Consider the following 72,089-nt stretch of genomic DNA (forward strand, 5'->3'; position numbering starts at 1 on the left):
TTTTCCTTGTGCTGCATAGGTCATAGGAATAGATATATCAACCTAGACTCGATGATCCATACCGGCCTGAGTAGCAATACGTTGCTCCTCCCTAAGGAGTTCACTCAAACAGGCATCCAGAGACGGCACTGATGATGATTCATCAAATGTGACCGAGCAATCTCAAATTCTGGATGAATTTTCATCAAGAACTCTTATTGGTTTTGTGTACTGCTTGCACTGCTGAGAGAGCAGCAACTGGGACGCTCTCATAAACAATATCAGTATAGTCAGCCCACAGATTTTGAAACCCCGAGAAATATTCTTCATTGGAACTGCCTCCTTGCGAATTTGTTAATTCATATTCGACTTGAAACCGCCGGGCCATGCTATTTTGATGATACACCTTGTGGAGGTAATCCCACATTTTCGCGGCAGTTTTGTAGGGCCTCAGATTAAGGACAAGATGAGGCTCGATGGATTTATCCAGGTCATGACTCTAGCATCCATGGTGGTCCACTTTGACAATGCTTCAGCCTCAGAGATCGGCCGGAGCTCAGGAAAGGTCAGAAACTTTCGTCCGAGCTCGGAGGAGTGGTCGGAAACCACCGACCGAGCTCAGAGGAGTGAGACAAAACGTCCTTGCTACCCAGTTCTTGTCCGAAGATTTCCGTTCGACGAGCTGATGTCCGACGACTCATATTCACATTATGTAGCAAAGAGTGGATGTTTGGATATCTCAAGGAGAAAGTACTCTCCAAGTTATAGGGTGTACGTTAGTTTTACCTTTCTTTATAATTATCTTTTGTGAAAGGTTCATCTAGAACCTATTTCAATCTAGATAGAAAGAGTCAACTAGAGCTAGAATCTAGCTAATCTTTTGGGAAAATTGTATTTATAAAAGTGTGTATTTGAGTTACACGTGGCTTAAAGAGAACCAAAATCTCTTTGATGTAATTCCAACTATTAGAACTTTCAAATAGTAAAATTTCCTAAGGGTTCTTAGGCCGTTAATACTAATAGGAGAACATTGATAACAAAAATTCTCTTGTCTCCTATGGTGTGTGCTTGAATTTTATTTTGAAATTGCCATATTACATGCTTTACCCTTCACACCTAAGCAAAAATTTAAAATTGTAATTCTCAATTCACCCCCCTCTTGAGAAGCCACTTGGGCCAACAGGTCATTTTGTATATAGAATATAAATCGATGTTTTTAGAGAAGCTTTTCCTTTTTGGCTTTAGTTTCCATTTTTAATTTACTTGGGTTTCAAAAGTAAATAGCAAGTAAATTCTGGTGTTTTTGACATGAGATTGAATTTATTTGGGCTACTTTTTTTTTTCACTCATCTACTCATACAACTAAGAGGTTGAGAGGCTCTTGCAAAAGGGAAACTAATTTTTTGTGGTTAAGTAAATAACTAATAATTTTTTATTTATTTTTGCTTACAAAGTTACTTGGAATTTATAGTTGAGTGGATTTTATGGAATAATAATACCCTAATTGCCTTACTAATAAAGAAATTATATTGCTCTTTATTATAATTTAAAATTCTTTATATATTTTTATTTTGAATTTAATATTTTTATATTTTATTTTATTATTATTTCATATTTATTTGGTTTCCCCGGCCATTACATAGGCTTCTTTTGCCTGTTTCTAATCACTTATAACTTATAAAACACAACCCATACCACATAATCTGTAAAGCCTTACCCATTTTTCCTAATTCATAAAATGTAACACATTACCCATAGACCTACGCTTAACCCCTAATCTATAAACAATAATGCAAACATATAATCCATTATCCATAACTCATAAACCACATTCCGTAGCCTATGATTTGAAGAGGGCATCAGGTCAAGTTCGGGTTGGGTTTTATGAAAAATCTGACCTAACTCGATCGGAAAAACACAAGACCGGTTCATCCCATGGCCTCTGACCCGGGGGGTCCAATACCCCTTATGCCCTGTAAAATTTAAACGATTTTCTACCTTTAGTCGAGGTATTAATGGAAATAAAACATTTCTAACCCAGTTGTTTGTATGACGTTAATGCATATTGATTTCAATTAAAAGACATTGAAATCCTGCTTTTTTTTCAAAAGGTTAGTCAGTAAAGTTGGGGCAATGTTGGAATAGGAAAGTCAGACTTTAAAGACAAAGCTCGACCTTCTTTCCTCACTCCCCATTCACTTCCTCCCACCCCAAAGAAACCCTCACTCTCATCGATGTTCTTCTCCGTTCTCCGTTCTCCCACCCATTTTTCTTTCATTTTTGCCCACTTAATCTCTTACACTCTCAGATTCATCATTTTTAACCCTTAGATCTTTGCCCCTAACCTGATTTACAGTCATTTTCTTCGCACTTTTCACTGGTGTCGATTTACAGGTTGTTGTTGCCTGTTTCTCGCAAAGAAACTCTACTGTCTTTGATTTTTACCAATTATTCCTCCAGGTCAGTTAGTTTATTTACTTCTGTTTATTTTTTAGCTCTCTTCAAATGTTACAGCTCGTCTTTTTTTGTTACCATATGATTCTTTTTGTTTAGTCATGTAAGATTGCTTATTTATTCCAGCGCTGTCACGGGTTCTCTAGTTTCAGGTTTTGGGGTCTAGTTTTTAAAAACCCAACCCCGACCCAACCCTGACCCGATCCCTGCCCACCCTTAACTGTAACACAACTTACAATTTATAGCCCTTAAACCCAAAGCCTAAATCTCATAATCTATAACGCATAACCCATAAAATAAATCTTACCAACTTTTAATCTATAGCCCACAATTCCCAATTCATAACCCATACTCCTGAACAAGCCACAATCCATTGCCTATTATAACCCATGACCCAAAATCCATACCCATGATTTGTTTCCTGTAATCCATGGCTTAGAACGCAAAACTTATATCTTGTAACCCATTAACTTATAATCTTCAACCGACAATCCACAACCCACAACTGACAACCTACAACCAACAATGGACAACCCATGACCTATAATTCACAATTCATTATCCATTTCCCATAGTCTTTTTACCAAAAACTCACAACCCTTAACCTATAATTCACAAATCCACAATCCACAATCTGAGATCCGTTATCCATTGTCCATTGCCCTAATCCACAACGCATAACTTACTATTTATAACCAATGACCTAGAACTCAAAACCACAACCCATAATTCTCAACACAACCTAGAACTAAAAACCCATAACCTCCAACCCATAAATCAGGGAGCAACTGGAACATGGTGGTGCAACTTTCCTTACCCAAGGCATGTCAAGTTGATGAATAGTATCCAAGAATGGTAAAGCTAAACTTTGATGGCTGTGCATTCGACGACACCGATGTTGCTGGAATTGGCCTAACTTTTAAAATGCATGAGGGGGTTTTCCTTTTCAGGGTCAATTGTAATTGTTGACTCTACTATTGAAGCTCAAAAGTCTCAAACAGGGCATTCTCATGTAGAAGACTTCAATAGGCAGTCTCTTGTGGATAGAAGGTGATCTGGGTGTAGTGGTTGGCTAGTGTGCAAAGAAGAGGCAACGCCACCTTGGAGACATTAGCAAACGTTTCATGAAATTTTGGACCTTAATTTTAAGTTGCAACTGTATTTGGACTGTGTACATAGATCAGATAACAAAGTGACTGATATAGTGGTGTTGTGAGGCCTTGGGTTCAAGTCTCATTTAGGAAAGAGGTGTTGTATGCATTTGTGAACAACATAAAAAATATATGTGTCAGGTGTTGGTTATTAGGTGTTGGATAATGATTAGTGGATAGTGGATAGTGGATAACTGTAATGGTTAATGGTTAATGATTTGTGGATAGTGGATAGTGGATAGTGAATAGCGAATGGTAGACAATTAAGTATTAGATTTTTAGGCATTTGGTAGCGGGTAATGATTAATGGGTAAATCAGTATCCAAACTACCTATTACCTATTACTCATTACTCATACACCTATTTATGTGTATGTATATAATGTGTTTCTTGTTATTGAAAAAGAGGATTTTCACATATAAGGGGTTAATCAACTTGACGCAGGAGATGAACTTCAGCCGCATTACTCAATTCATCTCCTGACGTCATTAGGGGAGTTAGTCAACTTGAAGTCCGAGATGAAGATCAACCGCATTATGCCCTTCATCAGTTGAAGTCGTTAGTGGAGCGCATATGACGTTTCATTTGGATGATGGGGATGAAGTGGTCCTTCATCTCCACGTTATAAAAATTTTCATCTCGTTGAAGACCATTTTTCCCATTCTTCCAGATGAAGGATGCCCGTTGTGTTTGATTTTTTTTTCCCCCCTCTCTCCTTGCACCCCCCTCCCTCGCGCGTCCTCATTTCCATTTTTTCCTCCCTCTCTCCCGCACCCCCTCTCTGATCTCCTTGCACCCCCGACGTCTCTGCTCCCTCTCTTCTCTTGGACTCTCCTCTTCGGCCTCCGTCTCTGCTCCCTCTCGTCTCCAGCCTTCGACTCTCGGTCTTCTCTTGAACTCGCCCTCTCTCTCGCACCCCCTCTATCGTCTCCGTGCCTCCCTCTTTTCTCTCGGACTCGCTCTCCATTTTTCTCTCTCGCTTCTCTCTCGCTTCTCTCTCTCTCTCTTATCCCTCTTGACCTCCCTTTCTTCTCTCTCTTCTCCCTCTCTTCTCCCTTTGGGCGTCCCACTCCCTTCTCTCTCTCGCTATTCTCCTTTCCCCCAAAATACCTTTCGATTTCGTTCAATTTCTCCATTTCGATTTCGATTTTCTTCGATTTTGACATTTGGGCATCAATTGCTTAATTTCTACTTCGATTAGGTATCAATTTCCCCATTTTTACATCAATTTCACCCTTCGGCTTCGGTTTTCCCCAAATTTTAGAAGGTATGACTAAACCCTAATTTTTTTTCATTAAATTAGTGTTTTATTTGATTTAATTTTATTTTCAGTGCCTAATTGGGGGTTATTTGTGCATAATTGTGGGATTTAGGGTTACGGTCTAGGGTCTAAATTCTTGATTTGGGTTAGAGATTATTTTTAGGGCATACTTAAAACGGTTCAAGAGATTAACTAGAGATAAAATCAGACATTTATTTTATGTGAATAAGTGAATTAGAGTTGTTCAACATTTTCAGTAAACTATCTCAATAACTGGTTCAGAATTCACAAGTAAAACTCGGCTGGTGCCTACAACTTGAATGAGAGAATACCAAGTCGCTCATTTTTGTTTGAAGCACTGCTTTGGATATATGGAGCAGCTAAAAGGTACAAATTTTTTAATCAAGTCTTTTGTAAACACTATTTGCACCCTTAAAGTGGTTCTTTGAGTGTGTCGCAGGAAGTGGTAGAGATGGAGCTGCGTGGTTAGTGCAACTTCCCTTGCACCAAAGCCAGGCTGGAAAAACTCAATAGAAACCACGACAGGTTTGAAAAAAAGAATTGAAACAATGACAATAATGGATAAAAAAGGCCAAAGAACATTAGAAATATATCACACTTTTGGTCCATAAAAAAGATCGATTTTTTAATCCAAACTCAATTTAAATACTCAACAGGAATGGAAGGGAATGATAAACTCCATATTAAGGAGTGCTTAAAAGAGTTAACTAGAGAATAATGTAAACAATAAATAGGTTAATCTATGAGTTTGACATAGAAAATAGAGTGATTTGATGCATAATTTTAGAGAATAATGTAAACAATAAACAGGTTAATCTAAGAGTTTGACATAGAAAACAGAGTGATTTGATGCACAATTTATGATTTGAAGCTAATGAAACGAAATTACGTCCAACTTACTTGAAAGAAAACTTCCGATCCGGCTCTAATATAATGGGATAGCACAAGATTGATATGATTTTGAAGAAGAGTAATAGACTTGAAAATATAGTTTTACAGCCAAACAGAGTAAAGGAGCTGTATCGAGGTAATTTTGCTCAATAAGTTCTCTTTGATATGCATACAAAACGTGGTTCAACTAGAATGGGCTAGTTTTCTCTTACTCTACATGTAATGCTGCAAACAAATTAAATATTCCAGTAATTACACTGAGGCCCCTTAATTCAGTAATATTACCTAACAGTCCCTGTAACCTTATACAGTTAACAGTGCCTTTTTTCACTCTAAGTTGGGCTAATTAACTTAGGGCTTTTAAGGTTTAGGGGGTCTAGGGTTTAGGGTATTATATTCTAGAATTAGTAGTTAGGGTTTAGAGGTGATAGGGTTTAGGGTTTAGGGACTTTAGGGTTTGATGGTTTAGGGTTTAGGTTTTATTAGGGATTTTTTAGTCCAATTCAAACAAGGCTGAGTCGCCTACACAGGCGTCCATTAGCCAACGAAACCCGACCCCCATCACTGATGAGGTACAATTCGTAGTGACTGCGAAGTTATATGAGGCTCTACCAGGGGTGTTCAGTGAATTTGGATTTGATGTGTGTGTTTTCTCATTGTTTAGTGCATATGCAGTAGTGAAAATAGTTTAATTAATTTTAAAATGTTTTAGAATGTTGTTGAGGATTTTCGAAGTGCTATGAAATGTTTTTGCCATGTGGTGAGGAAATTCGGGTGTTATACATATCCACCACATGGTATTCTATTTTTTATGGTTTGTGTTTGCATGACAAGTAAAGGTTGTTTGATAAAAAAAATTCATGAGGACCGTCTCGGATTTAGATTATACATGGCTGCAAGAAGACAACCAACTGGTCGACCATATGACATTTGGACCTTTGAAGATGATAACAAAATGCTCGATCTCTTGGTCGAGCAGGTCAATCTAGGGAACAAGTTGCCTAACGGGGTTTGGAAGCATGAGGTATATATGGACTGTGTTAATAAATTAAATGAAGACGCAGTCAATAAAAAAACTATTGAGCAGGTGAAAAATCGAATAAGATCATGGAAGAAAACATACCAAATGATAACGAGCTGTATCAACTCTAGTGGGTTCGGTTGGGATGCAACCATACAACGAGTTACTGCATATAATTTTGTATGACTTGACTACATAAAGGTCAGTAAATCATGATGTACTATAAAATATTTTTTATGTTTTTCGCATTAGTATAACTCTATTCCAAGACGTCTAAAAGATGTTTTATTCTTGTAGGAGCATAAAGATGCTGAGAAGTACAGACGTGAAGGTTGCCCCCTATACGATAAATTAGCTGTGGTGGTGGGAAACACAATAACCGTAGGGTCAGGAGGTGCAACCTTTGTAGATCAGGGTGATGAACTCATCGATGAATCAGAACATGTCCCGATGGATGAGCCCGAGGATGTTGATATAGATAGGAATACTCCATTGCCATTATTAAACGTGGATGAGTCAACAAGTAATCAATCTGAAAGAAGTAAGCGGTCATCTTCAAGTCGTCGTAAAAAGAGAACCGAAATGTCCGGTGATGACACTAGTAGATTCATTGATGCAATGGATCAAATAGCTTAGTCATTTCAGAATTTCATGAAGCCTAAAGAGGGCGATATTGAAAGAGATTGGGTCAAAGCCCTCAGGGAAATCCCAGACCTGTCTGCAGACTTGAAGTTTTGCGCTCCTGTATGGTTGAATACGCCAAGTAAGAAGGTCATGTTTACGGAGATGACAGTGGAAGAGCGGGTCGAGTGGCTTAAATATTGTGCAACAAACTATTTGTAATGCGTTTTAAATACACTATCTTCTTTTGGAATATTGTTATGTATTAGGTATGATGTTTGAATTATGACGTTGCAAGACTTATTAGTATGCTTAGTATTTAAATTTGATATATTGTTGTGTTAATATATTGAATGGATGAATATGGTAGATGAGCATGGATGTGGACAATTAAATGGATATGGTTGCGTAGGGATATGACTGAATGTAGGATGTGGGAATGTGGATGAATATGGTTGTGTATAGGTGTGATTGCAAATAGGTTATGATTGAAGATTAATGTTTACTTGTGTTTATGACTTTTAGGTGATTGAATTTGTAGATTTTCATGGATATTTTGATAGACGAAAAAAAGGTTGTAACTGTGATTGCATTCACAACTTTGTTTATCGCCATGGGAAGATACTATCTATACTATTGCAACAGACGTGTACTACGTTCTTGTCGGATAAATGGTCCATTGTATTTGCAAAAAGGTACTAGACAAATCACCAGTTAAATTTTGAAAAGTTTACAGGATGAATCAACTAGTATTTCACAAATTGGCAGATATACTTACTAGTAAAGGTTTTTTATCAGCCACAAAGACCATCTCAGTTGAAGAACAATTTGCATATTTCCTTATAACTATTGGTTAACAACAATCTTATAGTGTCATAACAAAGATGTTAGATAGATCAAACTGGACCATAAGTAAGTATTTCAACAAGGTGTTGGATGCAATCCTTAAACTTTACTCTAATTACGTCAAACGGCCTTTAAAACATACACACTCGAAGATTTTAACCAGTTCAATGTTTTATCTGTACTTCAATGTAACCTCACTTCCTATAACTAAATAATTTTAGATTAATATACAAACTTAGTTAATATTAATTAAAAATATATAATTAGGATTGTATTAGAGCTATTGATAGAACTCATATCAAAGCGAACATTCCACTTGAAGATTAACCAAGGTTCTGGAATAGAAATGGTTATCTCTCACAAAATGTGATGGCAACATATTCATTTGACATACAATTCACTTATGTACTTGCTGGATAGGAGAGATCAACAACTGATTCCTGTGTACTGAAGGACGCTTTGACTCGCCGAGATAAAATCTTTGTACTTGAAGGTAAGTAATATATTCTTATGCAGTCATGTTTTATCTATTTTACCTTCAATTATTTTATGTAGAATATAATTTTTATTATAGGAAAATATTATCTAATCGATACTAGTTATGCAAATCTTTCGGGATTTTGGGCTCCATATCGAGGAACCCGGTATCATCTACAAGAATTTGGAGACAATATTCCTAAAAATGAAAAAGAATTATTCAACCAAAGATACTCACCTTTACGGAATATTATTGAGCGAACTTTTGGTGCTTTAAAAGCTCGATTTCAAATGTTAAAAGGCGCTCCATTTTCTTTTAAGATCCAAGTGAAAATTGTACATGCTTGTTGCATATTGCACAATTATATACATAGAGAGGATTATGATGATATATTTGAAGATGAAGATGATGATTCGGGTGGCAAGGTCGGTGGAGGAGGTGATGCGGTCCAATTAGTTGCAATGGATGATACAAACATCGACGATTGAGATGGTCTTGGGGATGAGGGTAGCCAAGTAACAAACTTTCGGAGTGTATTACAATCCACAAGAGCCGCACAATTTTGAGATGCCATATCGACTTCCATGTGGAACAATAAATGATGGTTGTATCTTATTACTTTTGAATATGTGTCGTTTATATGTATTAAACTTGTAACTTGATGATTTTAATATTAAAGGCACAAACTCGTTATTTGAATAATCTTTCTTTTTGGTTATTAATAAAGTTGTATATGTATTTATTTATTATTTTTGTTCAATTTTATTACTATATTAAACTTCATATTTAAGTATCTGGTAAATAACATATAATTAAAGTATGCATTTGATTAATTAATTAATTTTAATTTTGTGAAAATATATTATTAATTAATACCATGTAAAAAATCTATCTTATGTTATTAATATAATATTTTGTTATTTATTAATCATATTTATTTTTAATTTACTCTATTGTATTAGTGATTTAATATTGGTAATTAAAATATTGTTAACTCAAACACTTGGTTTAATTAATTTATTTTTATAATTAATAAAATCAATGGTTTTAAATTTCGAAGATGAAGATGAACTTGTCCACACTAACACCCGTTTCGAAGATGAATATCATGTAGATACATGCGATGAAGATGAAGATGAACTTCAAATTTCCAGTTTGTTGACTAACCCCCCCTTAGTGGAGCACCAGAGTTGAAGTCATGTAGATGACAAAGATGAATCCGAAAATCATCTCCATGGTTTAATTTCGGGAATCTGGTTTCCGTAGCAGATTGCGAATCATTCAGATGACTCTAGCCCTGTGCTCCGAACCCTCGTCCTTTTTTTTTGGGTCTCTCTCGCTCTCTCGGTCTCCTCCTCCTCTCGTCACTTCTTCCTCGAAATTATTCTCCCTCTCGCTTCTCCCTTCTCTCTCTTGGCCTCCCTTTCCCTCTTCCTCTCGATTCTCCCTTCTCCCTTCTCCCTTCTCCTTTCTCCCTTCTCTCACTCGGCCTCCCTTTCCTTTCTCCCTCTCGCTGTGAACGTCCTCTCGGCCTCCCTCTCTCTCCCTCGCACTCGCTCTCCCTTTCAGCCTCCTGCTTGCTTCTCCCTCACTTCTATCCCTCTCGGTTTCCCTCTCTTTTCCCTCTCGGCCTCCCACACTCTTCTCCCTGTTGCTATTATCTTTTCCCCCAAAATACTTCCTGATTTCGTTCGATTTTCCCTATTTCAATTTCTATTTTCTTCGATTTTTTACATTTCGGCGTCGATTTCTTCTATTCTACTTCGTTTTCCCCATTCAGGTTCGATTTCACCATTCGGCTTTGGTTTTCCCCAAATTTCAAAAGGTAAACCGAAACCCTAATTTTATTTTGATTAATTTAGTGTTGTATTTGATTTAATTTTAATTTATGTGCATAATTTGGGGATTTAGGGTTAGGTTTATGGTATTTATGGTTCAATTTCGTCTTTATAGGATTTAATTTTGGGATTGGGGCTAGGGTCTAGTGTATTTAGGGTTTAATGCTTGGTATTTGTTGAATTTAGGATCCCTTTTCCATTATCACGAACAAGAGAAAGAAGAAAGAAAAACAAGAAAAGAGGAGGAAAGCTCTCAGTAGAGAAGAGAAAAAATAAAAATAAAAAGGGTGAGAAGCCAGCTCTGGCCTTATCCTTGTGGGCCCGTCATGATCCTCCAGCGTACATTGATAAGAGTGCCAGCTTGTGAGATCTTTGTGGGTCCCACTTGATCTTCAAGTCTTCTAAATCAATTCAACTTGTGCTTCTTGATTCCTTAACTCGTGCTTGCTTTGGGAGAGGACTCTTCTTGGTATATCAAGTCCTCTAGGATTCTTCTTGATGACCTATGTCCTCATGGTGGGTCCCACCAGCTCGAGCACCATCGTGGGCCCCACATTGTAACACTCCCCCTCAAGTTGGGGGTGAGAAGATGTCATAAACACCCAGCTTGCTACATATGGTATACATAATCTTGTGAGTGATTGGTTTGGTGAGGACGTCTGCAACTTGAGTTTGTGATGAGATGTGTTTCAGGGATAAAAGACCATCTTGGAATTTTTCTCGTATAAAGTGGCAATCGACCTCAATGTGCTTTGTCCTCTCATGGAAGACTGGATTCAATGCAATATGTATTGCTGCTTGGTTATCACAGTATAGGTCCATTGGAGCTTCTTTATAAAATCCCAATTCAGTGAGAAGGGACTTTATCCATAAAAGTTCACTTACAATGTGTGTCATGGCTCTGTATTCTGCTTCTGCATTTGACTGTGCTACCACATTTTGTTTTTTTGTTTTTCCATGTCACAAGATTTCTTCCAACCATCATGCAAAAACCAGAAGTAGATTTTCTATCTGGGGATCCAACCAAGTCTGCATCTGCGAATCCCTCAATGTTGAAGTGACCATGTTTTTTATAGAGGAACCCCCTTCCAGGAGCCCCTTTCAGATAACATAGTATCCTCTCAAGTGCTTGCCAGTGACTAAGTTGTGGCTTGTGCATGTACTGACTTACCACACTTACTGCATATAAAATGTCTGGCCTCATTACACATAGGTAAATAAGTCGTTCCACTAACCTTTGATATTTTCCAATATCAACATATTCTCTAGTGCCTCCACATAATTTTGTCTTTGCATCCATAAGAGTATCTATCGGTTTGCATCCCATCATACCTGTTTCTTCTAGTAGATCAAGTACATATTTTCTTTGGGATAGAATAATCAAATGTCTGAATTGTAAGATCTCAATCCCCAAAAAGTATTTCAGTAATCCAAGATCTTTCGTCTTGAATTCAGCACATATTCTTTCTTTTATTTTTTGAATGCCTTTAGAATCATTCCCAGTTAAAATAATATCATCAACATAAACAACTAGAATCACCTTACCTCTTGCTGTGTTCTCAATAAAGACTACGTGGTTTGCAGAGCATCTGTAAAAAACTTGCCCGTATGATGGCTTGACTAAATTTATCAAACCATGCCCGTGGGGATTGCTTTAGCCCATATAGAGATTTTTTAAGGTGATATACGGACTCTCCCTCAACCACATATCCAGGTGGTTGTTACATATAAATCTCTTCTTTGATATCACCATTGATAAATGCGTTTTTAACATCCAGTTGATATATGGGCCAAGAAGAATTAGCTACCAAGGATAATAATATACGTACCGAGGTCATTTTTGCCACTGGAGAGAATGTCTCATCATAATCAATGCCATAGCATTGAGTGTAACCTTTTGCAACCAGTCGAGCCTCCAGTCGTGCAATGGTCCCATCCGAATTATGTTTTACTGTATAAACACACTTGCAACCAACGGGTTTTTTATCTGTAGGTAGTGGAACCAGAGACCATGTGTGATTATCATTAAGGGCCTTTATCTCTTCATCCATTGCTGCCTTCCACCCTGGATGTTGTAGAGCCTCTTGATATGACTGTGGAACAGATATGGAGGAAATAGAAGAAAGAAACTGACAACAGAGGTGAGAGGCGATAATGAGACACAAAATTGGAGATAGGATGAGAAGTAGAAGGTTGAGTGCATGAACGAGGTTATTTTCTTATAGCAATAGGACGAGTATCAAATTCAGGACCAAAAACGACTGGTGATGAAGGACTTACCTTTGGTGGATCCGACAACTCGGCAAGTGTGGTATCAGTCATTGTCTCTGGGGGTTGATCAATTTCTATATCACGAGGAGAACTTGGTACTGATGACATACCAGATGGAGCGCTATCAGAATAATATGAGGAGTCTTCAAAGAATGTTACATCTCTAGACACAAATCAACATTACAAAGAGGGACTATAACAAACATAACCCTTTTGTGTTTGAGAGTATCCCAAAAAGATACACTTTATAGATTTAGGGTCAAGTTTGCTGTGTCTAGGTAAAAGTATTATGAACAAAACATTGACAACTGAAAACTTTCAATGGTAATGCAAACAAATCATCATGTGGTAAAAGTTTAGAGTAGGGGGATTTATTCCCAAGAACAGTAGACGATAGACGATTTATAAGAAAACACGCAGTAAGGACAACATGGGGCCAATAAAAATATGAAACTTTCATGACATATAATAGACCTCGAGCTACTTCAAGAATATGACGATTTTTTCGTTCGGCTACACCGTTTTGTTGAGGAGTGTAGGCACATGATGTCTGATACCCAATCAACAAACTTTCGGAGGCAGCGTGTATTAGAATACACAAGATCCACACAATTTAGAGATGACAACGATTTGCATGTGGAATGATAAATGATGATTGTATCTTATTGCTTTTGAACATGTGTTGGTTTTATGTACTAAACTTGTAATTTGATGATTTTAATACTAAAGGCACGAACTCGTTATTAGAATAATATTTTTTAAATTATTAATGAAGTTGTATATATTTATATATTATTTTTATTAAATTTTATTACTATATTAAACTAGATATTTAAGTCTGGTAAATAAAATATAGTTACAATATGCATTTGATCAATTAATTATTTTCATTTTTGTGGAGATATATTATTAATTAATACCACGTAAAAAACCATCTTCTGTTATTAATAAAATAATTCTTTATTTATTCATTATATTTATTTTTTAATTATTATATTATATTAAAGATTTAATAGAGGTAATTAAGATATTGTTAAGTCAAGCATTTGATCAATTATTTTAGTTTAATTAACCCATTTTTTTATTTAATAAAATCAATGGTTTTAAATTTAACGGAAACATATTATTAATTAATATTATGTACAAATATATAATGTATTAAAGCTATAATTAGATCAATTTTTCCTGTTAAATCATTCCTTTTTAGGTTAAAGTATATCATATATTATTAATAAATTAATAATTGAATTTATGACATTCGTTTTTGTTATTTATAATGTTATTTATTTATTATTTTTAATTAATCATGTGCGTATTTCATTGGTTCACGTAATTACTGTACTAATGTATAATAAAATGTAATTATTAAATAATATAATATTTAATTCAATTAATTAGTATATTAATATATTTTAATTAAACATTAAATTACTTATTCGTGTGATAATAATGCATGTTTTACCTAATTTGGAGTTTAAGAATTATGTTTTAATTAAGTATACTGTTAGGGTTTAAGGATTCTCTTGTTTTTCATATTTTTCTCATGATGGGGAACTAATACTAGAAACTGTTTTCCAATGCACATGAAGTCGTTCACACTAACACCATGTTTGAAGATGAAGTTCATGTAGATGAATGAAATGAATTTGAATTAGGAGTTGAAGATGAACTTCAAATTTTCATTTGTCTCCCGCCAGTTTTCTATGTGTTCTATTTCAAAAATATATATTTACACTTTAAGTTATAGGGGAAGGACAGATATAGACAGAGAGATAGATAAAGACGGAAAAACTGTCTGATTGCATTCATACATTTGCCTATTGGTGATCAGTTGGCATATACAAAGTGTGTTTGCTTGGTACATAGTCTTCCTGTTAGATGAATACTTCCAAAGCTTAACCTGAACACTCAACTATCAAGGGCAGTAACCCTAGGACAAAAATGCTAGAAAATTTCACAAAGCTCTACTGTCAGGGCACCTAGAAACTATAAGTGTTTCTCTGCAACTCAGGAGCTTTTGAGAGCTTTTGCTATGTGACAGACGATCATACCAAAGTGGCTAGACCCTGAGCTTTCCAGGAATCAGATATGCAATGTGAAACAAACATATGGGAGCTCACTTTTTCTTTTATACTCTAAATTTTGGGGTAAAAATTCGAATCTGTGGATTCATTTTTTCTGGAAGGTGACCATACAAAAGAAAGCAATAATACGAAAAATTACGCCATAGGCCACCAGGATGCTTAAACATAGATTCCAGTCATGAAGATCGTAACCATTTTTCAGAAGAGATCCACAACGAGTTATCAGCCACACTCCACCATACCTGCAGTGGAAGGAGTTTAGGAATCCGAAGCAGTCAACTGAAAAAAATGGATTTTTACTAAAGGTCCTTACGTGCAAAAATTACCGTGTGCATGCACTGTTGCACAGATTTGTTAGGTCATGAACAATCTTTTGTTATATGTGGTCCAAAATCAAATACTTCAATACTACTATTTGAGAACCCTAAACACTATTAATAAATTTCTTTAATTCATAAAGCAACACAATGGCATATGAGAAACTCAACAGTTTAATGGTGTCACAAACAGAATGTGAGTACTGCATTGTGAACCTCTTATTCACAGCATTTTCCTAACATACATAGAATTAACCAAAAAAAAAAAACAGAGACTTGTTCAAACTGTAGATGAGCACATTGGGTAATTATTTGGCTTTGTTAATTTCAAAACCTCCATGCTTCCAGCACTAAGCTGGTTATAACATGTAGAAAGGATTCTTAATGAATGACTACCAATAGAAGCAGGATGAAATTTAGAAATGAAATAAAGACAAATCTCTAATGATTAAAGTACATGCAAACATTTGAGGGTTGTGCATGAACTATTGCTTTACTAGGAGAAACGTATCCACAAACAAATTTCAGCTACATTTTTTTCCCAAAATAAGTAATTTGATTGTTATTGTGGACTCTTAAAACTTTTTTTCACAATAGGAAGGAAAAGAAAGAAAGAAAAAAACAACAAACACATGGAAGAAGGAAAGAAAGAAAGGAGGGTGTGGTAGTGCGCGGCAATGAAGTTGTTCTCTACTCTGGACTTTTCTTTTCTCACAGAACAAATAGAGTAGCGCAAGTATAGGAGAAAATGCCACTTTTGACAGCTATAGTAATTTTTTCTTGAGAGCAAGCTATAGTTATTCAACTTACACAAAAAAATGAGTTCTTCAATGGATAATGGGAGAGTACGATATGGAGTTCTAACATCATCTTGACCCAGTGAAGTTTGAAAATATGGCTTGCTTGAGCCATAGTAGAGAGGTCAGACTAGTATTCTGATAAAATACAATAACATGAGACAGCATATCTACTACTAAAACATTCATTCTACTACATAGTCACATATATAACAATAAAAATATTATGCACAAAGGCAAACAAATATTTTGCCTAGGCAAAAGGATATAAATATAGAAAATATCAACTCTAATATACCCTTTCTACTTGGTTTTCATAAGCATAACACTAGAAGTTGGGACAGTGCCTCCTGGAGTGACTAGCTGGAGCGAAGAGTTATCTTCGTAATAAATAAATACAGAATCTTTCGAACCACAATATAGTATAGGAATATATTTGACAACAACTTCTCATACAACTGAATGGGGGGGATATTTTACCATATCAGTACTTTTCTATATCCAGACCTAAACTGACAACTTAGGTCAAAGACATGGGATTCATTACACATATGGCCACATAGAACTCATAAAGGGGCCATCAAATAGAAATTGATAGACTTAGATTTGCTCCAATACCTATGTTTTTAAGATGGGCAGGCTCCTCCAAAAATAGCCAGCCACAGTAAGAGACGTCCTAATAGTGGCCATATTCTCCACAACAAGTTCAAACCACTCTTAAAAAAGAATGAGATGTGGAGCATGTGAAAAACTTTAGAACAGTAGAACTTTAACTCATTAGCAACAACTGTTAAAATTTAAAGGATAAAGCAGTGCTTTAGAAGGGACAAAGTCATAATTGTCTGGTCTTTATAAAGTCTGTTGTACACGCATAAGTGATGAGGGGCATATTTATCTTTAGTAATAACTTGATTATGTACTTAATGAAACTGGCCAGGGATCAATCTTTCCCCTAATGAGACTGCTGCTCAACCAAAACCTTTCTTTCCATCTTCTTCTTTCTCACTCTCTTCACTTCTTTTCCATAATTGTTAACCGGGTGTCTTGAATTTGACATTCTGGTTCGCGAACCGTTCAGACCCGACCGCACGACTTGACCCGATTTGGACACACGGTTCGACCCGGACCGGTTTCTCAATCGGGATTCCAGTTTTATGTTTAGGGGTTTCGAATTCGGGGGCTATCGGGAGAAATCGAAAATCGATTTGTAATCGCTCGGAGCCGCAAAACTCTCCCTTTCGCACGCGATTTTAGTGGAATCTCGTCGTCTCCGCCCGTGGATGTAGGCTGTTGCCGAACCACGTAATTTTTGTGCCTCTTGGTTGTGATTGATTTATTTTTTTGCATCTTTATGATTTCTCATTTACATATATACTTCATACTTTGATAAATCTCGAATCGAAGCTTGGATTTTAGTCTTAGGTCTAACAAACTGGTACCAGAGCTGCGTTTCCGGCAACGGCGCCGGATTTCAGCTCTAATCTCTCTGTTTCCGCTGCTCCGAACGGGAAGAAATTTTTCTGTCCCGAGAGAGAACTCTGTTTTCTATGAGCGTCCCGAGAGAGAGAAGCTCGTTTTTTCCGTGAGTCCTGAGGGAGCTCTGTTCCGCTGCTCAGAACGGGAAGAGATCTCTCTGTCCCGAGAGAGAACTCTGTTTTTTGAGAGTCCCAAGGGAGAGAGGGCTTAATCAACTGAGCAATGGAAACTTAATTTTTCCCTTTTGCGATTGAGATTATTTTTGGTCAAATGGCTGTGAAGTATACAATAGAGAAGTTCGATGGGCAGATGAGTTTCAGTCTATGGCGCGTGAAAATACGTGCCATGTTGGTTCAACAGGATTTCTACAAAGCGTTGAATGGGAAGGAGAAGCTTCCAGCAACGATGTTAGAGGAAGACAAGGAGGAACTTGACATCAAAGCACTTAGTTCAATTCAGTTATGCTTGACGGATGAGGTTTTGCGGGAGGTTGCAGATGAGATTACCGGAGCTGGTTTGTAGCTCAAGTTGGAGAGTATTTATATCTCTCATGAACAAGTTGTACTTGAAACAACGCCTCTACACTCTTTGGATGAAAAAAGGTACATCTATTAAAGAAGATCTTAATGAATTCAATAAGATTGTTATGGATTTGAAAAATATAGATGTTACTATTGAAGATGAGGATCAAGCACTGATTGTACTGTGCTCTTTACCCTTTTCTTATGAGCACTTCGTTACGACTATGCTCCATGGGAACGATACCATATCTATGGAGGATGTTAAGGCATCCTTATACTCTAAGGAGTTGATGAAGAAGGTGTCTACCAGTGGGAGCGAGGAACAAGCAGATGGTCTGTTTGTTAAAGGGAGAACAAAGGGAAAGGATTTATCAAATTCTAAAGGCAGTGGCCGTTCTAGGTCGCAATCAAAAGGGAAAAGGGGCAAGTGCAATTATTGTCGTCAACCGGGTCACTTTGTACGAGACTGTCCAAAACTCAAAGAGAAGGAGAAAAGAGAAGGAAAGAAAGATGTTGTTGGGGTTGCTGAAGATCATTCTGATGGTTCATAATATGTTCTCTCAGTTGATGCTTGTGCTGCACACTCACTAGATGAGTGGATACTTGACTCGGGCTGCTCCTACCACATGTGTCCTACCAAGGATTACTTTGCGACATATCAATCGGGCGAATGGTGGTACAGTTTTGATGGGGAATAACATGCCCTGTAAAACTGTAGGGATTGGAACGGTTCAAATCAAGATGCATGACGGTATAGTGAGGACTTCGTCAGACGTTCGGCATGTACCAGATTTGAAGAAAAATCTTATTTCTCTGGGTTCTCTTGATTCTCTTGGTTGCATATATACTGCTGAAGGTGGAGTTATGAAGGTCTGTAAAGGTGCTTTGGTTGTGATGAAAGGGAAAAAGGTTGGTAACCTTTATGTGCTTCACGGCAGTACAATTATAGGTGCTGCAGCAGTTTCCTCATCTGCAGATTCAGATTCAGACACTACTCGACTGTGTCATATGCGCTTAGGGCATATGAGTGAGAGGGGTATGACAGTTTTAAGCAAACAAGGTCTGCTTGGTGGTTAGAAAACAGGGAATTTAGACTTCTGTGAACATTGTGTTTTTGGGAAACAAAAGCGACTTAAATTCAGTACGGCAATCCACAGAACCAAGGGTACTGTGGACTATATTCATTCTGACTTGTGGGGTCCCTCTCCTGTTCCTTCAAAGGGTGGTGCTCGGTACTTCATTAGCTTCATTGATGACTACTCTAGGAAGGTCTGGATTTTTCCGTTGAAGACAAAGGATGAAGCGTTTCTTACTTTCAAGCAGTTTAAGGCCATGATTGAGAACCAAACTGGAAAGAAGATCAAGTGTCTGAGGACTGATAATGGTTTAGAGTTCTGTTCAGGGGAGTTTAATGATTTCTGAAAGAATGTGGGAATTGCTAGGCATCGCACAGTGAGGAAGACTCCTCAGCAAAATGGTGTCGCAGAACGCATGAATAGGACACTTTTGGAGAGGGCTAGATGTATGCTCTCTAATGCGAGTTTGGGTAAAGAATTTTGGGCTGAGGCAGTTTCCACAGCATGCTACCTGGTGAATCGGTCTCCATCGACTACGATTGAGTGTAAGACTCCTGTTGAGGTATGGTCTGGAACTCCTACTGATTATTCTAGTATAAAAATGTTTGGTTGTCCAGCTTATGCTCATGTTAATGAGGGAAAATTAGAACCTCGTGCTAAGAAATGTATATTTCTAGGTGTACTGATCCCAAGTCACCTAAGTTTCTTATTAGTAGAGATGTTACTTTTGATGAAACTTATATGCTTCACCCAAGAAAGGAGTCTGATGATGCAGTTAGAAATCGTGGTATATGTGAACAGGTGGAGCTAGAGTGTGACACTTTTGGGAGAGACATAGAAAACACTCCAGTTCAGTCTATTGAGGAAAAAGTGCAAGATTCTAGTGAGGTAGAAGATGCATCACAAGAGCAACAGTATAGTTTGGCTCGAGATCGAGTGAGGAGGCAGATTAGGCCACCTCAAAAGTACGGCTATGCAGACATGGTTGCTTATGCATTGACTATGGCAGAGACCGTTTAGTTTCAAGAGCCCTCTAACTACTGTGAAGCTGTCACGGGTAGTGATTTTGCAAAGTGGACTATGGCTATTGTTAAATTGGGTCCAAGGCCCTATCCCAAAATGACTAGCCAACTTAGGAAACCTCTTTACCAACTAATAAACTCAAGATCTTTGTACTCACTAATCTACGCGGGATTATTCCTTAACACTCCCCCTCACGTGTAGACCCTCTTTTGTGGCTCTACAAGTGGATAATTTAGGAGTAGGCAGTTTAGGTGTAGGCACTCTTTTGTGGCTCTACAAGTGGATAGTTTTAGGTGTAGGCCCTTTATTGTGGCTCTACAAGTAGATAGTTTAGGTATAGGCCCACATATGAGTACCTGCTCTGATACCATGTTAAATTGGGTCCAAGGCCCTATCCCAAAATTACTAGCCAACTTAGGAAACCTCTTTACCAACTAATAAACTCAAGATCTATGTGGGATTATTCCTTAACAGCTATGAATGAGGAGATGGAATCTCTCCAAAAGAACCAAACTTGGGAGCTTGTGAAACCACCAAAGGGCTAGAAGATTGTTGGATGCAAATGGGTCTTCAAGAGAAAGGAAGGAACTCCAAGTGATGAAGATGCTAGATACAAGACACGTTTAGTGACAAAGGGCTATAGTCAGAGAGAGGGTGTAGACTTCACTGAGGTCTTCCCACTGTTGTGAAACATAGCTCTATTCGCATGTTGCTTGCCATGGTTGCTATGTTTGACTTAGAGCTAGAGCGGCTTGACGTCAAGACAGCTTTTCTACATGGTGAACTTGACGAGTAGATTTATATGCATCAGCCTGAGGGATTTTCTGTTTCAGGAAAGGAGGACTATGTTTGTTTGCTTCAGAAATCTTTGTATGGGCTGAAACAATCACCTAGACAGTGGTATAAGCGGTTCAACATGTTTATGGTGGACCATGGTTATTCTAGAAGTGAGCATGACAGTTGTGTTTATTTCAGGGAGCTTGCAGATGGTTCATTTGTGTATTTGTTATTGTATGTTGATGACATGCTTATTGCAGCAAAAGACATGTCTGTGGTCAACAAGTTAAAGGCTCAACTCCGTGGTGATTTTGAGATGAAAGATTTGGGCGTAGCAAAGAAAATATTGGGCATGGAAATTCGCAAGGATAGAAAAGCAAACAAGTTGCACCTGTCACAAAAGTGTTATATTGAGAAGGTACTTGAGCGTTTTGGGATGCAGGATTCTAAACTTGTGAGCACTCCACTTGCTGCTCATTTCAGACTTTCAACAGAGTTATCACCGCAGACCGAGGAGGAGGAACAAATGTCTCATGTTCCGTATGCTAGTGCAGTTGGGAGCCTTATGTATGCCATGGTTTGCACTCGTCCAAAAATTTCACATGCGGTTAATGTTGTGAGTAGATATATGGCACATCCTGGCAAGGGACACTGGCAGGCTGTGAAATGGATTTTTCGATATCTGAAGGGTACTACTAGTACTGGTTTGGTATTTGGGGGTTGCAGAGATAATGGTGTTGTTGGCTATGTTGATTCTGATTATGCTGGCGATCATGATAAGAGGAGATCTCTGACAGGTTATGTTTTCACTCTCTCGAGTTGTGCTGTGAGTTGGAAGGCAACATTATAGACTACAGTTGCCTTATCCACTACAGAGGCCGAGTACATGGCTATGACTGAGGCAGTGAAAGAAGCTATCTGGTTGAGAGGTTTACTTGGTGAGCTTGGTTTGCCACAAGGTGCTACAGTTGTTCACTGTGATAGTCAAAGTGCTATACATTTGACTAAAACTCAGATGTATCATAAGAGAACTAAGCACATTGATGTCAGATATCATTTTGTAAGAGATATTGTCTCTCAGGGCCAGATTGAGGTAAAGAAGATTGGTACCGCAAAGAATGCAGCAGATATGATGACCAAACCAATTCCTACACTCAAGCTCAAGCACTGCTTGGACTTGATTGGTGTTTGCAGAATCTGAAGTGGATGCCCTAAGGGGCAAGGTGGAGATGGCGATAGACAATTTCATTTTTCAGAGAGGATTAATTGAATTCAAGCCAAGGTGGAGATTTGTTAACCGGGTGTCTTGAATTTGACATTCCGGTTCGCGATGCATTCAGATCCGATCGCACGACTCGACCCGATTTGGACACACGGTTCGACCCGAACTGGTTTCTCAATCAGGATTCCAGTTTTATGTTTATGGGTTTCGAATTTAGGGGTTATCGGGAGAAATCGAAAATCGATTTGTAATCGCTCGAAGCTGCAAAGCTCTCCCTTTCGCTCGTGATTTTAGTGGAATCTCATCGTCTCCTCCTGTGGATGTAGGTTGTTTCCGAACCACGTAATTTTTGTGCCTCTTGGTTGTGATTGATTTATTTTTCTGCATCTTTACGATTTCTCATTTACATATATACTTCGTACTTTGATAAATCTCGAATCGAAGCTTGGATTTTAATCTTAGTTCTAATAATAATTTTACATAGTATTGGAGCACTTCAATCCATAGAAGAGGTGTTATTTTTCTCTCTCAAGTCTACAATTGGCACCAGGATTTTTACTGCATATTCTCTGTTGATTGCAATTAAAGGTTTGTGATTTTCCTTTATCTATGTCATAACGTGAGGGTTTATAGCTTCTTCTGCTTTATGAATCAGTTAGTATGTGTATCCGTGACCCTTATAGGGTTGGATGAACTATTGAAGGTCTACAAGAGACCTGTGCCTACGCCACCTTTACTGGTGCATAGTTGCCTGCATGGACAAGTTTATGTGTTGGAGTTGCAAATTGTTGATTGTTGCAAGTAATTGAAGTGTTTTAGATCCAATTGGAGTTGCTGGAATTGTATTCTCTCCATACCCTAGCTGTGCATCTGCTTTGGGGGCCCACAATAGTCTATGCAAACTAGTTATCCTATGGTGAGCAGGTTTGTGGTTAATCTTTATAGGGATTGTATGACAGTGTGATGGATTTTTGTTTTTAGGTGTAATTATGGTTGATATAGGAGAAGTTATAACACCTACTAAAACATCAGAATTTGCAGAGACCAAAGATTACATGCAGATTACTTCTGTTAAGTTGAATGGATCTAATTACTTAAATTGGTCTAGAGCTGTCTGAAAGTTCTTAATTGCAAAAAGGAAGGCAAAATATATTCGTGATGACCCCCTAACCTTATGACTGAGGATTGGAGACGGAAGATCATCAAGTGCAGACTTGGATGCTGCATTCTATGCAGTCCCATGTAAGTGATCAAGTTATGAGTTGTGATATGGCCAAGAACTTGTGCAAAACTTTTGAATCAATTTTTGCAAAGAAAGCAATCGTTTTGGAGTTTATGAATTGTATGTAATGTTTTTCAGCAGTAGAGGAGAAAAGACTATTACCTGATATTTTACAAAGTTGCATGGATTTCTACAAGAAATTGCAGTATTGCATCCCTTTACCATAGATCCTACTAAGCTTAGGGAGAAGGAAGGCTAAATTCAGGTTGCCGTCCTTTTTGGATGGTCTTGGGCTTGAATGGTCTTGGGCCAGATTATGATGCTTTGCATGCCCAATCATTGGTTGATGACGATGTTCCCACTCTTGAAAAAGAATAGCAGAGTTATAAGAGCCGAATGTGCTATCATGTCCAAGGAAGTCGAGAAACTAAAAGTATGAATGCTGCTGCTCTTAACTTATCCTCCACTCTCTAATTCTGAGTCATCCCCAAGGACAAGGGAGAGGTAGAGGACAAGTTCATGATAGTGGTGGTTGTGGAGACAGGAAGTATGTACACTGTGACAAGTCTAATCATAGTTTGGATAAGTGTTGGAGTAAATTTGGCAAGCTAGCGTGGGCCAATTTAAGTGTCTTTGAAGGTTTTGATGTGTTTGGAATTGGGCAAGGGTCCACTACAACTCATGGGATGAAATTCAGAAATTGCTCCTATGCTTAGGATAGTTTGCGGTTGCTCCTACATCTGTTCTTCTTATGGCCAGAAAATCTTCCTCTATCAGCGCCACCTTGGCGGCATGAAGTATGTTTGTAATTCATGTGTCGTCTACATCTTCATGGGTTATTGATTTTGGGACTTTAACCCATATGTCAGGTATGTGCTCTGTATTGTTTTCAAATTTATCCTCTTTTTCCGCTTAAAGTTTGTTAAGTTTGCAAACGGATTATCTTCATTTGTTACATGTGAAGGTGTCATTCATCGTACTTAGCTTCATTTGTCTTCTATCTTGTGTGTCCCCAATTTTTCAGTTAACTTATTATCAGCCGGTCAACTCACCCTGTCCTTAAATTATTTTATTACACTTTTTCCTTCTTATTGTGTATTTCACGATTACAAACTAGGGAGAAGATTGGTTTCAAGCATGAGACTTGGATGCAGTTCCTCCACATTAATCTACTGTACTTAAGGTTGTTGTAACTCCTTTCTAGTTGCATTTACTATTGGGAGATCCGTCCCCTTTGAATTATGTCAGTTTCTTCCTTCTCTGCCTTCATATTTCTCTTTTGAATGTTGGTCATGTCAACTTGAGAAGCACTAAAGAAGTTCATGTCCTTCGAGTAGTAGTTAGAATCAAAATTTGTTTGAACTAGTTCATTTTGAGGTTTAGGGCCCATGTCAGGTTTCCAATTTGTTTGGTCCTTGTTATGTTTCTAATTTATGTTCACTTGCCTCGCTCATATCCTGTAGTGTCTTTAATTTGAGCGGAATAATCGGTGTTTCAACCTCAAATTCAGCAACCTGGAAAACACTCTCTTGCACCGTGGGTATGATCTCTAGTTGGCTGCACACCAGGAAGGGGTTTGCCCCCCAGGTGGGTATCTCCCTTGGCTGGAATTGGAGTCTTGGCTCATATGGCGAGTCCCCAAAAGATGCCAACCATGGCTGAATGAGATCCTCCTCCTAGTGATTGCATCAAGCTAAATTTTGACGGGAGTGCTTTGGGGTGCCCGGGACCAGCGGGTGTGAGGGGAGTTTTCAGAAATCACAGAGGAGAGACCATTCTTTCCTATGCGGGGCTGATTGGTATTGTAGACTCCAACACTGCCAAAGTGATTGCCCTTCTCTATGGAGTAAAAATTTTCAAGGACCGTCCTAGTGGAAAGCTTCTCATTGAAGGGGATTCCAGAGTTGTTATTAGTTGGTGCTCTAGTATGGCCTCCCCTCTGGCATCATCGGCTCACCATTTCTTATATATCTGACATTGTATCTACCGGTTCTTGTACTTGGAATCATATTCCTAGATCAGCCAATTGCTCGGTTGATAGATTAGCTAAACTTGAACCTCCCTGTAATCTCTCATTGTATGGGACGGTTCCCCTACCTTGTAATTTTGCTCTTTGCAGCTTTTTAATATAACTTAGCTCTATTTCAATTTTTTTTTTCTGTTTTTCACAAGAGAACCAAGCATAGAGGTTGCCCTTCATTTTGTATGTCTTGTTGTGATAAGTGGAATTACCCTATATATCAAGGGCACACTTTAGATTAGTTGCATGTTCACAAAGGCCCTTGGAAGACGAGAGTTTAGTAAAACAAGTTGGGTTAGTTGATATGCCCCAACTTGAGGGAGTGTTAAAATTCAAATAGACAAATAAAATGTTTTAGAAGGGATTGTTATAAGCAGTGCTTATGAAGGGACAAAACGGTGTTTTAGAAGGGACACTTGTAACTGTGTAGTCTTTTATACACTACGTTGTACAGGCATAAATGATGAGGGGTATATTTCTTTTGTAATGACTTGCTGAAGGACTTAATGAAAGTGGTTAGGGATCCACCTTCCCCCTAACAAGATTGCTGCCCATCGTGGCCTTTTTTCTCCATCGTTCTCTCTTGCTTTCTCTTTTCTCTTCTTCTTCTTCTTCTTCTTCTTCTTTTCTTAGTTTTATATAATTTTAAAACAACCATATAGATTTATACAACAAATATATGTAACAGATAATAAAGGTGTATGGCCAGACCTACGTTTTATGCAGGCATTTTTTTTTATTTAACTCATACCTTTATGAGAACGATAAAGGATTGGTGAACCACTATTTATCATCTTTATCAGAAGATAAATACAAATGAGAAATTTATTTTTTCAAAAACGGTGTCATAGAAAGAGAAAAAAATGTGTACTAGGGAATAGGTGGGCCTATGACTACATCAGTAACAAACCTTCCTGCTAAAAATTTTTAAACTCAATTCCGAGCTTTACTAACCCTAAACAAATTGGAGAATATAACATTAAAAAGTAATTTTTTTAGGTTTTTCATATCAACCAAATGGAGTTAGATTTAGAAGAGGTAGCTTGCCTTGGTTCCGAAGAAAGCTAGTGTTGAGAGCCGGAAGATTTCCGATCAATCAGTCTTGTCACAAGTACTTACAAAATCATTGCTAGAATTTTGGCTCACCGTCTAAAATTTCTTTTTCCAACCGTCATACACAGAGGGCAAGGAGCTTTCCTCAAAGGAAGAGAAATTTTGGACTCCACTATGGCTGCACATGAGCTTATCGATCATTTCCGGCGTAATGAAGAACCCAAAATTGCTTTGAAACTTGATTTAGAAAAAGCCTTTGATAGAGTCAATTGTATCCTGCTCGACGAGATTATGGAAAAAATGGGTTTTGGAGAAAAATGGAGATTTTGGATCAGATGTTGTGTGGGCTCGGCCTCCTATTCTCTCCTCCTAAATGGCTCAGTCTACGGGTATTTCAAAGGGACTAGAGGAATTAGACAAGGTGATCCGCTCTCCCAACTTCTTTTCAATATGGTTCGTGAATTTCGCTCTACTATGTTTTACTCGACAGTTAATCTTGGATGACTTCCTCCAAGTAGTGCTCAAGAAGCCTTTAATATCCCCATCCTTCAATATGTAGACGATACTATCATATTTGGAATCGGTAACATTGAGGGTGTCAGAAAGATCAAAGCGGTTTTGGGTCTCTTCGAGTTAGCATCAGGTCAGAAAGTCAACTGGGAAAAGACCTCTCTCATGGGTTTTAATGTTAGCCCTGAGCTCCTTACAAAGATGGCAAGCATATTCAACTGTACAACAAACCACTTACCGACAACCTATCTTGGCCTACCATTATTCAACGGCCACATCTGCAAAAGTCTTTGAAATCTAGTAGTTGAGAAGATTGAATCCCGGCTAGCAACCTGGAAAGGGCGTTTACTTAGTTAGGCGGGGAGGGTCATCCTTCTCAAGTCTTGTATTGCAGGTATTCCAAATTATTCACTATCTTTTATGCCCTGTCTTTCATCCATATGTAAGACTATGGATAAGCTCAAAAGAAGATTTCTATGGAGAGGATCGAGTGATGCTTTTAAATATCATTTGGTCAAATGGGATGATGTCTGCTTGCCAAAAAATATGGGTGGCCTAGGGATTCGGAAATCCAAAGATATGAACCAAGCTCTGCTCCTTAAATGGTTATGGAAAATCAATACTCACTCCTCAAATCTTTGGAAGGAAATGGTTATCGCCAAGCTTGGGGGTATCACTCATTGGTGGATGTCAGGGGGTAATCGGAGATGTTTATCTTCAATTTGGAGAGCACTATACCTATTTCTTCCAAAATTTTCTGCTACCAACAGATTCTATGTTGGAAACGGTAGGTCCCTCAAATTTTGGGATGATCTATGGATGGGGCAGGAACCGCTATAGAATACCTTCAGAAGCCTATTTCTCCTCTCTACCCACAGAGATATATCAGTAGCCGATGCTTTTGAGGGGGGTGGTATGAACCTTCATCCCAGAAGAGGTAATTCGGATACAGAGGCACTAGAGGCCAATCGACTGATGGACTCTGTAATCTCGATAAAAATCATCCTTTGGTGGCAGACAAGCTTGTTTGATGGCCGGACAAAAGAGGCATTTTCTCAGTATCGTCTGCATTCGGATTCATCAATGACTGGAATGCGGCCCAACAAGATCATGAGATCTATTTTGTATGGCATCTATGTGCTTCTCCTAAGATTAAATTCTTCATGTGGAGTGTTTGTCACTGCAAGATTCTCTCAACAGACGTGTTTAGAAGAAGAGGTCACCCCTCTATCGACCCCCTATGCCCTTTTTGCAATATTGATGTCGAATCCACAAGTTACATTCTCCTTCAATACATCTTCTCATGGAAGGTGTGGACATCCATTCTTAGTATGTTGGGATTCAATTCTACATGACAACTGATCTGCTCTCATTCAGTAAGTTACTCCTTGGTACGTCCCTTCCTGGCCTCAGAAAGGTGATGCTCTCTGCTTGTGCTAGTTTCATTCAGTGGGGTCTATGGAATGAGCGCAATCGTAGGAGGTTTGATGGTAAAAGTGAAGCAGCTGACCGGGTGGCGGACCGAGTGGTGGGACATATTTCTTCTTCACTCCTGACGAAGAAGTCATTCTCCTCTTTTGTCGGTACCCCTATCAGTGAAAACTGGATTAATTTGGCTAGGATGCACACGGGGACAAAGGTCCCGATTATGCAGGAATGGATCCCTCCTAAACCTGGTTACCTTAAGTTGAACTTTGATGGCTCTTCTCTTGGTAATCCCGGTCTCTCTGGGTTCAGTGGGGTTATCTCGGATCATTCAGGCAACCAGCTTTTCTCATATGCCGGCCCTTTAGGAATTGCCGACTCTACGACTGCGGAGCTTCATGGCCTTCTCAACGGGCTCCGCGTTTTCAGAGATAAGTGCACCGGTCCCCTTCATATTGAAGGGGACTCGAAGGTGGTCATTGGATGGTGCGAGTGTGCACCCCCTCCCCCGTGGTGCCACTGGGACACTTTTCAGGAGATTATTGAAATTACTTCAGTATTATCTTGTATTTGGTCTCACATTCTAAGATCTGCAAATTCGGTTGCCGATGCGCTTGCTAAGCAGGGAGCTACCATACAATCGCTGGTTGTTAGGGATATGCTCCCTTTTCTGTAATTTCTCTTGTTAATACAAATACATCTTTTTCAAAAAAAAAAAAAAACCAGAGGTATCACACCATTTAATTACCTATAACATGGACTAAGCTAGAAAAGAGTAACATAAAACCAGCACTCTAATTTGTTCAATTACACAGTCAACAACATGCATTTCTACCATTTGGATGTGAAATATGTAGAAATCATTATAGTCATTGTACCTAAAGAATTTATGTGATGCAGAATCCACATAAAAAGAATAAGCAAAAAGGCAAGTAAGAAAATGCATACCTTTCAGCATTTGCAATCACAAATGCTTCCAGAGCATATTTTGTGTAGCACAAGGAAGCCAAAGTCTTGAGGACACTACTGGTCTGCTGTTGACTTGCTATAAGAGTCAAAACTACAGGAAGGAGTACAGACCACTGCAGATCACCATTGCATAATGATTAATGAACATATTTTTAAAGTGAATAAGAAATCTCCATATTGTGGATGCAACTATATGTATCATAACTGTGACAACAAATAGATACCAAAATAGATGTAGGTGTCTCTGAAAATATCTCATGCACAAAATTATAAGGGATAAAGAACTTTTTTTTTAAGAATAATGAGAAAATTATTGGGAGGAAGAAGTAAAGCTGAATTTTGATGACAGTTCACAAGAGAATCTCGGTCCTGCTTGGGAGTCTTCCATGATTATCTAGGGCAGATTGTTAGCGTACATACTGTTCATTTTGGAGAATGTGTCTCTATGGAGGCAGAACTTCTATCATTACTCTATGGTTTGAAGATCTATAGGCACCACTTTGATAGCTCGCTTGTTCTTGAGGGTGGCTCTGCTGTGGTTATTTGGAGGTTTTCTTCAGGAATCAAGTCTCCTTGGTGACTCAGGCATTTTCATGATAAGATTATGGATTTATATTGTGGTTTATCTTTACAGTGGAAGCTTACTTTGCAGAGTAGCCATAGTTTGTCTGATAGTTTAGCCCGGCTGGTTGTTTTATTTCACAGCCACTAGAGAGTCATTATTATCCTTTGCAGACTTGTTAACTTTACTGGCTTAGGTCTTTTGTTCGCTGGTGTACTTTTTATCTGTTTTTTTAAAGCTTTGTACAGGATAAAAAATTTAAGAAGAGAAAAAAAGCATATACTACATTCAGGCATAAAGAAAAAGAAGACATTTTCTCACCAGTTGGGCTGGACTTGGTTCCAGGAAGATGGCAAAGGCATATGCTATGCCTGTCACGCAGTACACAAGGCAGACCAAAATAATGTAGTTATCTGTAAACGAAGACCTTGGGTTGTTGAAGAAATAGAACATTGAGAGATAAACTAAAGGCTTGATAATGGTATTAAAGTCGTCAACTGTATTTTTTGAGAGGAAATAAGCAAGCCCACTCATGCCCGAAGCACTCTCCCTCCAGTAATGTAACTTGTCTAGTGAAAATGACCTCAAAGCTGCAATCTTGCATAAGAGAGCTGCAAAATAGATAAATGGTCGATCAGTAACAAAATGAAGAGAGACTGAATCTCACATAGCTGGCAGATCCAACTCAAAAAATTGTGACTTCAAAATATATAGAGCTTCATTAGCAACTGAAAGAAGCTCTTTTTTACCACAAAATATGGGAAAGCTGACTGTTCCTAAAACTAACAGAGGAAAAGGAAATACCAAACCATTGACATTGTTTTGTCCACATTCAACTCTCTCAATAGTCAAAATAGGAGAGAAAGACCAATTGTTTTTCAAAAAGCATTCCAATAAGTAACCGCAATACAAAACATTCATTTGTACTTGGTATTTCATCCAACTAGGACAAATGCTTCACAATGTCAGGAGTAAAAGAAAGAGAATCAACAGCAAGAAAAACACCACCACAAAGGTTCAACTTCATATTTACAATTTCATTTCAGAGGAATAACACTAGAGGTTTCTTAAGATATAACATGACAATCAAAGAGTATGAGGCATCCAACTTACACACAGCAATGACGGTATAGGTGTAGCCAAGGGCCCCAAAAGTTTCATCACTCACTTTAGCAAGTGTTCCTAAGCACGCCCCAGCTAGTAATAAAATCAAAAAATCTACAGCTTGTATCCTTGCTTCCCTCAGCCGCTGTTTGCCAACCCTGGAGAAAACTAAAACTCTTTAAATAATGGTTGTGCTAAATCTTATGATGAAATTGCGACTTAAGTCAACATCTTCAGTTACATTAGTCTCATAGTTTCAGAAGTGTAAATGGTTTGACAGATGACCTTGCAAGATTGGGTGTCTCTCTCATTCATCTTATGGAGAGTACCATTTATTCGATAGGCACCCGTTGATTGTTCTGTTTCTTTGTTTTATATCTCTTTCTATTTTCTGATTTTGAGGTTGTTAGGTTCTTAGTTTTCTTGTTCAGTTTGGCCAGCTTATTTGCTGAATGATGTAATTTTAGTACTTTGTTTTCCTTCCTCTCCATCTCTGTAATGAAATTCTCATCATTTTCAAAAACAGAAAGATAGGACAAATATCTGTTGATCACAGAAAAATTGAGATGGATAAAGAAAATGATAGGACTGGCAAAGAAGTCCAGAGAATCCTATGCAAAATCAGAATGGATCATATGTCCTACATTTTTATTTTTTTTGAAAAATGGTGAGAATATCATTAAGAGCATGTCATGCACTTATCATACAAGGATAAATGATAAGATCATCAGTTTAATTGTTATTAATTACAAGGTTGATAAATTAGAGTAATAGGGACCAAGTTAGCCTTACAAAAGAAGGCTTTCTTTGTGCACCATTGGGTTGTTGAAAAATGTCTCTGTTATAAAAAAATCTAGAACCAAATGTAAGGCAACTTATCAGATTGTTATTTCCTAAAAATTAACTTTTGATTATATCCAAAATTCAAAGCAGCATGGTTTTCATAGAGTGCCGTTTTGTTAGCTATAGTTTGAGGGATTGTGCAAATTATTTTCGTGATTAAATTTTCCAAGGTATGACATCATGTCAATTGAGACCAAACCTGGCACTTTCTATCAGATTTTGAGGAAGATTACTTACTTCTAGGTAATGTAAGTTCCTGAAGTAGGAATAATTTTGAATTACCTCCCAAGGAAGTATCTATACTGCCGTGCAACCCCAGGAGTTTTCCGGTTGGACAAGTCTTTGGAAACTAAAAGATTGTGTTGTATATTGTCCCGCTTTAGCTCTACATTGCACTTCACATCTCGCCACAGTTCTCCTGCAAAAGACTGTGGCGCAGGTCCTGCTGTTCCACTTGTCCCCTTGGCAGATGCTTCAATTCCAGGAATAAACTGTTGCATATCTGGTGGAATTGGATAGCCATTATGCAGCATCCATCTAACTGGAAGTTGTTTCATCGTCACATTTGACCCTGTGCTTGGTTTGACTATTCCTTCCAGTATGTCAATAAAATGATCTGGAGGATTAACACGCTCAGGGACCACTATGCCCATTCCTGAAAAGTATTCTTCAACTTTTTTTACTGAGCCATGATAAACAGTGAGACCTCCTTTGGCTAGAAGTATTAAGTCGTCAAACATCTTGAATAAAGCATAGCTGGAAAATAAAAGTGGGAACTTTTGTTAAATTCAAATACACTAGAGATGAACATATTAAGTGCTGACAATGAATATTGATATAGGCGTCTCAGTTGCGGTGGTTACATTACATACCCTTTGTCTATCTTGTCACTGCTGGATTATTGAAAATGCAGATCCATATCCAAAAAATCGCATGCCACAATAACTTTTTATGGATAACCAAATATAACTACTCAAATAATATTCATGAAATTTTGTAATATGACCAGAAACGTATCAGATATACAAAAATACACAATCAAGCATCTTCAGTGAGTTGCATTCAAATAAAAGGAAACAAATTTCTTTGTCATCAAAAGGTTAATTAAAGAGAAAAGCAGCGGAATGGGTATGTCTGCTTTGACATAAGAAAATTACCTAGTAAAGATATTGCTGGCTCTTGATGTATATTTTTACATTCCTTTCTTCTCTTAATGCAATCCTTGCATTAAATAAAATAATTTAAAAAAAAAAAATGTTAAGGTTGGGTCGGCGTCCATCCTAGAATGGCTAGCAAAAATAAAAGGAAGTGTCTCAACTAATAACCATATTTAACTTTTCTTGATATTAACCCATGTGAGATTAACCCCCACCACTACAACCATGAAACAATCCACCAAACCATGCACCACCATGCTATACTCCCAACCTCCCACCCCCACGACAATTCCCACCCTAATCCTTCCATTATCCATACAACATATTACCTCCCTCTTTCCCAACTCAACTCACTTTCCAAACCCAAAATTTAACACACCCCGACAGTAAAAATTTCACTCATACAAACAACCAGACCTGACCCACATGCACTACCTATGTATCACCCACCTTATGTTCGACACAACTGGCCGCCATTGACCAAAACCAAAAGGTAGTTACTCTAGAAGAAGATTGGTTGGACTGAGATCTGGCCCTCAAGCTCATCAAGCAACAACTCAGCTTAGCACATCTGCCTTATAAAGCATGCATAACAAGAAGTATACAACTTGGGAGCTTGAAGAGAAGTTCTTACAATAGTTTCCCAACACTTCAACCTTGAAGACAAGGTTGATCTTTCAGGAGGAGTGGAATGATAAAAACCAATTTTATCTAAAAGCACAAGTGGACAATCCTAGGGGAGGGGTACAAATTGTAACTTGGGGGCATTTATTTTTAGAAAGTCTAAGGAGCACTACCTTAAGGATAAAAATGACAAATTTAATTTTGTCTTTTAGAAAATCAAGCCGGCACCACTTATGGGGTACTCTTGTAATTTGTATGGCAATTCGAAAGAGTCTTAGAAGTTTATGGGCTAAAAAGTCAAGATATGGTGAAAGACTTATTAAGAGTCTAGATAGAGTCTTAGATAGAGATGGAGTTCGGATCCTAGTCTTAGAAAGAGTACTAGTCAGAATTTTTTTTTTTAAATGATGATAATTTTATTTCAAATAAAGGGAAGATACATCAAGGGAAGCCTCTCCTAACAACGAGAGATAGAAAGGGGGGGGGGGGGGGGGGGGCGCGTGCAAGCTTAACACACAAATCAATAGCCGAATTGGCTGATCTAAGTAAGTGAGGTGAAGTACAAGAAATGGTGGAAACAATGTCCAAAATATCAAGAAAAATCTATCAATGACACCATGGGGGTGAAGGATGAGGTGGAACACCATCCGATGACCACCTTGGAATCTCCCTCCACAATAAGGGGACCACTAAAGCGGTCTTGAATGGTACGCAAGCCGTGAAGGAGACCAGAGAGCTCAGCGGTGGTCGAGTCAGCAATTCCGATAGGGCCAGAGTAAGAGAGTATGGCAGTGTCACCCGGATAAAAAATCACCCCACCAGCCAAACCCGGGTTCCCAAAGGTGCTACCATAAAAATTTAGCTTATAATGTCCGGTGGGGGGAGGCTCCCAAACAGCAACTCGGTAGGGGCATAGGGGACAAATATCTGAGCAATAATCTTCTAGTTGGTGTGGACCAGGAAACAAGAGAGACAGGCGAATTCTTTCCAGGAGTGGATCCATGTAGAGATGAGCTCAATGGTGGTGTAGGAGACCTTATCAGCAGAGCGGAAAGTACAGTCAAACCGTTTGGAGTTCCTCTACTTCCAAAGGCACCAAGGGATGAAAACAATGCAAACAAAAGCTTGCCCAAGCTGGGAGACGGGTCCCATAAGAGAAACGACACATGGTGCTCAGGTCAAGTGGGATGCAGAAGCTGAGACCCATACTGTCAATCATGTAAGTCCACACCTTCCAGGCGAAGCCACAGTGGAGAAGAAGATGACTCACAGTTTCAACCTCTGTCCCGCAGAAGGGGCAAAGAGGATCGGTAGTGGTGTTATCGCGCCTGATAAGGTTGTCTACAGGGAGGATCTTATTGCAGCAAACACTCCAGAGAAAAAACTTCACCTTGGGTGGGACCGAGAGGCGCCAAACAAAAGCTACCGGGTGGGGGGCGGGCGGCCGAGTCCATCCCATAAGATGGCGATAGGCCGAGGAGACCGAGAATCGCTCGTTGTTGTCAGGGAGCCAGATCATCCGGTCCGCCGTTTAAGAGCGGACAATAACACTGCCAAGACTATCAATCAAGCCACAAACAGAAATGGCTTCCTCTTCAGTAAGAGAGCCATCGCCTGACCACCAATCCGTCCATAAACGCAGACTGGAGCCATCCGAAAAATTGTGATCAGCCTATAAAAGTTATACTTGGTAAAAAATATTAAGTTCTATCGTTATATTCTCCCTTAGATTTTCAAAAAAAAAAAAAAAGGTCACATTTTAAATTCATATGGAAGCATGAGTGTTGCATACTTGCCTCCTTCCAGTTAAAGTTGTTTTCCTCTAGTATTCTTTAGTTTATCATCTTGTGTTTTCATCACTTCAAAAGCAATGCCTAGACCCACTATCTAGAAGTGTGCCCAATATCCAACTCGAGTCAAGTTTATTGTTCTTCACCTAAGCGGTGATTTGTGTTTGAGCGAGTAGTTTTTTTGTTGTGCCCTAAAATTGGGCTATTTTTCTGCCTTTAAAATTGAGCGGAGTATGTTTTAGACTGTCTATTTTTTACTGGTGTATGGAACTTTGTCATATGGCTAGGAGTGATCTTCTTTTCCCATATTATTTTGTTGTTCAAGTTGGGTCTCTATGTCTTTTTTATCCCCAACTTGAGGGGGAGAAGTAGAAGAAGAATTACAAGAAAGAGGTATATTAATATGCTGTGGTAATTTCTATGTGAGCAAAACATTTAAGAAAGGGAGAGAACAAAAGATGAAGATTTTGCATCTATGAAAAAATTTTTCAACAAAAGAAGATTTAAGACCAAAAATATTTTTCTTTACAAGCTGAAGTTGTAAACTCCAGCTTGAGGGGGAATGTTGAAGAGCAAGTAAGGAAGAGTCTTACATGACTCTCACAATAAGAAGTCTCACATAATCAAAATTAATATGGTGGAGTGAGGCTCACAGTAGGAGGTCTCACAAAAGAGTCTCAGTTAAAGGTGTTTTAGTTATGTTAGTTTTTTTTATTTATGTTTAGTTTTTCAGTTGTTCTAGGACTTATCTCTTAGTGTTTAACTTTGGGTGTAACAAGGACAAGGGTAGTTTAATTGTAATTGGATTCTACTTGTTTCCTCTATTATAAATAGAGGATCATTGTACTAAAATTACAACAAGTCAGTAAAGTATTTCTCTTTTCCAGAAATTCAACATTGATTTTAGCTAGTCAATAATTAGAATGATGTCTAGCCTACTATTTCGATTATCACACAAGTAATTGTGGATGTTTTGCTGATTATTTTAGTATATTTCCTTTGTTATACTATTACTTTGTATATTTTAGGAGGTTGTTTGTAATCACAAGGAATCCTTTGCATGCTATAGTTTCTTGTGAATTATTTCCAAGAGACATTCAGGTAATTTGCAATTTGACATTGAAAAGTTTAAAACTGAAATTCTCAATTCCGAATGTTATGGAAGGAGTAAGTCATGTAGCAATTAAGATTTTTTATGAAAAGAATGAGAATTTTATTGACGAAAAAAGAAAACGAAAGATATCAAGACCAACAAGAAAGAATTCCAGAAGAACCTTACATACAAAAATGGGAAACCAAAAACATCAACCATAACATCCAAGGGAAAAAAGATCCTGAACAACTATGAAAAGCAAAGAAACGCCAACTCATTCTTAGAATTTAGTCAGCGAACTAGCACTTCATAAAACAGTTATTCAAGAATTCAAGAAAGCATGCTTAGACTATCATGAAACTCATTATAATGACTTAGTGATTGCTGATACGGAGCTCTTCCTTATGAAAACCAACTTGTTACCACAGACAAATTCCCCTGCACTACCAAAAAACTGGAAAAGTAGCTGATGGAAAATTCTATACCCTTGAAGGAGTGCACAGATTTCCAACTCTTAGGAAAGAACTAAACATGCGGTAGTTCCCTCTCACAGTTTAAAACTACTATTTCCCTCTTACAGTTTAAAACTACTATTTCAGTCTGACAGTGTCTCTAATGTTGTCTTATCGTTGATGGCTCACTGATTCCGTAAAAAGATGCCCAACCTGCATCAAATCAGCAACTTTCTTTCTGCAGATGAGTCTAACTTGTCTAGCTCACCAAGAGGGTATCATGGATGGGCTGTGGTTAAAGCAAAGACTACAAGCTGCAACCCAAACAACAGACCCTTATGACTGAAAAACAATTTCAGACGTATTTAATATAATATAGAATGGAGATAACTAAGGGTCATCCATAGGACAGGCGTTCCTGAACTAATCGCATCCACAGATTACCATTCAATTAGCCTGTCCTGGTCCTTCTGCCTAGCCGCTAGTTAATGAAAATCAACCTTGCTCATGGCATGCTTTGACTCAAATGTTTTGAAACCAGGTTGGTTCCAGCCAGTCAAACCACTTCATCCAAGATCAGGAACCTGCTCAGTTCACCAGGTACTCACCCTTTGACTTGCCCAAAGACCAGAGTGGATAGGTTGGTTCAATCGCCACCCAGCAGACCCAACCCAGCCAGGTCAAATTTCTTAGCGGGAAATGTGCTATTAAGGGGACTGAGGCTATGGATCATGTACTCTTCAAAGAGGAGAACAACACTAAGCCGCAAAATGGGATGCTGTCCTAATTACAAGAGGATCAGTATATGTACAAACTTCCAAAACTTGTAGTTGGTCATCTATGTGAATTTAGTCTGTAAAATTCTATATAATAACTGACTACACTCTCTTTAATGAATTTTCAAATAAATAAACATCTCTCATTGGCAAAATTCGAAACTTCCCAACAATCTCTCATTGTTTGGGAAGGTTTCCCTCCTTTGTATTTTGCTCTTTTGAGCTTAAGTCTTAATAAAAATCAGCATCATTTAAAAAAAATTAATAAATAAAGAAATAAACATCTCAAACTTAGTTATAGAGGTACAGGTTCATACTTAATTATAAGCAGTGTGAATGAAATTTTAATTTTGAAAATGAAGTAAAAATTTATCTAGATTAAGAGCAAAAAGATAAATTGGTATTGAGCAATGTGTAAAATTTTTCAGTTATTGACTGCTCTCTTTATTGAATTTTTAAATAAAAAATTATCACCAGTGCATATGCATTCAAAAAGATAAATAATAATGTATTTAGCTTCATTTAAAGAAATATAAATTGCTATTGAAATTTAAAATGTTATTTGTTGGTCAGAAAGAAAAGCCCACTAATCTATGGTTGCACATGTCCTCCATCTCTGATTAATTGTCGAAGACTGAGAATTGTTATGCATGGACAATAGTCTCACATTGGTTTGGGCTTGAAAAATCCTACATTTTCTTTTTTTGGAAAAAGATGAAAGCATCCTACAGTTATTAGTTGGGAATAAAAAAACATACTTACTTCAGCTAATCATTTAACAACAGCATTCTCTTTATTGTATGACATAAAAAATGAAATAGATAATAAGTAGGAAGAGATGACAAAAGAAATGCAAAAACAACAAGAAATGAATGTATATACACACATTATATATAAGCTTCTCCAGGACCGGTGGCTTGACCAGATCATGTTTCAAAAACATTGCTTTGAGCCCATGACCAATACGCCAATAAAATGGAAATAGCAAACAGCCTATTGAGGACAATATTATTTTTGGCAAAATGAGTGTTTTTATAGTTACCTGGGCTGATGAACAACCATACAGATGTTAACACCTTCAAGAGCCTCACGACGAAGAGCTCTAAGAAGCAACTGAGAAGAAGAACTATCCAAACCAGATGTGGGTTCATCAAGAATCAATAAAGAAGGTTCCATGACCATTTCCAGTCCAACATTTACTCGTTTACGTTGCCCTCCAGAGATTCCTCTTTTTTCTACTGTTCCAACCAAAGAATCTCTTACAGCTTGGAGCCCCAGAGATTCAATCACTCTTTCAACAACTAAAACTTTATCTGGTTTTGACATGTCAGCAGAAAGCCTGTAAAAAAAAATAAAGAAACAGTGACATGATGACAAAAATTAAGGTCAGCTTGTCAATAGATCCAATTATACCCCCACAACAACCATCAAGTGGATCAAAAAACACCAACAAATAAGAAATCACTATCTCTATGAGGAATAATAGAATTCTTTAGGTATTCTCAAAATGCTTCTTCCTTGGCTATTTCAGAATACCTAACTATTTTGATGATCCTAATAATTTGACTAGTGGCTTTTCAGAATAGATGATACCAGACTACATTAATCATTAGAGTAGAGGATGGAGTGAACTGTGGATTGATTATACGGAGAAGAATAAACCAGATCACACCATGCAATAGGGGAAGCAAGTCTCATCCTCCCTGCTTTATGGACTCAAGCATTAGAACAGAAACATCTGATGAAAGTTTAACAACTTGTAACATACCTGCATCTGGCACTGAACCAAAGATTCTCCTCCACAGACAAATTTCCGTGAACTATATCATCTTGTGGCACGAATCCAATAATTCTCTTGTATGAATGAATTGATTCTGGCTTTCCATTTATAAGAACTGAACCAGTCATGGTACACCCGGTTGCTTTTCCTGCCAAAGCAGTCAGAAATGTGGTTTTACCAGCACCAGATGGCCCCATTACAGCAGAAACACGGCCTGGCATAATTTTGCCTGTCACACACCTCAACAAGTGCTTATTTTTCCCTTTCAAAGTGAGGGTTAGATCTTTGAAAGCGACTTCAATAATAGGCCTCGTCCTGATTTCAGTATCAGTAGCCATAGAAATTACTCCTGAAAAGGTCAAGTTCTTATTTTGCTGCTGCAGAGCTTTCTCTTTCTCTAGTTGCCCATAAGCATACTTAAAAATTTGACTACGAGTGTGCATGTTCTTTCCTTTCGGCATTTTCTTGTTGATGGTTTTATCCCCAATTTCTAAATTAAACCCTTCGTTACTATAAGGGTCCTCCTCTAGTTCCCGCATCATTTTAGTAAGATTACTAGGTTCTTTTTTCTTTGTAGTAGACGATGAAGGCTGAGATACACCAGAAGCACCCAAAGATGTAGCTGGTAATAATGCATCATTAGATCCAACTTTAGGTTGACCCAGATTCTTGAGTGGATTCAGGCTCCGCACGGATTTTTTGCGAGAAAAAGTACGAGAGAGTTGTGTCTGTAGGCCAACTGCGTGCTTCTTAGCAACATCCTTAGCTGATTTCCACCTTTCTCGTGCTTGAGCAGTTTCTCTAGCACTCCTTGCCGCCTGCTCTCTTGATTTGGCTTGTCGTCTTTCTCGAGTTGTAAGGACTTGATCAGAGCAGTTATAGATGATCAGTAGCAAAGTACTGAGTGCAGCCTTCAGAAAAGACAAATAATGTAAGCAGTTGAAGTTTCAATTCAGGATGAAAGAAGAAATTTTGTGCATGAAATTCATCTGGCACATCCATGATGAGAGTGCAAAGGATAAGCAAACATGAAAGACTCCTTTTATTCACACCTGCAGTGTACTTACAGAACATGTACTTTTTTTATGTGAATACACTCAAGTTCCAACTTTGGCCTTTAATTACCTGGTACCTAGCACAAAGCATTTTACATAAAAGTGTATGTTCTGTAACATAGCATAGTTCCCAAAATCCAGTCTTTGGTAGATATAACATAGGACAGTTTTGTCTGAGAGGAAAGAATTCAAGAGTTACGCCTTGCACAAGCTAGAAAAAGCAGCAAGAACTTAAAACATTTCTTCAAAAAGAACAGGTAAACTTACAATAAGCATGATTCCATAAGCATGAATATTTTGATTTGCAGTATTCGATTCGCATGTCGTCAATTTGAAGCAATCTGAAAGATGAATACAACATATTCAGTTAACCTCAACTAGTGTAAACTCTAAACACTATGAGATGAGTTCTAATCTTCACCAAGCCACCAAACTGAAGCATACGAATTTAAACTAGAGTCACATGAACCAATGGAACTGCGTAGTAGTAACACATACTAATGATTTTAATCATATTTGTATACAGCATGTTTTTTGTAATTTGGACCAGCAATCTCACCTTACAAAAATCTTAAGAAAGAGAAGGGAGGGGTAGGGTAGTTCGAGCATTTCTAACTAAGATGACTGTTTCAGAGGTTAAAAATGTCTTCAAAGGCATATTGCATATAAGGTTGGCATGATTTTGGTAATTCATGGGTGAGTAATAACCATATTAAATTGGTATATCTGATCCATCCAGGTTGGTTGCTCCTCGTTGTAATATCCATAATTAGAGTAAGAATGGGTGCACCAAAATTGAATATTACATTTAAGAATAGGAAGAGTTCAGCTGGAAAATTTTCCTATCCTGTGTATTCCTTTGAGTTTCAAAATACCAACAACATCAGAATCAAATCATTCAAATAGTCGATAAGTTGCATCAAGATGCAGTAAATGGATGGGCGGGAAAGTTTAAACCTAAACTGATACTACTATTTGAAGTCATTATAGAAGGGCTTCAAATAATGCCTACTAGATGTCATAACCCCCTCGAATGGCACTCTGTACAGCTAAGATAGATGCAGCCCCTACTCCATACATCAAACTAACCATACCTATCACCTTATGATGACGTGTTTGCCTGGGGCCCTTAATGAACTGCCCCTTTTCTCAAAAACAAAAGACATGTGTATATATATTCTACACATGTAGAGAGAGAGCAGAGAGAGCAGACCAGTTTTATCCCTTTCGATCAAATAATGCTAATTACAAAACAAATAGTTTGTCAATTAGATCTGAATACAAGAAATAAGCTGATTTCTTTGTATCTTTTTATATTATGACTGGTCCAGAATTGAGGTCATGGTCGAGGATGTTGGGAATTAGCTTATGGAGTTCCATGAGTAAGGTTTATTTAGCAGGAAGTGGTGGGGTTATTAGAAATCATCACAGTCAGATTTCACTGGCTGTTTTTGCTCTGCTTGGTTATAAGATCTCAGTGGAGGCAGAAATCATGGCTATGCTTCAAGGACAGAAGCTTTATAAGGCCTACTTTCAGGGGCCACTGGTAGTTGATGGGAATTCTAATTTAATAATTGATAGAATGAGAAATGCTTGAAATCCTTCCTCAAGATTTAGAGCAGTATACGTGAAGCCTTAGACATTGTGCAATGCCTTGACATCTCATGGAATCACATGCTGAGATCTGCTAATTCCATTGAGGACTTAATGCTGAAGGTTATTGTCGTCATCATCTTGTTGTAGGGCACTGTGTGACCCTTAGCTTCCATTGCTTGTTTGTTTGAGAGCCTTTTGGCTCTTCCCCCTGCTGTTATTGCTGTTTTTCTCTCATTTAATGAAGTCACCATTCAAAAAAAAAACTGTTTTGACTGGTCTAGAATCAAGCCATGGGCAAGGAACCATAACATCAACCACTTCATAACCAAAATTATGAATGGAAAACTTACTTTTCTCTGTTGTAGATCCAAGCCTGCAATAATGCCTGGAAAACAGTAGACAAGATGAATCAGCAGTCTTTTCCATTAAAATAGCATGAAAACCTTACTTTAATCATTAGACAAGGAAAATAAGAAAGATATACAAAGATTTGGGATAAAAGTTAATACCCACTGCTGCAAGGAATCTTTTGAGTGGTGGTTGGACAATATGATCCTGCAGAGCAGAAAACCTCACCACTGCTTCCTACATCAGCCCAGTTGTCTGCCCCGCCACAGGTATGGTTCTTCTTCCCTGGAGGTAGCTGGTAAAGGTATCTGTATCATTTTATTTGGGTAATAGCTCACAAGTCAGACAAGAAATTATTAAAGAATAGCATATGGGAATCTCAAGGAAAAGCAACTTACGGTTCACAAATGCCAGTAGTTTTGTTGAGCTTTGCAAGAGGGCAGTATGCACCCAATGGACAAGCTGCACGTAGGCAAAGAACATGAGAACATTAAAAAGCATAAGGAAATAGCAAAGGAAAGAAAAAACCCCTCCTGAGATAAGACATAGCATAACAAAAAATAGCAAAGGGAAAGGCAGAGAAGTAAGTCTCAAGGGGATAAATAGATAGGAAATGAAAATCTTAGAATAATGATAGTGCAAATTCAGAAACTACATAAATTATTCAAAAGGAAAAACAAGAGAGTGGTCAAATACTTACGTATCATGCATGTAAGACCATGAGGGCAGAAAAAACCCTCGCAACATGGCTGACAATTTGTAGTTCTAGGTGGCATTAGTGAGCGCTTAAGATTAACTTTTTCGTTTTCTCCAATACTACAAGCCCACCCTGGCTCACACCCATCAGCCCACGATGTCAAGTTACAATTCTTATTTGGTTTTAGGTAATTAGTCTTTCCCCCTCTTTCAAACAAACTGTTGAAATAGAACTTTATTTCTGCTGCTGTGCAGAAGCGTTTTGTAAGATCGCCTGTCAATCAATTGAGATGTAAGACAGGAAAAGAGACATAAGCAGCACCCATGTTATGAGACAGAGCGAGAGGAACTACTTACCTTTCGTTTTCTTAGCACAAGTTGTCAAGAAACTCAAACTCGATGAAAAATTGAAGGCATCGTTCCAATCAGCGTCCCTGTGAACAACTATCCCTCAGAATCAACAATTTTCTTTCTTTATGTTTATCGAGAACTTGGATGTTGTGTATCAAATCAACACTTGGAAAATTGTATTGTAGGCTCCATGTGCAGAAAATCAGAGTCTATGGGGTAATTTTAGAAAAGCAATACCAACATAATTCAAATTAAATTTAAATTTCAGCAAAAAAAAAGTCAATAGATAATGGTAAGATGAACGAACAAGAAGAACAACTACTTACACATCCTTAATACAGAAGTTTAATTTATCGATAGCCTCCTTAGAGAAGATTTCTGTGAGATTGGAGAGACCGCTGTAAAGAATTTGCGCTATGAAGGGACTAGGATCTCGATTACGCTGCCGTCCGTCATCATCCAGGTCATCGTCCTGACTGTTTATGGCAGTAGAAAAGCTTAAAAGAATGATAAAAACCAGAGGAACAATGGGAACCTTTCCCCAACTAGTCCTTGCATTTCTCATCTCGAAATCCAGGAACTACACGGAAATGCTGCCAAACACTTAGAAATATAAATTAATGAAATGATGAGATCAACCATCGCATTGTCGGTAACTGTAATGTTCTTCAACGTATCGGTGCATCAACACCCACTGACAACCAAATATTTCAATAATGACCCAAAAGAGAACCGAGCTACAGCGGCCAAAATCCACTTCAACGGCATCATTTTATCATTTTACCTGTCCAACAAGTGCCGGAAATCTTAGAAACGGAGCATAAAATGCACCAGGACTATCACGGCAAATTAGCGAGATTTAACCAGGCAAAAGTTGTTTCCTCGACCGTTGAACCAATCCCCAACTTCCGGTGCTCAGTTTCAGCTCAAATTGTTCACAGGAAAGTCAGAATCACTAAATTAACAAATTAAACCCAACATCGACAACCACATTAGCAGTCAGAGACAAGAACACGTTCGAAAACTTATCGAAAGATTGCGGGGTATCAAACTAGCTAGCAATCCAGGCAAAGAAATCGGAAATGGGTCTTGATATCTTTTTACAGGTCGGAGTCAGAGTCGAGCGATCAAGGACTTGGAGATTGAGAGAAGGAAACGGAGGGAGGGTGGCGGAGAGAGAGAAACGGCGGAATTAGCGGGACATGAGAGAGATTTTTGGTTTTTTATACGCGCGAAAATGAAGTCAAAAGTGGGCCCAGCATACAAGGAGCGACATGGAGCCCACAGATATTTGTAGCCTTTTAAAGTCAAAATTCGAAAATAAATAAAATAAAACGCTGACGGCGGGAACCGAATCGATCTCGAGCCAGAGACTTGATCATGGCCGTCAATCTACAAACCGCCAGGAGCTCTTACTGGTTGATTTGCAAATATATTATCCGAGTAACACAACCTTAGGCTGCGTTTGTGTCGTTAGAGAAAAACGAAATTATAGAAATCTTATTTTTAATTACTATTTATTTATGCGGTTGTAAAAACAAAGAAAATGTTACAAATAATAATGAAGGGTCTTGCAAAAATGTCTTATACCTTTTATATTTACCCTTAGTGCCAATTTCGATTAAAGGGGTATTTTGATTATTTTGGGCAGAATTCAGAAAATCTTGTAAAAATTGGCCATCCTAAGGGTTTGTTTGGAACTCCTAGACAAGAAAATAAAAAAAATAGAATTTGACCATTATTATTCCAAAAAATTATTAGTAAAAATAAGATAATGATTAAATTCTCATAAGTGCCTTGAGCCAGGAATATGTATAATATATACACGATAGGGGAATTGAATGTAATAGGAGTCTTTTATTCAATTTTAATTATAAGGGCATTTTGATTAATTTAACTAAAAAAATAGAAAAAAAAGGAAGATGATGAACGGAACTAGGTTTAACAATTTGCTCTAAGCATTAGTTGTATTATGCGATTTATTCATAATAATTTTGTTATTTGTCTTTATAAACAAGCTATTGTTGTTTGGTTCCGTAAACATATTAGCGAAGGTTGTGGCAACTATTAGGCTTTGTCTGGCTGATGACGTGATGTATCACGTCATGGATGAGGAATCACCAACGGAAGTTTGGTTGAAACTGGAAAGTCGGTATATGTCCAAGTCGTTGACTGTTGAGTTTTCAGGACTCCATGAATTTAGCTCATGGAGAAAAAGGGAAACAAACTCATTGGGGAAAAACTAGAGGAAGAAGGGTTATGGAATTGATTCTACCCAATCCTCCCCCTGAAGCTCTATTTATAGATTTATGAAACTACCATATTACAATAATACCCCTGAACTTAGGGTTTAGGGTTTAGAGTTTTAACCCTGGAACTTTAACATAATTAAATCAATGCCATCTCTATGAGATGACCCTTTATTTACCATCCTGCCATCAATATATGTGGGCCAATGGGCCTTCTCCTTGATTTGTGGACCTTAAGCCCATCTTCTATTTTTCTTGGATCCATGGGTCTTCCTTGGTCTTATGGGTTTGGACCCATCTTCTAATACACTTAGATATGTGAGTCTTCCTTGGTCGTCTAGGTTTGGGCCCTGTCTTCCAATATTCCCCCTCAAACTGGGGATGAGAGAACAACATGAACTCCCAGTTTGCTGCAAATGATGTATAAAATCTTTTTTGTCTAATATGCCTTCATTTTCCAACACTCTCCCTCACGCTGGTGCTCTCGTTCATGAGACCCTAGTATAATATCAGTGAGAGTAAATCACTCCTAGCCGCTAAGACATTGCTCAGAAGTGTCTACCTCTACCATCGTATCCCTCCACAAGACAACGATTCTCAAGTGGTAGAGTAATATATGATATTAATGGGGGGAAGTAATATAAATATAATAATAAGTTCCTCCGTCATGGATTTCCAACCACAAATATGTGATATTTTTTACGGGGACGAAGTTCCTCCGTCATGGACTTCCAACCACAAAAATTTTGATATTTTTCACGGGGATGAAGTTCCTCCGACACGGACTCCTAACCATAAATAAATTTGATATTTTTTATGGGGATGAAGTTCCACCGTCAAGGACTCCCAACTACAAATAAATTTGATATTTTTTACAGGGATGAAATTCCTCCGTCAAGGATTCCCATCCAATTTTTTTTTTTATATTTTTTATGGAGGCTACATCTTCTTCAATAATAATGTCTTATCAAAAGAGACACAATAGCAGCAGCTAAAATGGGTTTGGCTTGGGCCCATTTAACACGACCCAAAATAATCCTTGTAAAATGACCCATGAAATAATCTAATGCACATATCTAGACCAAATAATATGTTGACCAAGGAATAATCTATCAATTCTTCAATAATAATCCAGGCAGAGATAAAATATTTACTGAGTCGTGCCAAAATCTTGGGCCTATTTACTGAGGTAGAAAATAAGTGGCCCGAGTCAGGTTGACCCGGACCCGAGTTGACTCAGTCCGAGTTGGTCTGGGTTGACTCGGTGTACTGGTGCTGAAACAGTGGTCGGCTGGGAACTCGGGTGCGCTGAATAGACTCGGCCGATTCCGGTTTGCTGAACCCGACGCTGATTATTTCATGTTTCCTAACTTAGGAAACATGAAATAAATCAACAGTACGTCGTCTTCTTCCTTTCGCGAATAGAAGCAGAGATCGTCTTCGGAAGGAACCTTTTCCCTCTAGACGCCATGTTCTTCCTCCCAAACGGCAACTCATCTGGCACCAGAAAGGCAATAAGAGTAAGAAATCTTTCGGCGAGGCAGGCTTTTGAACAGAGTGGAAAAAACCAGGGAAACTTTCTAGCCCGATGATAACTCCCACCAGCTGAAAAAGGAAACTTTCCGCGAACGTTTCGAAGTAGAAAATTAATCCCGTAGAAGATATATTTTCCAATGCGTCTTCGTCGGCAATGGTGGGTCGTCTTCCCCGAAGAGCGCATGAGCCAGCAGAGACAGCGGGAACTTACGAAACACAGCAACGCAGAATAACTTTCTGAAGATAGGTAGCAATGATCGTTCCGACAGCAGTAACGTGAAACTTTCCGGCTAAAGCAGTCGTTTTCCACCTCCAAAACGGAAACAACGACAAGACATCTCGTTCGGCGGATTGTAAACATCAACAGAGGTGAGAAATTGTTCTCCGGCGCAACGAAAAAAATACTTTTAGTTGCAGCAAAGGCTACCAGTAGAGCAAAGTGAAGGCCGGCGAAGAACTTCGATAATTTTCGGAGAGAAATAACTCAACGGCAGGTTACTCAGCGATAGTTCGGTGGGAACAAAGTCCGATTGCCAGTGCGACTTCCTTGCCGTGAGGAGTCGTCATCTCCAATGCCAGTCTCCAGAAACAATAACATGAATCTTTTGTAAGGATCGGAGTGTCCTTCTCAATACCCCCACAAAAGCCGCAGGCAGAGACTTTTGACGACAATGGGTCAACAGTCGGGAGATTTTTCCAGTGTGTCGGCCTTTGCACCGGTGATGAGTACCGGTGAAAGCAGAGACTTCGTATGTGAAACCAAGAAAACTAAGGTTCAAATCAGAGACTTCCATGCTTAAATCAGTAGTTTCAATTAGACAACCAAGAAAACTAATAACAAGATGACGAAAGACTAGGCAACGGTAGAACAAAGAAAAACTTTACTTGTAAAAAGCTATAGTTTGGGGAAAAAAATAATGAGAAAGAGAAGAAATAAGAAAAAATACGAACAAAGAAAGAAAAAAGTATGAGCTTTTTTATTCAGACAAACCATACTACGAGTCCTGAAAATCAAAGCTCTGATACCATGTTGATTTTTAGGACTCCATGAATTTAGCTCATGGAGAAAAAGGGGAAGAAACTCATTGGGAGAAAACTGGAGGAAGAAGGGTTATGGAATTGATTCTACCTAACCCTCCCCCTGAAGCTCTATTTATAGATTTATGAAACTACCATATTACAATAATATCCCTGAACTTAGGGTTCAGAGTTTTAACCCTGGAACTTTAACATAATTACATCAATGCCATCTCTATGAGATGACCCTTTATTTACCATCCTGCCATCAATGTATGTAGGCCTATGGGCCTTGAGCCCATCTTCTATATCTCATGAATCCATTGGTCTTCCTTGGTCTTATGGGTTTTGGTTCATCTTCTAATACACTTAGATATGTGAGTCTTCCTTGGTCGTGTGGGATTGCGCCTTGTCTTCCAACATTGACGAACAAGCTCTATCTTAAGCATAAACTATATGGTCTTAAGATGTCAGAGGGCTCGGATCTGAGCCAGCATATCAATGGTTGGAATAAGCTCATTAGTGATTTGAGGTGAGTTGAAGTGAAGTTTGAAGACGAAGACAAAGCGTTAATGTTACTGAATTCCCTACCAAATTCTCCTACGTATGAAAATTTGGTTACGACTCTAATGTGGGGAAAGAAACTCTCGAATTGGAGGATATCACAAGTGCTCTATTAGGCTTTCATCAGAGGAAGAAAGCCAGTGATGAGACTTCACAAGGTGAAGGACTTGTGGTGAAGGGTAACCAGGAACGTGGAAGAAACAAGTCTCGGAGTGGATCGAGTAACAACAAATGTTGGTTTAAATCCAGGAAGAGGAAGGACATCATGTGTTTTAAGTGTGGGAAAAGGGGCACATAAAACTGGATCGTCCAGATAAAAAAAATGGGCATGCAGAGAACAAAGAGGGTCCATCAATGTTTGTGAATGTGGTGGAAGAAGAAGACTCAGGGAGTGGTGACGGGGATATGCTTTTTGTTTCATCCAGTTTAGATCATCTCAGAGATTCTTGGATTCTGGATTCAACATGCTCTTATCACATGACACCAAATAAAGATTGGTTTCACACCCACAAGTTAGTAAACTTTAGGTTTTTTTCTGATGGGTAATGATGTTTTATGCAAAGTTGTTGGAATACGGAGTATAAAAATTAAAATGTTTGATGGTGGGTAGAACGTTATGTGATGTTAGATATATACCAGATCTAAGAAACTGATTTCATTGGGAACTTTAGATTGTAACGGGTTTAGTTAAAAGTATGGAAGTGGAATAATGAAAGTGAGTAAAGGTGTCTTAACAGTGATGAAGGGGCAGAAACTATCTGGAAATATCTATACACTGCAAGGTACCACAATTGTAAGGTGGAGTTGCAGCTGTAGAGTCTGAGACTGACTTTACAGTCATGTGGCATATGTTGTTAGGTCATATGGGTGTTCATGGGATGATGGAGCTTCATAAGAGAAATCTATTGAAGGGTGTCAAAACATGCAAGCTTGATTTCTGTAAGTTTTGTGTTCTTGGTAAACAGAATAAGGTGCAGTTCAAGGCAGCCACACACAAGGCAGAGGGGATTCTTGACTATGTTTATTCAGATGTTTGGGGGACAGTAAAAGTAGCATCACGAGGAGTAGGGGTGGCTTCGAACCGAACCGGTTCGCGAGCCGCTCGAGTTCGGCTCAGTTCCGGCTCGGTTCGATTAGTTTTATATCGATCTCGAGATCAGAAATAGGTTCGTTTAGATTAACGAGCCGAACCCGAGCAGAGCTAGGTTTGGCTCGTCGGCTCGCGAACCGGCTAATTTTAACGAGCGGCGATTTGGGAATCGGGGGAGTTCTAAATAAATTTTTGGGACAGAGAGTCCCGTCTCTTCCCTTCCGTCCTACCCGTCTGGAATCCATACTTCTCTGCCCTTTCCTGCCATTTCAGCATGATTTTCTCGCAAAAATCACTGTCCGTCGGCGAGTATTCATGGGAAACGGGGGATTTTGGTCTTCAAATCCTTTGTTCTCCCTCTCCCTCTCCGATTCCTCAATCTCTGTCAAAGACTTTGATTTTTTCGTCTTCCTCTGCGATTTCTTCCTCTTCTATCTTCTTCCTCTTCGATTTCTTCATCCAAAGTTCTTCCTCGCCGACAAACGAAAGCCACGGTCCGACGGGAGGTAAGATTTTTATTTAATGTTTTATTTTTTTTGCGTCGTCGACCTAACCCTACAAAATCTCTAAATCTCACTTCGTTTCAGTAGTGATCCTTCATTCTTTGAAAGGTTTTGGAGATATCCCCAAACGGCGAACACTCTCTATTTCTGTAAGTGTTGATTTTTTTTTCATTTTTATCTTCTGTATGTTTTCTTCCTCTGCGATTTCGGAGTTGATTTTTGTTTTTCATTTTTATCTTCTGTACGTTTTCTTCCTCTGCAATTTCGGTGTTGATTTTTTTTTTCATTTTTATCTTTTGTATGGTTTTTTCCTCTGTGATTTCAGTGTTGATTTTTTTTTTCATTTTTATCTTCAGTAAGTCTAGTTAGCTTTTGGTTGACAGGACTCTGGGGTTCGTTGTATATGTTCCAGATAAAGTTAAATACATCATTTTAATTATTGTTTTTACCTTTTTTCCTCAATCAATAAGTTTATCTCGTATCGTTTTCTATCATGTGGTTTTTTTTAAGCACGAAGAGAATTTAGCAGACCATGTAGTTGATTATTATCTTATTACTCACAGGCCTAAACTTTGACTTCCAATTTCCATCTATATTGCTATCAACAGTATTGGTTTTAAATGCATAAAACTTATATTCTCTCTTAAGAATATGTTTAAGCTTAAAAGGATCATTCATCCTTTGCTCGGCATTGCATTCTGTACAGTCGTCATTCATATGTTGTCCTACATTTGGTATCCTATACGATTTTCTTGTGGACAAAGTTTCAAAGCCCTTCTTCTAGTCACAATATGTGGATTATCAACATTTTCAATGTACAATGCACATCTACTTTTGCTAGTTCACTACTTATATTGATCTCTGTTCATATAGATTGTGTCCATATTAATTTTATTTTATCTGGTAGTGGACTTTTTTTATCCAAAATGCAATGATTAGTCTTTACCTTTTTTTTGCAGCTTCTATTGTGACTTGGTTCTGTTTTTTTTTTTTTTTCAATAACTTGAGAGAATTAAAATTACGATAACATGCTCTGAATCAATTGTGTAGACAAAAATCATGTCCTAACTGCAAAATTGTAAAAAAAAAAACTATCTGGTGTGATCAGAGCTTGTTCTTTCTTCATGTGTCTTTTTCTTATTCCTATGGAACTCTTCCTCTTCCTAAATATAATATTGTGGTCCATAAAACAACCATAATAATTAAATTGTTGTTCACCAAAACAAAACTTTTTTTTATGCATATGGAACTCAACCCAATTATGTTATGTTAGACTAGTAACAAGTCTAGTAAGCATGTATTCATCATACATATTAGATCAGAACATTTCGGAATACAATACATAATTTTTATTTTTAGACCCAATATTTCGTTGAATTGATACGTTAGATACAGACGGATGTAAATTATCTCTCTTTTTTGCAATTGATTTTTATCCTTCCTCTTCAATTTCTTCATCCAAAGTTCTTCCTCACTGACGAGACGAAAGCCACGGTCCGACGGGAGGTAAGATTTTTATTTAATATTCTATTTTTTTTGGTCGTCGACCTAACCCTACAAAATTTCTAACTCTCGTTTCGTTTCAGCAGTGCTCCTTCATTCTTGGAAAGTCTTTTGGAGATATCCCTGAATGACGAACTCACTTTCTGTTTCTGTAAGGTTGAAATTTTTTTTTTCATTTTTATCATTAATTTCTTGGTATTGAGGTTGAATTTCATCAGAATATTAGAAGAGAATGGTGGTATGTTTATTTCCATCTCTTAGAATTTTTTAAATTTATATATAAAAAAGGATCGGTATATTGGATTGGAAACTATTGGGTGCAGGGCTACAGGCTCAAAGAGACCCCGCTGCATTGAAAGACAAGGGTCGTTCCCGATTGTCACAACGTCACATACCTTCCTCTAAGAATAGACAAGTATCTTAAATTATGTGTAGGATCTTTGTTGTTTGGATAACTTTCTTTTCTCTATGTTTTTAATTTGTAATTTTGTTTTTTTGTAGAATAAGAATGTCAACACCTCCTCAATTGACATCAATAATTAACACTAGTTCTAGTGTGACTATAAATAGTGACTCAACTCCACCAGAGTCACTACCCTCTGTCAAAGAAGTGGACCCAGATGAAATTACCATAAATGAGGATGAAGGTGACTCTACCCATACTTCAAAAAGACAAAAAAAGTCTCATGTGTGGTTGGAATTCAAAGAAGTATCACTTAATGGTACAAAAAAGGCTCAGTGTGTTCATTGTAAAATCAATTTGAGTGTTATTAGTAGTGGAGTGACCACACATATGAGTCGACATTTGAAACGTTGCACTAGTAGAAAAGTGGCAATGCGAAAAACAAAAAACCTTAAACTTTCAACCAGTGGGAGCGGGGTCTAATGTTGATCAGAGTCCATCTGGACTTCCTTTTATGGATTTTGGAGGAAAATATGATCAAGCTAAAATGAGAGTACTCATTGCTCATTGGATTCTTATGCATGAGCATCCATTCATGATAGTAGAAGAGGAGGGATTTAATTTTGTAATGAAGATGGCAAATATGAATTATGAGAAAATATCCCGTAAAACCATTAAGAAGGAGTGTATGGAGGTGTATGAGGCAGAAAAAAAGAAATTGAAATTTTTTTTAAAAGAGATTAACAAGATTAGTCTTACCACGGATCTTTGGAAGTCCCAAAATCAAAAGATTGAATACATGGTTATTACTGGGCATTTTATTGACAGTAATTGGAAGCTACAAAAACGAGTCTTGAGTTTTATGCATGTTCCTCCTCCTCGTCGTGGCATTGATATAGCAGATACTATTTACAAGTGTTTGAAAGAGTGGGAGATCGAAAATAAAGTTTTTAGTATTTCAATTGATAATCCTGCATATAATGATGTTTATATCAGAGTTTTGAAACAAGATTTTTCAAGGAAAAAAAAATTGGTGTGGTGGAAAGTTGTTTCATGTGCGTTGTTGTGCTCATATTTTGAACTTATTAGTCCAAGATGGTCTTGTTTAGATTAAGGATATCATTGATAATGTGCGTGAAAGTGTCAAATTCATAAATCTATCTGAGGCTAGACTTCGCACTTTTTCTGAAATTGTACAACAATTAGAACTTGGTGAAAAGAGGTTGGTTATTGATTGTCCAACTCGTTGGAACTCCACTTATGACATGTTGTCTTCTGCATTAAAATTCAAAGATGTATTTTCTAGATTTAAAGTTAGAGAACCAACTTATGATTGTTTGCCAAGTTTTGATGAATGGGAAAAGGTTGACATGGTGTGTGAGATCCTAGAAGTTTTTAATGTAGTTACTAATATAATTTCTGGGAGTGACTACCCTACTTCTAATTTGTACCTTAGTGAGGTATATAGGGTAAAATAAGTTCTAGATTTTCATTCTACAAATGAAAATATTTTCATTAGGACAATGGTTAGTAGAATGAAAGAGAAATTTGAGAAGTACTGGGGTGAATGCAATTTATTGATAGCTGTTGCTTCAATTTTGGATCCAAGGGTCAAATTAAAGTTGATCAAAATGTATTTTCCAGTGATATATTCTAAGGAGGAAGCTACAATGAATATAAATTTAGTTCGACACACCTTATATGAGATCTACGATGAATATGGATCCTTTTATAATGTGGATACTAGAAATGAAGAGATTGTTTCTAGTACTAGCTCTATGGGTGTTTCCACAAGTCATAGGCCTTCATCAAGTTCAGGTTGGTCAAAGTTAATGAGTTATATGAAACAAAAGGATATAGTTAATTCACCAAGGTCAGAATTGGAAATTTATCTTGAAGAAGGTGTATATAGTTGTGAGGAAACTTCACAATATGATTTTGATGTTTTAGAATGGTGGAAAGTGAATCATATGAAATTTCGGGTATTATCTAAGATGGCAGCAGACATCCTTGTAATTCCCATATCCACAGTAGCTTCAGAGTCTACATTTAGTGCTGGTGGTAGAGTATAGACTCATATCGTTCTTCCTTGGCACCAAATACAGTTCAAGCTTTGATTTGTGGTAGTGATTGGGTTCTGGTTCTTCACGGTGTAAAGAAAAATCAAAAGGTGAATTTCTTTGATTAATTATTTATTGTGATATTTTTTAGTTTTATTTATTAAAATTTTGTTTTATGATTACAGCCTGAGAAGAAGAGTGTAGAGATAATGCTACCAGCTACATGATTTTTCATGTTTATCTCATCATGGTAATTTTAATATTTTTAACGACATTAAGTAACTAGTAGTGGAAGAGTATTTTTTTTATCTGACAATAAATAATTTTTTTTTTTTTTTTTTTGTCATAGGTGGAGATTTTGCTCATGCAGGGACTCATATTATTTTCTAGCATTAAGAGAAACAACTACAGTTTGTAATTTTAAAATGGATTTATAGTTTTTATTTGGGTGATTGTAAATTGATAGTGATATTTCATTTAATTTTGTTGTGTTTGATTAATGTATGGAGCTTATTTATAATGTTATGCAATGTATGAAGTTTTTAGACTATTTTATGGAGTGTATAAACAATTTCATGGAGTGTTTATGGAATGTATAGATAATTTGATGGAGTGCTTATGAAGTGTTTATGGAGTGTTTATGGAGTGTTTATGCAGGTATTATGCAGGTATTATGTATATTGATTATGCCCAATTTTAAGTAGTGGTCATGCCGAATTTTATACAAGTATTATGTACATAGATTATGCTCAATTTTAAGAAAAATTTATGCCCAATCTTATACATGTATTATATATATAGGTTATTGCTTAATTTTATGTAGAAGTCATGCCCAATTTTATGTAAAATATATGTATAATTTTATATACAGTTTATTTGATATATGTTTTTTGAAAATTTTTAAATGTATGTTGAGGCTCGAGTCGAAACTCGGCTCGAGCTCGATTAAAATTTTTGGGCTCGAGCTCGATAACAATTTTAGGCTCGAGACGAGGCTCGGCTCGAAGCTCGGCTCGAAATATTTAAATCAAGCTCGGCTCGAACATAGGCAAGTTCGCGCTAGGCTCGGCTCGATGCCACCCCTAACGAGGAGGACACATGTATTTCATGACCTTTATTGATGACTACTTACTAAAGGTTTGGGTGTATTTCATGCAGTACATGTCAGACACGTTTGCCAAGTTCAAGTTGTGGAAAACTGAAGTAGAAAACCAAACAGGAAGGAAGATTAAATGCCTCAGGTCAGACAATGTTACTGACTACACAAATTCAAAGTTCAAGGAGTTTTGTGAGAAGCATGAGATTAAGAGACACTTCACAGTATGCAAGACACCACAATAGAACGGTGTGGCGGAAAGAATGAACAGAACAATAGATGAAAGAGCTCGATGTCTCAGGTTGAATGCAGGGTTTGCAAAGAACTTCTAGGCAGAAGTAGTGAATATGACATGTTTCTTGATTAACAAATCACGTAGAGCATCACTAGATGGGAAAGTATCAGAGGAGGTGTGGACAGGCAATGAGGCAGACTACTTTGGCTTGAGAGCGTTTGGATGTCCAGCCTATGTACATGTTTCTAGTGAGGAGAGGTCAAAGCTTGATGCGAAGTCTAGACAGTGTATCTTTCTGGGCTATTAGAAAGGGGTGAAAGGCTTCAAGCTCTGGGATCCGAAGGCAAACAAGATGGTGATTAGTAGAGATGTGGTTTTTGATGAAAAAACCATGTTGCAACACGTACTCAAGAAGAAGAGAAACAGGTGCTAGAAAATTGCAGCACCAATGAGCATGTGGTGCAGGTAGAGCTAGAGAACCATGGTTGAGAAGAGGATGCTCAACGTGCAGAGAGTTTTAGCTCAAGTGATCAGCAACATCACAGTATAGCCACAGATAGGCCAAAACGCAATATTAAGCCACCTACCAGGTATGGTTTTGAAGATTTGGTTTCTTATGCGCTTAACATAGCTAAGAGAAAGTAGATGGATGGGTGCTATGGTGGAGGAGATGGAGTCTTTGCATAAAAACCAGACATAGGAGTTGGTGGAGCTTCCTGAGGGGAACAGAGCGATAGGGTGCAAATGGTGTATAAAAAGAAAGAAGCAGTATTAAAAAAGAAGGGGAAAAAATGCAAGACTCATTTAGTAGCAAAAGGTTACTCACTGAGGAAAAGGGTTGACTATGATGAGGTCTTCTCTCCTGTAGTCAGACACACCTCCATTAGGGCAGTGTTGGCGTTAATAACACATTCAAACAGGCAATTGGAGCAGATGGATGTAAAAACAACTTTCCTTCATGGTGACTTGGAGGAACAAATTTACATAGTGCAGCCAGAAGGGTTCAGTCACCCTGGACAGGAACATTTGGTCTGTAATTTGAAGAAATCATTTTATGGGCTGAAGTAGTCTCCAAGGTAGTGGTACAAGTGATTTGACTCTTACATGATCCGGATTGGCTACAAAAAGTGTGAGTATGATTGTTGTGTTTATGTGAAAAGACTTGATGATGATTCTTTTATTTTTTTGTTACTTTATGTGGATGATATGTTGATTGCTGCAAAGAGTATGAGTGAGGTCAATAAGTTGAAGACTTTATTGAACAGAGAATTTGACATAAAAGATTTGGGTGCGGCCAAGAAAATTCTTGGGATGGAGATTCGCAGGGACAGAGCGTCCAGGAGATTATGGCTATCTCAACAGCGCTATGTTGATAAGGTGTTGGACAGGTTAAACATGGATAATGCAAAACCAGTGCACATTTGGCTAATCATTTTAGATTGTCTACCGCTCAATGCCCGAAGATAGATGATGAAGTTTATGACATGTCAAAGGTCCCATATGCTAGTGTAGTGGGGTGTTTGATGTATGCTATGGTTTGTACAAGAACAGATTTGGTGCAAGCTATCAGCATGGTTAGCAAGTTTCTTTCAAATCCGGCTCGACAGCATTGGGATGCAGTCAAGTGGATTTTCAGATACTTGAGGGGTACTACAGACTATGACATAATGCTTAACAGACAATAGAGTGACCCTTCAGTTGTTGGATATGTGGATGCAGACTATGCACGGGACTTCGATGACAGGAGGTCTACCATAGGATATGTATTTACTCTTGTGGGAGGACCTATTTGTTGGTGGTCCATGGTACAGTCTATAGTTGCACTATCTACTACTGAGTCAGAGTATATGGCAGTAGCTAAGGTTGCCAAGGAGGCTTTGTGGCTTACAGGGTTGGTCAAGGTGCTGGGTGTCCAGCAAGGTGGCGTTCAGTTGCATTGTGATAGTCAGAGTGCCATTTATTTGGCAAAGAACCAGGTGTATCATGCGAGGAACAAACACATAGATGTGAGGTTTCACAGGATCAGGGAATTGGTGTCATCAAGTGAACTACTACTTGAAAAAGTTCACACCTCTGAGAATGAAACAGACATGTTGACAAAGCTTGTTACTATAGATAAGTTCAAGCATTGCTTGGACTTGATCAATGTCTTCATTTGCTAGATGGGAGACGACCCCAACCTATTGTTCCAGGCAGAGTCCTAGGTTATGCTTTCTTTTTCTTGAGGGGATATTCACCAAGGTGAAGATTGTTGAAGCATATGGCTTATACAGTGAGGTTGGGGGAAGGGGGGGGGGGGGGGGGGGGGGGGGGGGGGGGGGGGGGGGGAGTATTTTTGTATAGGGGTATTTTTATACACAAATATATCTAGGGTTAGTATAAATTATACTTATATAACCGTATTAAAAAATAATGAAATTACTAGTGCCGTCTCTCCGGTGGATGTAGGCATACAATCAAACCATATAAAACCATTTGTCTTCTTCGTTAATCATGCAGTTATAGCTCGAAAAAATTAGTATCCTTCTATGATAGAGGAAGAAGTCCTCCTTTGGAGGATTTCACACCAACAATCCCCGTCAAGTTGGTGCGTATAAATATCTAATGCCCAACTTGCCAAGTGAGTTGTAGAAGTTCTTACTGCATATTGCTTTTGTAAGTATGTCTGCCAATTGGTCTTCAGATATAACAAACATAAACTGAATATTTTTGCCTCAAGGTTTTGCTTGATGAAGTGCCGTTCTACTTCCACATGTTTAGTCCAATCATGCTGAACCAAGTTATGTGAAATATCAAAAGCCGCCTTATTATCGCAGAATAAGTTCATCTCATAGTTTGCGCCAAAGACAATTTCGGTTAATAATCTCCAAAGCCAGAGAAGCTCACAAAGACCCTTAGCCATCCCACAAAACTCAGCTTTAGCACTTGATAATGCTACCACCTTTTTGTTTCTTACTTCTCCAGGTAACTAGGTTCCCTCCAAAAAACGTAAAATAGCCTGAGGTGGATTTTCTATCTGAAATATTCCCTGCCCAGTCAACATCTATATAACCTTCAACCCTTAAGTGATGGTTTCTTGAGAACATGAGTCCTTTCCTAGGGGAGGACTTTAGGTATTGAAGAATTTGATTTACAACATTCATATGATCTTCACTTGGACAATGCATGAATTGGCTTACTACACTTACTTCATATGTGATATTAGGTCATGTATGGGAGAGATAAATAAGTTTCCCAACTAATCTCTGGTATCTTCCTTTGTCTGTTGGCACGTGGTCTGGGTATTTTCCAAGCTTGTGATTTGGGATTATTGGGATATCTATAGGCTTACACTTCAGTAGTCACACTTCAGATAATAGATCTAGGATATATTTTCGTTGAGAAAGGAATATGCCTTGCTTGGACCTAGCAATTTAGATTCCCAAAAAATATTTGAGTCCTCTCAGATTTTCATCTCAAATTCTGTTACCAATTGCTCTTAAAGTCTTGCTATTTCTTCTGTGGTACAAGGTGGAACCCACCATGATCACATGAGGTGGTAAGATAAGTTATCACACGAGCTGGAATCCTAATCACATGAGTTGGAAAATTTGGCAATCTTCCTGGATTAATGGAATCGATTTATCTTCACTTGATTTGTGTAGATTTGGATAATCATGATTGATGTAATTAGGGATATTAGAGATCCTACCTTATCTTTTAATATGTAATTGAAATAGTATAAATAGGGGTCTTGGTTGAATATTTCAATCAATCTCTCCACTTCTCAACTCATGAAGAATCTCTCTTTAGCCTAAACTATTTTTCTCTCTTTTCTCTTCTCTCCTCTCTACCTGAGCGGTCTCTCTCTCTTTGCTCTTTTTCTTCTCCCTCTCTCATCTTACTTGAGGTTTCAATCATGGGGTCCTAAATTCATCATGGTATCGGAGAGTCAAATTTAGGATCCCCACATCAAATGAATTCTCTAAGAAGTTATATTCAAAGCTACTCATAGATGGCTCTTTGTGAAGCAAGATTGAAGTTTGTGTGATAAGTTGTTTATTCTTGTTATTATTACTTCAAGCTCTTGTTTTTTGATCTTTAGAAGATGGTTCAGAGAGGATTTTATTTTTGTCTTGTTCTTATGAAATTATTTAGATTTATGCATCATGGATTAGAAGAAGTTTACCAAGGCAGTTTCGGTTTGCAAGTTCTTGGCTGAAAATCGGTTTATGTTGAGATTTTCTACAAAAAAGTTATAATTTTGTGGGAACAAGATTTTTTTATGAAGAAAAATGTTCTTGAGCTGATTATGAGTGGTTTTTTATCCATTGTATTTCATAAATCTAATTAATTTGCTTCCATGCTAAGCTTCTCCATTAACCGAGTTGTTTGAAAAACTCTACTCGGTTTTGTGATTTTTTAAAGAATTTTTGAGAACCACGAGTTGGCTTATTTTTCTTGGAAATTCAAGAATAGAATATTCTATTTTACAGAAAAAAATCAAGCACAAAGCAAGAAAGGAAGTGATCCTTTGAAAGTCTAGTTGACGCCAATCCATTTGAAGAAAGATTGTTGTTTTTTTGAAGATCTCACAATATCTTCTTGATTAGGCCTGATTTTATTTGAATTTTGATCAATCATATCTTGCCTAATTCATGAGGAACTAAATCTAGACTGGTTTATTCCAAGCTGTAGTTAAATATATTTTTAGAATGATCTTGGAAAGATCTAATTCGGAATTGCTAACTTGCCTTACTTGATGTCATGCTTATTGATTGATTTTTGCTATTCTCTACAAGGAAGACTAGAGAATTAATTATATAAATTTTTGGCCAGAAAGTTGACTGGACCAAGAGGGTTCCCTCCTTGACTAAATACTTTATAAAGCTTGGGTGCTCGTCCTATCTACCCAAGCTAGCCTTGGCTGCACTTGAATTTCCAAGTTGCTTACTTAGGCTACTTCAAATTTGAGTACATTATTACCCTTGGATTGCCTCTTATGGCTGAAGAATACATAGGTAATAAGAATGATATTCTCAAGATTACTACCATACCCTTGCGAGGGATATCAAATTTCTTGAGCTGGACCACATCGGTTTGATGGTTCCTTATAACAAGGGACCTACTTGGTCACCTCACCAAACTTGAGCTACCCATTGATGAAGAAGATGTTGCTTATGCTAAGTGGTTAAAAAATAACACTTTGGTAATTAGTTGGCTCATCAACAACATGGAAAAACCTATCTCCAATAATGGTATTCATCTCGACACCGCCAAATAAATTTGGGAAACATGTGCTAAGTTGTACTCTAGCTTCGACAACTTACACAGGCCATATGATATTCTCCAAAGAATGTTCAACACTAAACAAGGAGAAAATATTCATGAATATTTGGCACGTTTAAGAGGCCTTCTTTAAGAATGGAAGCTAGCTCAACCTACCTCCATCGATTGTCTCTGTCCAAGACAAACAGAAGGAAGCCTTAGCCACTACCATTTGCCTAGCAATTAAGCCATATCTCAAAGTTGCTAAAAGTCAACTCCTCAACGCCTCTGCTATTCCCACCTTAGATGGTGTATGTGCCACATTACTCCGCATTCCAGACTCTTCTTCTTCTTCTCCTACTGAAGTATCATCTGCTATGTACTCCAGGCATAGGGGAACATCAACCGACTATGGCTTAGGTTGTGGAAGAAATTATAGAGGAGGATGAGGAAGAGGTGGATGGAATGGTTTTGTCAGAATAGACTGCAGGGAATACACCCATTGTGGGAAATATGGCTACACTATAGATCAATGTTTTAAAATCTATGGAAAACCAGATTGGGTTAAGGCTAATCAAGCCTCAGTAAACGATACAAAGGAGGACAAGTCTACCCCACAAATAGAAAAGAAAACATTGAGTATGACTTATTCCAAAAAAAATAAAAACATTGATGGTCTCTCCTCCAAGTTCCTCTTCAACTGTTGCTGCCACCACTGCTTCAAGTATTCTCTCTACCACTTCCTCTTCATCCTGGATAATTGACTCAGGAGCCTCCGAGCATCTCATAGGTAACAAAAATCTACTCCTCTCAGTTTCTCCTTGTCTCTCGAATAAATTTGTTACCATAGCTGATGGCTCCCAAACTAAAGTTCTCGAAAAAGGATCCGCATCTGTTACACCATCACTTCTGCTCACAAATATTCTTTTTGTTCCAAATTTTCCCTTGAATATTTTTTTTGTTAGTTAGCTCATACAATATTTTAATTGTTCAATTACCTTCTCACCATTTTCCTGTGTGTTTCAAGATCTTACAATGAAGCAGGTGATTGGTGGAGGCCATGAACAAGGGGGGCTCGACTACCTAGACATGCCTCAAATAAATGTCATCTAAACCAAGTAAATTGAGACAAGTCTATGACACAATCGGTTGGGACAACCATCTACACAATCTCTTCATTTTCTTTTTCCTACCTTTAAGGATATGTCGAATTTAAATTGTGAAGTGTGTCAACTAAGCGAACACCAAAGGACGACATACTCACCTCGTCTAGAACTTAAAAGTATTGCTCCTTTTTTGTTGATCCACACAGATGTATGGGGACCCTTTAGCTTCTCAAACATTTCCCGAGTCAAGTACTTTATTACATTTATTGATGATTTTACTCGTACCACATGGCTATTTCCTTTTAAAGAATGATATGAAATGCCATCCATTTTTAAATATTTTTCATGCTATGGTTGTCACTCAATTTGGTCAGAAAATCAAAGTTCTTAGGTCTGATAATTGCAAAGAATATAATTCCAAAAATCTTGACTATTTTTGTCAAGAGAATGATATTATCCATCAAACATCTTGTGCCTACACCCCCAACAGAATAGTGTAACTGAATAGAAGAACCAATCACTCATAAGATCTTGTCCACCATCTACAACAAGTTGGGCATTTACGATGATTCTCACCCCCAGCTTGAGGGGGAGTGTTACAAGGTGGGACCCACCATGATCACACGAGTTGGTGGGACCCACCATGATCATGTGAGGTGGCATGATGAGTCATTACACAAGCTGAAATCCTTATCACATGAGTTAGAAGATTTGGCAATCTTCCTTGATTAATGTAATCGATTATCTTCCCTTGATTTGTGTAGATTTGGATAATCATGATTGATGTAATTAGGGATATTAGGGATCCTATCTTATCTATTAATATGTAATTGAAATAGTATAAATAGGGGTCTTGGTTTAAGGGTTCAATCAAGCTCTCCACTTCTCAACTCGTGAAAAATATCTCTTTAGCCTAAACTCTTTTTCTCTCTTTTCTCTTCTCCTCTCTACCCAAGTGGCCTCTCTCTCTTTGCTCTTTTTTCTTGTTCCTCTTTCATATTTCTCGAGGTTTCAATCATGGGGTCCTAAATTCAACATTCTGGATCATCTCCTGTAATGATCATATCATCTACATACACTATTAAAGTTGTTACTTTACCTCGTGGATGGTTTAAGAATAGTGTATGATCTGAGTTACTTTGTTTAAAACCATATTTTCGCATTGCCAAACTTAACCTCCTAAACCACGCTCTAGGAGATTGCTTCAAACCATATAAAGTTTGGTGGAATTTTCACACCATCCTTGCTTTAAAATTTGCTATATATCCTGGAGGAACATCCATGTAGATTTCTTATTCGAGATCTCTATGGAGAAAAGCATTTTAACGTCAAATTGGTGCAGTGGCCAATCAAGATTAGCTGCAAGAGATAACAAAACTCTAACAGTATTCAATTTGGCCACTGGTGAGAATGTCTCTTGATAATTCACGCCATATGTCTATGTATATCTTTTTGCAACTAGTGTTGCCATGTACCATTCAACTGCTCCATTGGATTTGTATTTGATGGAGATTACTCATTTACACCCCACTATTCTTTTACCTTCAGGTAAAGGAACAAGACTCCATGACCCATTTTTCATTAATGCCTCCATTTCTTCCTTCATGGCTTGAGTCCACCTAGGATTTTTCAAAGCTTCATCAACACTTGTGGGAACATGGTGTAAGGAGAGTGTTATGGTCTCGGGGTTAAGTACCTATGCCTTCCGCTCCTAATAGGCCGGTCTTTTGGGTAGTATTGGCTAGGTGTTTAACATTTGGTATCAGAGCGGGCTCCCATGTCGCGAATTCGAATCCCCGAGGGGAGTCCCGGCATGGGTGTCGCAAGCCCCGAACGTGGTCACCGTAAGGGATTATGGGATCTTTACCCGGCACCCGTCGTTGAGTGTTAAGCCGCCGTGGACGTCGGCTCACAAAGGTGGGGTGTACTGTTATGTTCTTGGGGTTAAGTACCTATGCCTTCCGCTCCTAATAGGCTGGTCTTTTGGGTAGTATTGGCTAGGTGCTTAACAGAGAGTTTATTTAAAAACTTCTTGAGGGGTTCAGACAGTTCTTTTTTAGACACATAATTGGCAATAGGATATTTCTATTTGTTTCCCTTCACTTCGGGAGAATATCTGTTTGGTGGTTTGCCTCGATTGTGCCTGAAAAGTAATTCATACCCAACAGGACTAGCCATATCATTAGAATTTTGAGGTGTGATAGGATTACTTACCTCAATGATATTCTCAGGAGAAGGATCGTTGGATACTGAGGAGAAGAGGGCTACTACTTCATCAATTTTAAGGATATCTTCTCTGGATCTGGTTCCACAGTGGTCACTATATCAGTGTCCTTGAACCAGTCAAATGTCATCCAATTCAGCTCTTCAACTCGTGTCTCCCCTTGAAGACAAGAATTGGATGTAGAGAACGAGTAGAAAGTTTCGGATTTAAGAAATGTGACATCCATAGTTATATATGTGCACTGAGTAGTTGGATCGTAACATCGGTACCCTTTTTTATGGACCGCATATCCCAAAAATAGACACTGAATGGCACATGGATCAAGCTTCGAGCACTGGTTTCTGTGGAGATTAATGAACACAACGCAGCCAAAAATTCGAGGGGGGGAACATCAACACCGAGGGTAATGAAACATAGTTTGATAGGGCTTGCAGGGGAGTCTTAAACTTAAGAATTTTGTAAGGCAAGCGGTTAATGAGGTGGACGGTCGTAGTAATAGCATCGGGCAAATGATGACTAGGCACTTGAGCCCCAAGTAAAAAAGCCCGAGCTGTTTCAAGAATGTGACGATTTTTTCTCTTTGTAATACCATTTTACTGAGGAGTTTGGGGGACATGAGGTTTCATGAATTAGTCCATGGTGTTGGAAATAATCATGGAACTGATGATTCACATATTCTCCACCATTATCAGATCGAAGAATTCGAATGTTGGCAGAGAACTGAGTTTGGATCATCTTATAAAAGGATTGAAAGGTATTAAAGACATCATCCTTGTGTTTCAACAAGTAAAGTCAAGTCATTCGTGTGCAGTCATCAATAAATATGATAAACCAATGGACACCAGACCTAAAATTTGTGGGGGAAGGACCCCACACATCAGAGTAAATTAAAGTGAAAGGGTCATCGCTCTTATTCATACTTAACAGATAATTGACCCGATGACTTTTATCTAGAATGTAAGTCTCACAGTTAAAATCCATAACTGAAAAATTCGAAAATAGATCGGGAAACATATGTTCCACTTTGACATTGTTCGGGTGCCGCATGTGATATACACGGCCTACACTACAATCTTGCATGTAATAGAGCCCCCTCCTGTTAGTACCACGCCCAATGACCTCTTTGGTGAGAATATCCTGAATAAGAAAAAATGTAGGGTAAATAAGAACAACACAATTTAGGTTATCAGTAACTTTACTCACTTATAGCAACTTGTGAGAAAGAGTGGGCACAAGTAGTGTATTACATAATGATAGGGCTGGTGATAACATCACTGTTCCAGCCCCTATTACCCGAGAGATAACTCCATTAGCATTAGCAATGCTAGTCCACCGAGGAACAGAGTGCTGAGAAAAATCGTTTACATCAAAAGTCATATGGTCTGTTGCTCCAGAATCATGTATCCATGCTCTGCAATCAGCCTCTCTAGTAGATCCTTGGAGAGCATTACCTGGGTCTGCATCCGTCTGAGGAGGTTGAGGGAGATTGTCGTTCAAATACTCCAGCTTGTCTTTGCTTGAGGTATACATCTTGACAACTTGGGATAGGTCCCGAGTCTGGTGTTATTTGGTCTGGTTCGAATAGAGACTGGTCTAAATCTGGTCCAGGTCGAGTCCTGGTCTAAGCCTAGCCTAAGTCAAGTCGAGTCCGAATCTGGTCTGGGTCGAGTATGTTCTTATCTGGTCTGGTTTGAATTCGGTCTGGTTCGAGTCACTGGGTTGACTTGGCTTCAAGTTCGGTCCTGTCCGAGTCACAGGGTTGACTCGGCTTCAAGTCCAGTCCGGGAGTTGAGTATTGGTTCGGTCGGGGTCACTGGGTTGACTCGCTTTGAGTCCAGTCCAATTAGGGATAACATGTTCAAAAATTTCAGCTCCCTAACTTAGGGCGGATTTAATTACAAACCTTCGTCATCCCAGCGACTCTGGTTTCTGAATAGCACAGGACAGGAGGTTTAACACAGGGAGACTAGGGTTCGTCCTCTCTTTTGTCCGTCGGAGGAACAACATTTCGTAGGTGGGAGTCTTGGCTAGAGTAGCATGCGACGGAAATTTCCGAAAAAAAGGACTAGGAATTTCTCCATGCGTTGTAACCGAACATGAAAGCTTCTCCCCACGACGTTGCCAGCCTCTGGTTATTCCAGCTCTGATACCATGTGTTACTTTTGGTAAAATATTTATTTCTTCTCTATTATTTCATACAAATACATCCATATTTATATACAGAGATTATATGTGAATTAAACTGGTCTCTCAGATCGTCTCTGAAGCTATTGTTACGGAGGACTTCTTCCTTCGTTTTTACGGATCTAGAAGACAGTTTGATGGAGGAAGAAGACCTCCTCTGGAGGATCTCACACCAACATTTCCTTCTTATGAGGAAGCATTTTGAAACGAGTCCAAAAAAAATTCATCGACATAGGTAATATGGTGTTAGGGTGCAAGAGATCCCTTTTAATTTTAGAATCTCACAAGGGAGTTTATTACTTAAAAGGTGATGTCTCAACCACAATGATAGTCAACCATGTCTTCTTGTGGACTATCGTAGAGACAACCAAAAACTTGACCATCCATGGACTGAACAAAGCTAAGTGAATGTTGAAAAATCTTAGGTTGAAGATATTTTCTTAATATAAGTACCAAATACAAGATTATGAGATTGAATGAATAGTAGTGCATGAGTAATTCTAAGTTTTTGTTTGGTTTAACGTGGAGAAGCCTAACAGGTCAACTTACATCCCAATTGAGCTTTGCCCTTAGTTTCTTCTCAATGCAATACAAAGACATCAATGGCTAAAGTTATAAGGAGGAATGCAATGTTCTAGGAAATTATGATTGGGATCCTAATGAATCAGTCTATAAGTATTCTTGAATAATTGGAAAAATTGATTAGTCATATTGAATTACAGTTATGGACCGATTTGTAAATTTATAAGCAATAATAATGGATAAAATATTTGGGTTTTCGACTAAGAGTTTTATAATAGACTTGAGTGGATGGTCATAAATGACCTTAGTTGTAAGAGTGTTAAATTGTGGACTTCCTGAGAAACTAACCATAAAGATTTGGACCATTGGCATATGAGGTTATGCATATGCTTACAAAAATAATTGTACCCCAACTACAATGGGGAATCTGGGCCTTAGTTGGATGACCAGGAAAGGGAAAACATCGTGTCTTATCTGCATAGAGGAGTCTAGGCCTCAATTGGGTGACTAGGAGAGGAAAAATAATTGTGTCTCTAATGTAATAGGGAGTCGGGGCCTTGCCTAATTGTCCAGTGGAGGATTATATGGACCTTATCAGGATAGTGATAAGATGATGTGGACTTCACTTGGGACCCCAAGGGGACATCAGGACCTCTTTCAGGATATTGATTGAGGGTTGTTTATATTTATGGACTTATTGAGTCCAACTCTAAAAAATGTTATACCTCATTTGCAGGGAGGAATAAAGACCTTATTGGGAAACCAATAGTGATCTTCTTAAAATTACCACACTACCCTTGAGAGGGTTGCCTAATTATCTAAGATGGTCACAATTAGTTAAGAGGTTTCTCATTCCTTGAGACCTCTTACGTCACTTAACCAAACCAGCTCCACCGATTGATGAAGAGGATAGTTCTTATGTGAAATGGCTTAAGAATGATACTTTAGTCATTAGTTGGCTAATTAATAACATGGAGGAGGATGTAGCAAGAAATGTTGTTCACCTTGAAACTTTAAAACAAATTTGGGACACTTGTGTTAAGTTGTACTTTAGTACGAAAAACTTATAGAAGTTGTATGATGTGTTACAAACCATGATCAATACAAGGCAAGGGGACAATCTACATGAATACATGGTTCAATTTAGAGGATTGATTCAAGAGTGGAAGATTACTTAGCCATACTCCACTAACATCACAGTTCAAGAAAAGTAGCGGGTGGCCTTTGTAGTTGCTATTTGTCTATCAAACATCAAGCCATATCTTGAAGTAGCTAAGACTCAATTTCTCAGCTCCTCTGCACTTCCATCATTCGATGACATAAGTGCAACATGACTTCATATTCCAAATTCTTCCTCCACCTCTCATATTGAAGTATCATTTGCTATGTACTCAGAAAATAGGGGTACATCTTCTACCACCCGAGGGTGTAGTAGAAATTATAGAGGAGGTCAAGCAAGAGGTGGTAGAATTTGCTCTGGTTCTTCAAGGTCAAATAACTGGGTTTGCACTCATTGTGGTGAACTAAACCATCTAGTGGATACATATTGGAAGCTTCATGCAAACCAGATTGGCTCACTACTAACCAAGCCATGGTTAATAATGAGAAAAATGCAGACAAAATCTGAGTTACAAAGAGGCAAGAAGACTATCATCGATGATGATTGTATGAAAACTCTGATGGTATCCTCTCCACCTTTTCCCACATCTTCAACTATTGTTGCTACCATCTCTACATAAGGTATGATTTTTACCACTTCTGCTTCTTCATCCTAGATCATTGACTTAGGGCCTCTGAGCATCTTACAAGTAATAAGAGTATGATACCCATGTTTCCATATTTACCAGACAAGTTTGTTACCATAACCGACGGATCCCAAACCAAAGTTCTTGGAAAGGGGTCCTCATCTATTACACCATCGCCTTCACTCACTGATATCTGTTAAGTTGAGGAGCCTAATTAATGTCTTATGCTGAGTAGGTACACGATATATTGACTGTTGTTTCATTAAGGGTAGTTTCAGGATTCCACACTTGTATTACAGTTGACCTACTTTTCTCTTTATATTTGGGGGGGGAGGGGGGGGGGGGGGTTAGAATTATCATCGAGAAGGATTATCAATTGCGGCTGAGAGAGGTTAGAGAAAAACACTTGAGTGTGTGTGATTTCTCTTGTAAACTATTTCATCATAGTGAATTATTGCAATGACGGAAAACATAGCGTAGTCTCACCTTGAGGCGAGCTTGTATAAATCTTGTGTTTTTTTGTGCTTTTTTTTCTTCATCTATGATTATTATTGCTCTCGTTAGTTTTGAATTAGAGCGTCTAATTCCTAACAATATCTTATTGTTCCCTCAATTCTCCTTAAATTTGTTATTTTTTAGCTAGTTAATAAAACAATTTAATTGTTCCATCACTTTCTCACCTTCTTCTTGTATTTTCTAGGATCTAATAATGAAGCAAGTGATTGGAGGAGGCCATGAATAGGGGGGGCATTTATTACTTAAAATTTCCTCTAGTCACTGTGATTTCCATCACCAACATCTCTTTAGCACTTATTTCCATCTTTGAAAACTTTATCAAGTTTAATTTGTGACATCTATCAATTGAACAAACACCAGAGGACTATATATTTTCATCAAATTGAACTTCAAGGTGTTGCTCCCTTTTCATTGTATGGGGACCCTTAAGTGTCTCAAACACATCTCAAGTTAAGTACTTTGTCACTTTTTTTTATGACTTTCACTCAAGCCACATGGCTATTTTTGTTAAAAAATGGTCTAAATTTTTTTCGATATTTAAGTCCTTTCATGCCATGGTGTCCTCTCAGTTTGGAAAAAAAGTTCAAGTGTTTCAGTCAGATAATGCCAAAGAGTACCTATCTAGTGAAGGTCAATCCTTTTGTTAGGATAATGGTATTGTCCATCAAACATCATGTGCCCACACCCCTCAATAAAATGGTGTAGCCAAAAGAAAAAATCAACATCTCCTCAAGGTAGCTCGTGGCCTACTCTACACTATGAAGGTTGCCTACTTTTACTGGCCTCATGCCATTTTTACAACCTGTTTCCTTATTAATAGGTTACCATCTTCACTATTGAGGCATAAATTTCCATACTCATTGTTATTTCTGGATGAAGACCCCCACTCCCTTCCTTTGAAGGTCTTTGGGTGCATATGCTTTGTTCATGTCACATCCCCTCAGAAGAGTAAGCCACTAATGGTTATTCAACTTTCTCCCTCAAGCTAGTTCAAAAACATCAAATATTTCCAACTTGGAGCAGTTGTAAATATATCTGCCGGTTGATTTTTTGAAAGAATATACTACATAGATAAGAAATTGGCTTGTAATTTATCCTAAACAAAATGACAATGTTTTTCAATGTGCTTTGTTCTTTCATGGAAGACTAGATTGGTTGCAATGTGAATGACCACCTGATTTTTTACAATGGAGTTGCATAAACTTGGTTATTTGGAAACCAACTTCTATCATTAATGATTTAAACCATAACAACTCACTTTTGTGTGTGTCATGGCCTTGTATCCTCCTTGTTTTTTACTTCTCCAAGAGACCACGACCAGAAGTTAGTTTTTTTTATCATTAGGAGAACCAACCAATCTGCCTCTACAAAACCTTTGATATTAGTATTTCCCATGATATTTATATAACAATCTTTGACCTGGATTTTTCTTTAAATACTGGAGAATTCTTTCTGTTGGAAGATGGGCCCAATCCCACACTGCCAAAGAAGACCCACACATCTAAGTGTATTAGAAGATGGGCTTAAGCCCATAAGACAAAGGAAGACCCACACATCCAAGCGATGTGGAAGATGGGCTCAAGGCCCACAGACCAAGGAGATGGCCCGCAAGCCCATACAGTGATGGCAGGATGGTAAATAAAGGGTCATCTCATAGAGATGGTACATATGTAATTAGTTTAGTCTTTAGGGGTATTATTGTAATACTATAGTTTGATTAATCTATAAATTGAGCTTCAGGGGAAGGGTTACGACAATAAGTCCATAACCTCTTCTTCTTCCTATTTTTTTTCTAATGGGTCTCTTGATTTTTAGGATTCTAGAAATCCATTATTTATCTTTTCTCATATTGATGATTTTTTTATTGTTGCTAGAATTCATTTTTTTATTTTGTTGGTTGTTTCTCCTACTACCCAATATTACACTGCGGTTTTTTCTTCCTTCCATAAATGTTGTGGAAATTGAAACCCATATCTCCTCAATTCATCATATGCCCAGTAGTAATGAGGATGTTTCTCTCCAAATTCACCAAGAACTTCTTGCCATGAATCCAGCAATACCAAAAATTTATCTCTGATAAGCGTCAAGGCTAGTAGTTGCACCTCTTAAGGCAGAGGGAAAGGGCACTAGAAAATCATAGAAGATCACCATCACCAATGACAAGGGCCATCTGAGCCTGGAAGAGATTGAACGTATGATCTGTGAAGTCGAGGAGGACAAGAAGGTGAAGGAGAAGATTGATGCCAGAAACAGCTTGAAGACGTACGTCTACAACATGAAGAACCAGATAAATGACAAGGACAAGCTGGCCCACAAGTTGGAATATGAGGAGAAGGAGAAGGTCGAAGCTGTTGTCAAAGAGCACTGGAGTGGCTCAACGAGAACCAGGCTATAGAGAAGGAGGATTACGAGAAGAAGCTGAAGCTACAAACTCCTCATCTTCCTCAGCATTGCTTCCCGTCAGCGAGTCTACCTCTATCTCTACTATTCCATCCCGAACACTATTGCTTTTCTGGGATTTCTGCTACCTTCAGAAAATCTCTGTTGTTTAACCGCTACGAATTCGATTTGTTGTCATCTTGATACTACGATCCCGCTTTGTTCAGAAGCGAGTGGCTCGGGGAGGACGAAGATGCCACTGATCTTTCCATTTCTATTTCCCGTAATTGATTGCTATGCCCTATCATTTGAGAGTCGGTGTCCTGTGGAGGGACACGGTGATGGAGGAGTTTTATTAC

General features: G+C 38.1%; 1 protein-coding gene and 1 long non-coding RNA gene across 2 annotated transcripts; one reads left to right on the forward strand and one right to left on the reverse strand.

Moving 5' to 3' along the window:
- Positions 1-8,061: 8,061 nt before the first annotated feature.
- On the forward strand, positions 8,062-9,400 carry LOC137944409 (uncharacterized). The gene is made up of 3 exons (XR_011110815.1): positions 8,062-8,094; positions 8,666-8,738; positions 9,123-9,400. It is a non-coding gene; the product is annotated as an uncharacterized lncRNA (long non-coding RNA).
- A 5,205-nt stretch (positions 9,401-14,605) lies between these two features.
- On the reverse strand, positions 14,606-44,116 carry LOC137943621 (ABC transporter G family member 28-like). Its single transcript, XM_068789077.1, has 14 exons — positions 43,878-44,116; positions 43,558-43,634; positions 43,205-43,474; positions 42,903-42,966; positions 42,666-42,812; positions 42,507-42,541; positions 40,828-40,901; positions 39,494-40,416; positions 38,768-39,064; positions 32,116-32,589; positions 31,000-31,148; positions 30,208-30,497; positions 29,304-29,437; positions 14,606-15,158 (listed from the first exon to the last, which is right to left on the reverse strand). Exons 1-14 carry the CDS (start codon positions 44,114-44,116, stop codon positions 15,002-15,004), a joined length of 3,330 nt encoding a protein of 1,109 aa, XP_068645178.1. The 3' UTR covers positions 14,606-15,001.
- Positions 44,117-72,089: the final 27,973 nt, after the last annotated feature.

The sequence above is a fragment of the Aristolochia californica genome, unplaced genomic scaffold, assembly GCF_029961685.1.
Source record: "Aristolochia californica isolate CCGP_79_NKW_82.1479 unplaced genomic scaffold, dmAriCali1.0.hap1 SCAF_11, whole genome shotgun sequence".
NCBI classification, from domain to species: domain Eukaryota; kingdom Viridiplantae; phylum Streptophyta; class Magnoliopsida; order Piperales; family Aristolochiaceae; genus Aristolochia; species Aristolochia californica.

Excerpts from the sequence above, each read along its gene's own strand:
- LOC137943621 (XM_068789077.1), bottom strand. The coding sequence starts at position 44,116 with ATGAGAAATGCAAGGACTAGTTGGGGAAAGGTTCCCATTGTTCCTCTG. Across the intron at positions 42,542-42,665 it reads AAGATTCCTTGCAGCAGTGG|GCATTATTGCAGGCTTGGAT; the intron begins GTATTAACTTTT and ends ACTGTTTTCCAG. Across the intron at positions 32,590-38,767 it reads ATGGTTGTTCATCAGCCCAG|CTATGCTTTATTCAAGATGT; the intron begins GTAACTATAAAA and ends TTTATTTTCCAG.